Source organism: Theobroma cacao, chromosome 5, assembly GCF_000208745.1.
Source record: "Theobroma cacao cultivar B97-61/B2 chromosome 5, Criollo_cocoa_genome_V2, whole genome shotgun sequence".
Lineage (NCBI taxonomy): Eukaryota > Viridiplantae > Streptophyta > Magnoliopsida > Malvales > Malvaceae > Theobroma > Theobroma cacao.
In genome coordinates, this window is record NC_030854.1 from 5947124 (window position 1) to 6018381 (window position 71258).

The following is a 71258-nucleotide window of genomic DNA, read 5'->3' on the forward strand; positions in this document are numbered from 1 at the left end:
ACAGCTACTCACACCCAAATCCCAGCAATTCAATTCGCAGCAAACCAGCAGAACCCTATGTCGTTGACTCACACCCAAATCCCAGCAATTCAATTCGCAGCAAACCAGCAGAACCCTATGTCGTTGACTCACACCCAAATCCCAGCAATTCAATTCGCAGCAAACCAGCAGAACCCTATGTCGTTGACTCACACCCCTAACCCAACATCCACGCAGAAAGCCAAACCCAACAGCAACAAGGATTTTAACACATGAAACACTTACAGGAAAACACACAAATCCAAAAATGTTTCACAGCAAAACCAAATCACAACCAATCAACAGAAAATAAAAGCACAATAAGTAAGTACTTGGACTATGGAAGAGACCAACGTAACTTGAAAGTTGGACGAGAGAGGCGGTGCTATTGTCAGAACCCAAACAGTGGAAGAGTGGCGGAGAGAAAGAGGGGAAGAACGGCTGAGAGAAAGAGGGAAAGGAGGAAGAGAGAGAGAAAAAAATCTTTTATATGGATCAAATTGTAATTTTGTAAGTTTGGTAAGGGCATTTTAGTCATTACATGTTTGACAGCTATTCCATGAGACATGGAATAGATATTACCGGGGAAGGGGGAGGGAATAGATAAAGCTGGCTAAAAGCCAGCCTTATGAAATTTTCATTCCTGCGGAATAACAATTCCGTGTCCCAATTTGTAACCAAACGAAGGTGTAGAAAATGACCGGGAATAGAAGGGGAATAGCATAGCTATTCCCCATACCAAACGTGCTATACAAGTGACAACCTTTGAAAGGGGTATAATTACAATTAATAAAAACTCAAGGGACCCAATTATAATTATTAGAAAACCGCAAGACTAGTATAAAAACATCGGCTGCATCTCAGTCTAGGCAAGAACTTCATCGAACAGTTCAAATGCATTGAACTCGAACAGGTAAGATTGGCTAAACCCTTTTTCTTGGGGTTTTTTTTTTCTATTTATATTGAATATTAGTTCAATTAAAAGATTCCTTTTTTTTTAACCATGTAGAGAATTGGAAAAAGATAATGGAGAACACTAATTCATTAAAAGAAGAACACCGTTTTCAGGTTCGAAAACTGGAACTTTCAGACAAAAGCAAGGGATTTATAGAGCTGTTACAACAACTAACTGTTTGTGATTCTGTTTCTGACAAAGAATTTGAAGATAGATTTAAGGAAATAAGTACATACGGTGATGATCATCTTGTCTGTGTAATCGAAGATGATTTTTCGGGTAAAATTATTGCGACAGGGAGCGTTTTCATTGAGAAGAAGTTTATAAGGAACTGTGGTAAAGTTGGGCACATTGAAGATATTGTGGTTGATGGGAATGCAAGAGGATTGCAGTTGGGGAAGAAAATTGTGGGGTTTCTTTTGGATCACGCTCGTTCCATGGGGTGTTATAAGGTTATTTTGGATTGCAGTGTTGACAACAAGGGGTTTTATGAGAAGTGTGGTTTTAAGCAGAAGGAAATCCAGATGGTTAAGTATTTTGTTTGAATGTAATATTTTGCTTTCGCCTTAATACAAAGCGCATTTTCTTGATGAGATCCATGGCATTTTTATCGGAATCTCTTATCTTGTGTTTGTCTGTGGTATTATTTATTGCTTCAAAAATGATCAGTATATTTACTTTCTCTGGAACGCAATTCTGGATTTTAGGATGAATGTGCTTTTGATATATAATTGGACTGTGCTTAGCAAATATGATGATAGGAGTCACTAGACTTTTCACCGCAATATTGAACTTGTCATAGGATCTTGCAGCTAGAGGAATCAAACCATAAACTAGAGAATAGTTTATCTTATCAATATCTAGTACCTTTTGCCCACATTTTGTGTAATCATTCCTTTGAGTTTCAGGCTTTTAGCCTCCCAATGAGCTTTAATGAGGCCTTTTAACTGGCAAAGTTGATGAAGCGGGGAAGAAGCTTCATTCATGGATGTATCTGATTGTGTTTTAGTTCTACATGATTTATAATGCATGCTAAAGTTTCAGCTTTAGTGTTTCTTGTGACAATATGGATGGATTTGTATCTTGAATTGTACTACAATAAAGGGCAAAGTTATGCATATGGTGTTTACCTTCTTCATGGGACAATCCTTTCTGGAGAAAAAGAATTGTGGGATTCGACTTAAGCAGTGATATTGTTGTTTGTTGATATTCCCTCATTGGTTTACAATGGAATGTTATGAGCTGAATTCTTCATTCATCCTTCCTGAGATGAAGCTTAATACTTGACAAAATCTTATAACCAGCTGCTCTGATCTTATGCAAAAAGTGCTGCTGACATTTCTAAATTTGTTTTCCCGTAGTATACTATTTTTTTCTGTTTTATGACTGAATAAACAGTATGGTGCTAATCTTTTGTTCAGCATATTTAATCTGAGGGTTTTTTTGTTTTTGGTGCAAAATCTGAGGGTTAGTAGTTGCTTATATTTTATAATTTGAACAACTTGGAGCTGAAATTTTGCTGTTTTGATTTAATCTTCTTCCCTTCTTTTTGAACTAGCTTAAGTGGTTTAGGAAGCTTTATTTTTTATGTCATCAAGGGTTAAGAGTTGCTGCTCTGTAACGAAAGTCCTACTGGTTCTCGCCCTATCTTATGCCAAAATGTCTATAGTTGTGCTTAATTAGGGGAAGTTGAAAGTAAATGATTTAGAGGACTTTGTAAAAGTAATGTCAAGAATGCCAAAGTGGTGCAGAATATCGTAGTTAATTGTTCTGAAGTGTGAACTTAGGTTGAAGGGAAGTCTAAATTTCACATGAAATTACTAATTTTTTGTATTAGGCTTAACCGAAACCTGAAATTACTGTTTTATGAATTTTTGCAAGCACTTCCTCTTATTGCTTTTTATCAGCTAACAAAATTTCCAGATGGTTGTTAATGAAAGACTTCCTCTTATTACGCTTGGACTCAGGCAAACAGTAGCTTTCAGTTGCTGCTTCTTGTCTGCATCTCTTCTTTTGCTTTAAGTCAAGAATGTAAGGTTTCATTACTGAATTCATTAAGGATGTATAGTCTATGCACTTTGCAAGAATGATTGGTGAGTGGAGTCTGAATCTCACTCTACTTCTGTTCTGGCATGAGTTTGATCAGTTACTTCTCTTGCAAAATTAAGAGCTGAAAAGTCAGTATTGACCTGTAAAGCTTACTCAAAGCCCACATTGATATCAATCTTTGGATATAATTTCATAAATTGCATCAGCCAGGAAGCAATCTCTCTGTAAATATGTTTTGATGATTGCCTTCATAAAGTGCCTTGAGGAAGACAAAGGCTATCAAGTTTAAAAAAATTAGATATGTGCTTACAAATCTTTTGACCTATTTTTATTTTCAAGCAAGAGAGCTGGGAGCAAACATTTCTCACCTTCCCATCACTAGTATTTAATATTTATTTTTTTGTAAATTAATTAATATTTCAATTGGATATAATTAAATTTTTTAATATTTATCTAAAAATTATTTAATACTATTATACTTAAGAAAAATAATTATTTTTAATAGAAATAGTTGAATTGGATAAATTTTATTAATATTTATGATAAAGAAAGTCATTCGATATAATCAAAATTTATTTATATTTACAAATTAAATGAATTTTATTAATATTCATAATAAAAATATTTGAATATGAATTTAAAAATATAATCATTTTCCTCAATCAAAATTTTTTTTTCAATACCGGTATTCTTTTTTATGTTAGTATTGGTTGTCATGCACAATGCACATGAATATTTGTTTTTTTAACTTTATTGTCAAATATAAAATAAAAACATTTTAAAGTGTAAACTTCAATATATAAATATATAATTGAAAATTTTTAATATAAATATATAAATTATTCAATACTATTAAAATTAATAAATATATTTTTTAATAAAAATTAAAATTAATAAATATATTTTTAATAAAAATTAAAATTTTTATTTATAAATTAGATAAATTTTATTAATATTTATAATAAAAAATATTTACAAAAATTTAACAATGTAATAAAAAAATTTGTCCAGTTTTCTCCGATTAAAAATCTTTTTACCAAAATTCCCAAAATTTTANTATTAATATTTATAATAAAAATATTTACAAAAATTTAACAATGTAATAAATAAATATGTCCAGTTTCATCGATTAAAATCTTTTACCAATATTCATATATTTATATATATATATATCATGTTGTTGTATTGTATTAATATAATTTTGTGATGGTCAAGAAGACAAAGATGAGGTTGACAGCCGTCAAATTCATGTGAATAAGGTTGTAAGAACGTGCCTATTCCCGTGTGATTCCTTTGAATTTCGACAATGTTTGAGTGGCAATTACAGTCAATAGCCTTTTTTTATATATATATTTTGAAAAAAAGGTTTGAAATTTATTCTCTTTAAAAGGAAAATTATATATTAATTAATAAATAAATGTTCGAATGTCCAACTAATAGCTTTTGATTAAATGAATTTTTACATATATATATATATATATATATGTGTGTGTGTGTTAGGTAAAATAGTTTAATTTTAGTTTGATTAAGTAAAAGTAAGAGGTTAACAAGATTGTTTAAACCAACTAATTTGTTGGACGATAAAAGAGACAAAAGGAAAACAAAATGCTAATTATTGAAGAAATTTAAACCGAAAAGACGAAAAACACCTTCACATCAAAATAGTATCCTTCTTCTTTTCTCTTTCACTGCTTGCCCCAACTTTTCCTGCAAAATCTACAACTTAATAACCTGTTATTGTTAATAACATGTAAGACTAATTCATCGCTTATCAAAAGGAAAAAAGATCGTCATTTTCTCTGCAACCCTAAAACCCTAATAAACTCCCAATTTACAGCCGAAAAGAAATAAATAAACTCACATGTATCTGTGTATAACTTGAAATTCCACTTTCAAATTCATTCGATTTTCATTGAAAGAACAATACCCTTTTCCATTTTTTCTTTCGTTTATTTCCTCGATCATTGCTTAGAGTTCCTTTTCTGGTTGATTCCTATTAGTTTGGAAAGCGAAGGGTCTTAATTTTTAAATTTCTACCACGTTTATTTCATTTTTGTTATGATAATATAAAGAGAATGGGATCGAGCTTGCTTCAATGGGAATCCGACCCTCTGTTCTCAGCAGCCGAAGTTGTTCAAGATTCAGCTGACAGGTTTTTTCTTTTTAACACCCATTTTGAAAGTTTTCATTTTTATTGTTTTCCTTGTGAAAATCTTTTTTTTTTTATTGTGGAATTTGGTTTCTGTCGCAAAGTCGCTAATGCTTATATGAAGTCATCTATTAAAATTTATAAAAATTAATTAGATACGGACTTTACAATATAAATAACCTTTAGGACTTTTCTTTTTTGGAATAATGGTAGCTGAATAAGTAAATGCTGGTTTAGTGAGTTTGGTTTTTGATTCTTACGAAGTTTGCCTTCGTTGTTTGTACTGAATTGAGATTAAGCTACTTTAAAAGACTTTTTTATGCTTTTAAAATGGCCTAGTTTTCTGCTATTGTATTATGTGTGGAGTGATTTACTGTGCTGAGGGATATTCTTATGAAAGTTCAAAACTAATGATTTTGATATAATATTTTCAGGATGGAATCCATTTTTCGCCTTCTTTTGCATGATCAAAGTCTTGTTCAAAGCAATCATTCTGACCGGAAGCTGCTTACCTCGATTGAGTATCATAGGCGTGATCTTGTTACCATACTCGAAACAGCAAAATGGCAGGTACTCATTCATGTTTATTCTTTATTTTTATATCCTTTTTGCAACCTTTTTTTTTCCCAGTTTCTTCAATTAGCTAATTTTATTCTTTGCTTGAATTAGTTGGAAGATTTTGAACGAGCAGTTAGCTTATCAGCTAGGATGGACCAGTCACACGCTAGGGAGGATGTGATTTCCAGACATAAACAGTTTATTAGAGCCATTAGCGAACAGATAAATCATGTTGAGAAGAGCTTGGAGAAAATGTCAATGGGAAATTCCTTGAAAAACTCGGAGTGGGGAAACTTGAATAAACAAGATAGAGATGGTTTGGCATTATTTCTTTCAGGGGGGAATCATAATGAACACAATCACCGTTATGACTTTGATGATAGTGACATCTTGAAAAGATTTCTTGAACCAGCCACAGCTTCTTGCTCAACAGATGCTGGACTTGTTGGGAATGAATGTGGAGAAATTGAAGAAGTGACTACAAATGGTGTTGCCTATGGTAGCCATTATTATGATTCTATGAAGGAGAACAATTTAAGGAAAGTGGGTTCTCATTATTCTATAAAATTGGGTCTGGATGAAGTGGATTCTTTCCAAGAGAGTTCCTGTAACAGGAATGCTGGAGGTGGAAGTTGGGATTTAGAAGCTAGTGAAGTCAAACCTAAGAGTTTCTTCCAGGAGAATAAGTCAAGAGGTTCTTCAACAAGTCCCTTTAGGTTCTTCAATAATCTATGGGCTGCATATAGGAGTAGGGTTCCTAGCAATTATACTAAGCGATTAAAAGATGGAGAAGAAGAGCATTCCCCATCATACATTGATGCTTCTCATGCAACACAGGTATGTTTCTTTACCCATGCTAATACTTCAATCCATCTTATCATTAGTCTTTGGAATTCATGCTGGTGGTTTTCTAAGGTAAACAGTAGTCAAGATCTGGAAAAGTAGTTAGCTCGGGATTCTGATACTAGCCTTGAGCAAAATTGAGTTCTTAACCTCAAAAGTTTATAAAACTTAAAGAACAACCAAAATTTTGAACAATCTGCTCTGTGGTTTTGGCCCTATTTTCTTTGACATGCCTTCAATTGCTAAGCAACACAGGGAAGAATAATGATCAATTCCTGTATAGCACAGAGCCTTCTTGCATTGGTCAATCACCTCATATTATGGTCTGTATCTCATAACAGGTTCAGTGTATTGGACTAAGGTCAGCACCTGGAGACCATGGTCTCCAGGGATTACATGGGTTTCTCATAAAGTTCATGCACCTGAGAAGGACGCTTGGGGCATGTAATGCCAGATGTGATAGATTTTCATATCTTGTCAAATTTAATCGACGATCCGTACAAATGATACTGACAATAGTATTTGCCTTCACACTTTTAGGTAAGCTCATGATTTGTATGTACAACCTTCTGCTAATTATTTTTACTCTTCTAATTACTGCTAAATTCAAATGATCTAATGGATTTTAGATCCTTGAATGTTTACCTACATTTTTAACTTGTTAAGCATTCTCTCTGTAAAACCCTTTTCATGCTTGTTTGTCCAATTACCTTTGAATGCTCAAACATAGTACAGTGCTGTGGATTGGAGATTACGTGACTGGTCATCTGATGTATAGAGACCAAGCCATAAGTGTGTTTTCTGATGATGTTATCTTTGGGAACCTTAATTTTCATTCAGCAGATAAATGGCAAGAGATGTCTTTTTTTTTTTTTTGAAAGGCAAACAAAAAGAATTTATTCCATAGGAGGTAGATAAATGAGACCATGAGGACATCTCCTTTTAATTTAAGCTTTTTGCTTTGTTTGTTTGATTTGAAAAAAAAAAAATTCATAGAGGGTTTCTTTTAATTGTAGTTAGCTAGTTTCGCGGGATCTAACTGCTCTCATGCTTAAACAAGTAGGGAGAAGAATTTCTGAAAGAAGAAGTGCTTATATATGGAGTTGTTAGCTAATGTGGATGGGTAGTCTCTGGTTAAAAGTTATTTAAAAATCAAGATTCAACTTCAATCTAAAAGAAGTTAACCTTGAAGGAAAATAATTCTGCCAAGCTGCATGACATTATGAATTTTATTTTAAGCTTCCATAACAAGGTACATTTTTTAATATATAAATTCCATGGAGAACTTTCAGCAAATCAAATTGTTTATTACTGGTTGAGTTCCTTACAAAAGTCTTTAGCATGCTAAATATAGTTAGTAAGGATATCATGACTTGGTTTCTGTTTACATCTTGTTAATCTGTACAGTATGATAGATTTGTGTATATTTGACTTTGTTTTTAACATTTACGTCCTAGTGGGAGTGAAACTAATTTTTATCCTACAATGCAATTCATGCAGGCATATTGGTATTCCATGTCACTTGAAAATGGTCGTTTGCAGTTTGATAGAAACTTCATTTTGGATGCCCAAAGTGGGTGGAAGCACTATTTTCTCTCACCTTCTGCCCCTTAATCATGTGGTTATGAGGACTGAGGACTTGTTGTTTGTGCCTGTTGAAATTCTCCACTGTGTGGGTTGTTTCTTGTAACAATTATTGAGCATATAATCACTGATCATGAGTAAAACCCTTTATCTGCTTGCAAACCCTTCTGGGGAATATTCCATTGATTTGATCGTTCCTAAAGGTTTCATGTTGAATTGCTATCTATTGGCTGTCTGTGCTGGGTTTTCAGGTAGTGTCGCTGTGCAGATTACTTGCTCTGCTCCTGTAGCAAGCTGACTATCACAAAGTAACATTCGAATTTGGTAGCCAAGCCTGGAAATTTGCTATCTGTAATAGAAAAACTCGCTATATCATGTACCCTAGTGCAGCAAATCTGAGAAATTTATTCAGTATTTTGTGCGGCCTGTCTCTGATGTTACAGGTCTACTGCAGTCAATACAATCAGTTCAACATTATCATCTGCTTAATGGTTCCTATATCATCATCCATCTTTCAAAGCCACCTCAAACTCTAATCATAGTTACTGTTGAATTTTGTGGATCTGTGGATGTCTTGTCCGCTTCTCCACTCATTTCTTTTGACATTGTTGCCGTATAGACATAGACCATGAAGATTTTGAAATTTACAAATGAAATTAATGTATTATCACATTTACCTATAATATTTAAAAAGGTTTTTCCCAGGTTTTTTTAAATTGCAAGTTTTTATTATAATGTCAATTTAGGGATTTTATTTGATGCACTGGTAGTAATAAAGCACATAATTGAGAACTGCTCATGATTTTATCTTTACATCATATATAAATGTGTACAATTAAGTCCAAAAATGTTGTCTTGACACCTAATAGAAAGTAAACCACTGCTCGCTCAAGTCTCAATACTATAAAAGGATCATTTGCAGTTTGCACTACATATTTTCCTTTTTAAGAAAATAAAAACAAATGGAGAAGAGGATTTGAATTCACAATGCTGACCTTTCGTAAATCTATAATGAGACATAATTTTAAGTTCCTAAGCAACAGGTGAAAGGTAGCAGAGTCAATCTATGTTTCTACCCCTCATTGCTATTCCGGGCAGCACTGAGGTAAGATTGCTGATTCTCTTTTGTAGAATTGCCTCTTCCATCAATGGTATATCCACAGATTCGGAGTGACACGTTCCATGTCGAGCACTGCATGCAATGATGCTTTGGTAAGAGTGGCACAAACTTGAGCCGCCGAAGCTACAAATAAATATGGAAAGAAATAGGTAAAAATATATAGTAAAAATTTTACATTATTGACACCTAGAAAACTCCTTTGAGATCTAAGATACACACATCTGATAGAAACTCTATCAGAATAGCAGCTTGGGCTTTAGACTAATATTGAAACTAACTTTTGTAGCCAATAGACGTTTCTCCTAGGGTTGAGGTTCATGATTCAGACTTTTAAAAGTTCAAAATGAAGTTTATGCTCCAGCCATGTCTGTTTACGGCTGATGCATATATATATATATTTAAAAGAGAGAGAGAGAGGAGGGGGAGCTTACCATGTAAGCATATTCCATATAGCCTCTTCTTATTCTGACTTCTCAATCTCTCGGAATCTTCTATCCCACTCTCGTGCCTCGTAATCTTGCTCAACCAAGTCTCTGTCAGTACTATACACAATGCGATCTGGTCCTATTACTGTTTTTTGTGCCATATCTTGAGCACTTAATAGCTGACATAATATACAGAGAAGAAATAAAGAGATTATTCCATGAGAATAGATTCACCTATGTGATCTTCTACAAGAAAAATAGGATAGTCAACTTCAAAATAAAATGATATCATTATACCAACTATAACATCATTAATTAAAATTAATCTCATAGGAAAAAAAGATTTCAAATATACAAGGGCAAAATTTTAAAAGGTAATTTTCCTGCATTGCATATTTGTGAAGTCTCAGGGACCCCAACTCCCATTTATTTGCTCATGACAGAGGAGGCAAGAAGCACAGAGAACTGCAATATAGCGTGCAAAAATTGCATACTGGTGATCCACCGGTGTTTGAATAATATATGAAGATAAATCAGAAAAGAATTGCCAATGATATTATCAATCATTACATTGATAGATGCTTGTATCTTAAAAATGATTTCAACTTTCATAACAATGTTAAAATGTTTAAAAATGCATAATTACCTTTTGAAGAATAGAAGAGAGTACTGAGCATAAAGCTATTTACTCAAATGGAAAATTATGACCAACAACTACAATTATCAGAAACTTGATGCAAAAATCAAAATGCAGGTGCTAAGATGGCTACCTTCCGCCTCAGTGAAAGATCAGGCAATTCAAGAGCTCGTGCAAACTGCTCTCTTACTTGGTTTCTCTTCTCTATATCAGTATTCCTTTGACGAATGATGAACCACCTAAGCAAAGGAATTGCAAAGAAAGAACCAGCATAGATCTGCAAACAATTGTTATGTACAAATTTTGAGAAAGCAAAGCTGAACAATATTTCATTCTGAACATGGGAAAGAAACCTGAATTTTTAATATTCTATAGCTGTAATGAATGGATAATGCTTAATAAAAAACAGGTAAAAATAATCAAGCCAATGATACTTCATTTCCTAAAGCATGGGAAACAAGTCATGGAAGAACACAGGACAATTTTATCCACTTTCACATGCTAAAACTCAAAAAAATAAAAGGCAACTCTAAGATCTAATCTACACTCATATGCTGCATAAGTAGCAACTCAACTTCAAACAACATAAGTATGTGTGCAGGTCTGAGATAATAAACAGGTATATTAATATATAGGACAGATATCAGGTCCTCCCAACATGAAACATAAAAAAGACAGAAACCAAGGTGCACATGCATGGCCAGAAATATAAAGATGAGGTGTCTGTAACATTATAGAGATTCTAGGATCCTGTCATGTCAGAATATGTAAAACCTGTCATGTCAGAAGCATTTCCTCCAACAAGAACACTACATGGTTAAACAGAGGAAAGGGACTTGTCCATGCTTCATAATGGACATCTCATTCAAGGACAAAATGTAAAATCATAATGACCTCATACTTATCATTAAAATTATGCTGTTCAAACCACCAATCTATTTAAGAAGAGAAACATCACATCATACCTGAAGTAGAGGGAAAATGTCCGTGACAAATTTAATAAATCCACTCGGTGTAACAGCAGCAGTATCTCTTCAAATAAAAATTAGAGCAAAGCCATAAGAGAGATAGAAAGTAAGAAGCACTGACTGAAAGTAATACTGAGAGAGGACTGTACTTTAACATAGCTCCAAGAATGATAACTCCAAAGAGGTTAATCCCACCCAAACCAAAGACCATTGCTGTCTCTGATGAGCTTGTTTTACTGCAAAGCAAATGCTTACCAATAAAATGAAACTCAATAAACAGAACGGTACCTACCAAATAAATGCAGAACATAAAACACACACACACTGAAGAAGAACCTGAATTGCCACTTCTTCTCCCTAAAAAATTTCTCAATTCCCCCAACCCAATCGCTCCATCTTCTTCCTACATATTCCTTCCTTCCACTCCTCTGAGAAGAAGCTGTACGTTGCAGAGATGGAAATCTGTAGAGGATATTTCCCTACACAAATAGTTTTGTGACTTATGAGGGTGGGCACTCATCTTGCAAGAAATAAAACATGTGATGACATAAAGTCTTGATCTCAGAATCCTGATCAAATATTGGTCCCTCATGTCAAACTCGTAAATTTTAAAGTTAGTTACATGTTACGGTGACAATAAATGCAATTCTTTGTAGTCCACACACACATCCACATTATATATACATATATGCATATACATTTTTTCTACATACCTCTTCATCTATTTCTGGCTGACCATCAAACCGCAGAAGAACAGGTAAGACATACGATTCATCACTCTAGAACCGACAAGAAAAAAAAAGTCAAATAACTTGACAAGAAATACAAACAACATGGATGCAGGGTACGAACTAATTAGTAATTGATTGACAGGCTCAAATGATTTGAAATAACGAAAAGTCACAACTTCAAAGAATTTTCAACATGGACAATTTGAAATATTCTCCAACAAGTTATAAACATTTTGTAAAAGACAAAGGAAAAACAAGAATCAAATATAGTGATTGTGAAGCTTTCTAAATAGAACCTTCAGGAAACACTTATCATTTGTGAACTACCTGACCATGAGTTACTTATGATATCAAAGAAGTAACCATCAAATATATGACCAGGGTCAGAACACTATCGATTCAAAGGATCTGTGATGTACAAAATGCAGAAATAAATATGGAAAGACAATGAGCTGGAACTACAATGCACATAAAAGAAAATATCTAAGATCTATTAAGTTTATTCATTAAATTTTTTTTAGTTGGTGCAATTATGAACCAAGAATAGTTGTATCTTTCTAACCAGTTTGAGAAATAAATCAAAACTAGTGAGATCTTGAGAGCAAATATTTCAAATTCAAGGCCAAAAATATATACTGGTTTTCAGAACAATTTGTAACAACAAATTACAAGCCAATTATATTAGCATTAATACACTATCATACCATTGCTCCATTTGTGGTCTGTAGATCAAGATATGGAGCAAGTTCTTCAGCTGCGACAACACCACCATTAGAAGCTATGTATTGCCCAATCTGCAAATTTAGGTTAGAAATTGGTGAAACTTTGTAAAGGGAGAAATCAAACAATAGATAATCTGTATAACTACTTTCAGTAAGTTGAAATAATATGTTGCCCGGATGCACCAATGAAGTTAGTGCTCAAGTATTACCAACTTCCATCTTTCTTCTTCAATTCCTTGATTTGGATCACCATCTCCAAATACAAAAGAGAAAACCTAAAAACAAAGTTTCAAATAAAATTAACTTTCTTCCTCTGAAGCATAAAGTAACTGAGCAAAGCCATACATGATTCAAATATTTTATTTTCATATCTTACAGATTCAATAAAGTTCATCTTCTCATCATCGTCGGTTCGTAGCCGCCGCCTCCTATAATAATACGGATCCCAATACCTTAAATAAAATAAAATTAAAAAAGGTTATGTAAGTGTTTGAACATGTGAAAACAGGAATACAAGCCTACGTTATCCTTCTTATATGCTCTTTATGAACATCATCTAGTTGGCCAGATGAGTGAAAATTCTCAACCATAATTTAACACCCCTTTACAGTTCTAAAACTGCTAGAATTATTAACAATATAAAACTATTACCAGAACAAATCAGTTGGACTGAAGTAGAAGGTGAATCCTGTATCATATGATCTGCCTCGTCTTCCTCGATTGTCTTCATCACTGTCAGCAGATCACATTGTCAACATCTAGCTTTCAACAACCACAGGTGTAGAATAACATTATTGCAATAATTTCAAAATGTAAAGGCTAGTGGATACCTTCTACTAGTGATAAGAGCAATAATTGTTGTATAAACAAGAACAATTGAAGCTATAAGTGCTGTCCCAAAGGAAACTCTAACTAAATACTCAAGTGCAGCCTGCCAAGCAAGGAAATGACTAGATTATTTGCCCAAATTGTACAACATCAATAATTTTCCCTTGACCACTCCAAAAAAATATTGTAATCCATGTTTACCTTTGCTTTGTCAACCCAGGGTTCAAATCTTATCCTAAGAGACTTGGCAGCAAGCTTTGCACGATAATCCTTTGGAAAGACATAAAGGACATCACCTTCATCCGAAACCTGTTAAACCCATCTTGAAAACAATGACACTCACAAATCAAGAACTTCAAAGATCCTAGAAATAGAACTAGTAATACTAGAATAAGTCCCAAAGAAACAACACGGTACTCCACATACAAAGATCAGCAAAGGCTCAACTAGAGAAAAAGTCAATAACACTGGTTGGATCTAGTTTACTTCACCAAAGAGAAAAAAAAAAATCCAATATGACATAGATGGCATATACCTTTGTTTTATTTTTTTTAAAAAAAAGAATAGACAGCATATACTTATCCAGAAAAAAAAAGTAGATAGCAGCTAGAGTTATAGAAATGAACCGTTAGAAGTCCAACTAAACCATGTACTTCATTTCAGTATCTGTTAGTTAACCTAGTAATAAAAAATGCAATTACTCTTTTGACTGTTCAAATCATAACCATCTAACAAAACTCCCTTAAGTCCAATAATCAACAATAAGTAGCATTTAAGCATAGCAATCGAAATACATCGACAGAAATTATTGTACTCCACATCACTTCCAGACTACATCTACATTCCATTTCTGTCTCGAATAAACACAAAAAGCAACCTTTTTATACGCGCAAATTATGTTAACTCACATGAAGTTGTTCAATTTACAATCTACTTCGGTATTTCAGTTTCTCAAACTAACAAAGCTTTTTTAAAATTTTCTAGTGCTTCAGTTCAAATAGTAGTTAACCCTATCATAGATCAAACTTTTTGAACTTAAATGAAATAAAAAATTCAAAAATAAAATACCTCCAAGAAGCCATTAGTATCAGAAGCGAGTGCTTGAAGAGCCTTTTGAGCTTGATTCAAGTTAAGCCCAGCTTTACTGGAGACATCTCCAATGGTAACCCTCCCACCCAACGCATCAACGGCCTCCATTGTTCGCTTTCTTACATCAGACGGTAACTTGTCAGTCTCCACCGCACCTCCAGGCCTAATCGAGTTGCTTCCGACATCAAGACTTGCCTTTACGACGGGAAATGAAACCCTGGGTCTGAAAAAATTCCCGGTTTTTCTCGGGGAAATTGGGCAAGAAGTTAGTGTTTGGATTCCCGGGAAAAATTTGAGAGAAACTGAGGGTTTTGTTGTGAACAGGCGGGACTTGGGCAACAGAGTAAGGCAAGTAGAAATTGAGGCCATTTTTTTTAATTTTATATTTTATTTATTTTCGGAAGAATTTTTTAGAGTTTTTTCTGAGCTTTGGCCATGGAGGAGTTGGTTTAGAGAAAAAGTGGTTAGCTTGGCGAAGGAGAGGAGAGGGATAGAAAGCGGGAGGATTGTGTTACTGGATTTACTTTTTTACCCTTCATGATATTTTAGATTGATGGACAGTGTGACTTATAAAATTTAATTTAATTTTTTTTATATCAAAAGTTCCTGATTTACTCATAAATTTTTAAATAAAGTTTTATTCTTTATTATATTTAATAAATTTTTTATATTTTTATTTTAAATCAAATAGATCTTGAAAGATCACTTTTTATTTTATGTTCATAAAGTGTTACCATAATAATGATGTAAAAAGTAAAATATCACATAATTAAATTATTATATCATATAAATATATTAAATTAATATTTATAAAAATTTTAAATTTTTTAAAATAATTTAAAAATATTTTTAAATATTATATTTTTTTTCTTGATCGTAGTAAGGAGGAGAATTTCTAATGCAATCTCCTCAATTTCAGTGCTTTTGTCTACTTGGCTTTCTTTTAACAACTAAAAGTAAAAGTAAAAAAAATCATACTCTTAAATTAACAAATATTAAAATGCTACTGCTTACACAAGAAATGAAGGTTGGATTTCAAAAACAAATGAATTTATATATATTTTTTGGTTACATAAACTAAATTTACATTTGCCTCGAAACAAGTTATACAAAATTCATTTACTACATAAAATAAAAGCTTTACAAATTTTACCAGAAAATCCAAATGATTAAACAAAAAAAGTGCCTGACAATGTGAGATGGAGCTCTGATGTCAGTGTCTTCCCCCCAATTAACCTGTAATCATGGGAAAAGAAGAGATTGAGCATACAAGAAACTCTTATCAACCATGCCCAGAGCTGATCAAAGTTGCATTTGTTTGGGAACAAGTTTCTTGAAATACAGAGAATTGTTGCTACCTTGCCAAATCTTCAGCATGGCTAATGGTGGCCATGAGAGGGGCTAACATTGGAAGAAAGCTAGGAAGATCACTAGCTTGCCAATTAGAAAGAAGCAAGTAAGATCATAATCCAAAGTCCTTAGATGTTAGAGCTAATGAAACTTTTTTGTTTTGTTGATGGTTGTGTTAGAAAAAATTATGAGAAACAAAGGAATATAAAATAAGTAATAACAGTAAATGGTCTGAGGCGTGGTATTACTGTCTTTAAGGATAATTTTCGCTCATTCGGAGTATAAAACTCAGTGTAAAAGGATTGTAGCAGTTATCCTCCAAGATTCAACAGACATTTTCTTATAGTTTGCACAAACTAATAAGGGATGACAAGAACAGCAAAAAGCAAGAACCCAACTAGGAAAAAAAGGAAGTAGAGAAGATTTAAAAGAAGATGAAAGACTTTTTTTGGTGTGTTGTGAGTAAAGGTGTGAGGCTGTATTTATAGACATGGAGTGAAGTGAACGTTGCACCAAATAAAGTGAACGTTGCACCAAATCAAGGAGTTGAGAAAAACTTGGTTAGCATGTATACTAAGTCAAGTAGTCAGATAGGTGTTGGAGCAAAACCAAGAGAACTAGGTAAGTATGGTAGAGTTTGAGTTTGATTCAATCAAAAGTTGAAAAAGCTTAAAAAAATAAAACCAAGGTACCAAAATTTACTTGGCTATAGCCCACGTGTATATTCGCATGCAAGAGGGGAAAATCTGAAATTTCTAAAGGTTTGGTTGAATCTTGTGTACGTGCGAGCCCACTCCATTTTCCTTGCTTGCAATAAGCTCATAGTGGGTTTTCATATATAAGGCATTCACCTTTTATGTAATTTGGTAATGTGAGATGTTTGAATCTTATGAAATACACTATTTTTCAACAATTCCCCACATATTTCGTAAGGTTTTATAGGAAGTTTTGCTGGGTCAAATTTCATTTAAGTGTAATGTATGGTGACTGGTGCTTTTTAAGCTATGAACCACCCCTAGAAAGAATGAAACATAAGTCACAAAATTTTTGGTGAAGTTTGTAACTTATATGATCCAAAATTCTTTATGTGAAATATAGTTTTCATCAATCACATTACACCCCCACAATTTCTGTTGTTCAATGCGGTTTTGCGCGAAGAGGCCATGCGTATGTCTGGTTATTCATAAGTGCTCTAGAGAATTTGCCATAATTCTCATAGAAGCGACCCCATTTCACACTTATATAGGTTGATTCCATCAAGTGTATACTACAGTATAATATACTACCCATAAGGGATATGGAATGCATTAAGAGTTTAACTCAACCTCTCTTGTATTGTAGTTTTGCACTATTCCCACACCATAGAAGGGATAATAATTTCAATAGGGCATTAATTTATCAACAAATAACTTGTTATTAACCATATGAACCTAATTCATGAGATCTCCAATCACATCAGTTGGGTTACTATTATTTGTTGATTTCCTCATTTGGCTTAAGTCCCATTTCCCTTAATGTAGCATTAATTAATTTTCTTCCCAAGGGTTTAATTAGAGGATAAGCCAAATTCAGCTTTGACTTCACACAATTAATGGATATAATTCCATCTCTAAGCAGCTATTTTACTACATCATGTCTCAAACAAATGTGTCTATTTTTACCATTGAAACTTTTATTCTTTACAATGGCTATTGCCGCTTGGCAATCACAGTGCATGGACACAGAAGGTGTTGGTTTCATTCCCAATGGAATATCTGCTAAGAGGTTTCTCAACCACTCAGCTTCATTGCCAGCCAACTCTAAAGCTATAAATTTTGACTCCATTGTAGATTTAGCAATTATTATTTGTTTGGCTAATTTTCAAGTTATAGCACCTTCACCAAGGGTGAATGCATAACCACTTGTAGATTTCGTCTCATCTGAATCTGAGATCCAGTTAGCATCACTATATCCTTTTAATACAGTGGGAAATTCATTATATAAAATACCATAGTTTATGGTACTTTTTAAATAATTTCATCACCTTACTCAAGGCAGTCCAATGATCTCTATTGGAACTTTGTATTTATTTGCTCAGTCTACACAAAACATAAGCCATATCTGGTTGAGTATAATTCATTAAGTGCATCAGACTTCCAATAATCTGTGCATACTCAGACTGAGCTACACTATCACCTTTATTTTTCTTTAATTAGATATTACTATCATAAGTAGTACTCACAGGTGTGACATCAAAATGTCTAAACATTTTAAGTAGCCTTTCAACATAATGCTCTTGTGTTAACATTAAGCCACTATCACATCTTATGATTTTAATATCCAAAATAACTTTGGCTTCTCCCATATCTTTCATATCAAATTTAGAAGCAAAAAAATATTTTGTTTTATTGACCACATCAATGCATGTACCAAAAATAAGCATATCATCAACATATAAGCTAATAATCACACATTCACTATCAACAGTTTTTGTGTACACACATTTATCAACTCCAACAGTAGAAAATCTATTACTAACAAGAACTTGATCAAATTTCTCATGCCATTGTTTTTGTGCTTGTTTCAAGTCATATAATGATTTAATCAATTTACAAATTTTGTTTTCTTGACCAGGAAGAACACATCTCTAGGGTTGTGCCATATAAACTTTTTTTTCTAAATCACTATTTAAAAAAGCGTTTTTACGTCCATTTGATGAACAACAAGTTTGTAAATTGAAGCTAAGGCAAACAAAACACGAATTGATGCAATTCTTGTTATTGGAGCAAAAGTATCAAAATAGTCAATATTTTGTTTTTGAGTAAAACCCTTTGCAACTAATCTAGCTTTGTATTTATCAATAGAACCATCAAGATTAAATTTTCTTTTAAAAATCCATTTGTAACCAATTGGTTTGGCTCTAGGGGGTAAATCAACTAATTTCCAAGTTTAATTTTGTAAAATTGAATCAATCTCATTTTGTATGGCTTTTTTCCAAAATAAACTTTCTTTAGAAGAAATTGTATCAGCATAAGTTAAAAGATCATTATCTACAAAATAAGTATAAAAGTCATTATCAAAAGAAATTTCTTTCCTTGGTCTTTTACTTATTCTCAAATCATCATTTTGTATTTCAAAATTATTTTTACTAAAAGGTGTATGAGAAATTGTATCAGTTCTAAATGAAAAAATATGCTCAAAAAATTCAGCATTCTTTGTTTCAACAATTGTATTATAATCAAGAACATCACTTTTTAATACAAGAAATCTATATGCAGTACTATATTTAGCATAACCAATAAACATGCAGTCAGATGTCTTAGAACTAATTTTTCTCTTCTTAAATTCAAGAAGCATTACCTTAGTTAAACACCTCCACATTTTTAAATATTTTAAATTAAGAGAATAACTTTTTCATAATTCATAAGGTGTCGTACCAGTTTTCTTATAAGGTATTCTATTTTGAATATGACATACAGATAATAAAGCTTTACCCCACAAATTTTCATATGCATTAGAACTAACAAGCATAAAGTTCATCATTTCTTTTAATGTTCTATTTTTTCTTCAGCTACACCATTTGGTTCAAGAGAATATGGAAGAGTAATTTCATGAATTATTCCTTCTTTTTCACAAATATCATTAATCGGTATATATTCACACCTTCTATCTGATCTAACTCTTTTTATCTTTTTATTCAGTTGATTTTCTACTTTAGTTTTATATTTAATAAACATGTCAAAAGCTTCATCTTTATACCTAAGTAAATAAACTTTAGTAAATCTAGAATAATCGTCAATAAATGTAACATAGTATTGCTTGCCACCTCTAGTCACAGTTTGTGTTAAATCTCCTAAGTTTGTATGAATTAAACTTAATGGTTCAAATTCCCTATTTATTGAAATATAAGTTTTCTTAATTGATTTTGTTTTAGCACATATTTCGCATTTAGTAAAGCATCCATTTTTTATACTAGAAATTAAACCTAGTGATTGCATTTTCTTGAAGCTTGTTTGGCCTAGCTTTTTTTTTAAGTTAAAAGCTATTATTAAACTCTTATGAAAAATAATAGCTTTTAGAATTAAGCTAAAGCTGTTTGGTAAACTGTTTAACAAAATAAATTATGTAAGCTCTAATTTCGGTTAAAATTACCATAAACGGTATTCATATCATCTTCAATCACCTAATAAGCTATAATATTATGCTTCAAGTTTATATATAATTTCATATGTTAAAATCGAAGAAATCAATCAAAAAAAGGAATAACTTTCAAACTTGTATAGTAGTAATAGTATTAGATTTTTGTTGATCTAACAAGCAATCAGACCATATGCTTCAATTCCCAAAAAATAAGAGAAAAGAGGAAATAATGTATTTAATATTAAAATCTTTTTTGATGTAAAAGAGAGAAAATCTTTAAATAGTATCTGAATACAATTTTAAATTTTAGATTTTTTTTCTCTTAATCTTTGTAAGATAAAAAAAATTCTAGATTTTTATATTTTATTGTTGAGTTTTTTTGTTTTTTTATTAGTTTTTGTAAAGAGAGGTAAAGAAGAGGGAAATCGTGATTTACGTTGAAGAATAGTAATTTGCAGAAGGAAGAAGAGGAGAGGGAGATTAATTGAGAGAGAGGTATTTCCTGAAAATTAATGTGTTTTTAAAAGAAGAAAAGAAAAAGCTCTTGCTTGGAGCTTTTTTTTAAGCTATTTTTTTAAAAAATTTTGTTCTTAAAAAAAAATTACTTTTTTTTAAGAGCTTCTCAACAGATCATGTTTGGCCTGACTTTTGCTTTTAAGAGGTAGATAAACTGAAAAAAAGCTAGGCCAAACATACACTTAATATAAGGAATGCTAACATGTCTTAGTCTACTACGCCATAAATCAACAGAGTCAATCATATAAGTGGAAGAATTGCCATTTTCATTCAAAACATTGGAAACGTTAAGTACAAGGAGTCTTTAATTGCAATAACCCTTACCCACAAACACATTATTTTTTGTGATCATGATCTTGTCAGATTCGAATGACATTTTCAACCCAACCTTGCCTAATAAGGCCACAAATACCAGGTTTGCCTTTATATTGGGAATATGAAGAACATTATTCAGAGTTAGGGTCTTGCCAGATGTGAACTTGAGAAGGACTTTTCCTTTACCAATAACTTGAGCAATTTGAGAATCACCAAGGTATATTGTCTCTTCTCCCTCCTCTATTGGAGTATAGGAGGTAAAAGCATTTCTGTTTGCACAAATATGCCTGGTAGCACTTGAGTCTACCACCCATTCCTTCAAACTGGCCACCATATTTGCTTGTGAAATGACTGCAGCAATTACATCATCAAATTCATCTGCTTTGACCAAGTTGACTCTTGAATTAATAGGTTTATCATTTCTCTTTACTATTTTCTTGCATTGTGCTGCATGATGCCTTGGCTTTCCACAGACAAAACAACTACCCTTCTTTTTGAAAGTGAGATGAGGAGCTTTGGGTTTATGATTAGGTTTGTAAGGGTATCTTTGTTGACCCTAGATTCTGCCTTGCACCAGATTGACTTTAGTTACAACTTCCTTAGCTTTGGAGGTCTTAATCTCCCTTCGGGTTGTGTCTTCAATGATGATGTGCACAATCAAATTTGCAAGTGACAACTGTTTTTCATTGTGCTTCAGTTGTTGCTTGTATCCATTCCAGGACTCTGGTAGCTTCTTAATCAACAACCGAGCAACGAACTCTTCTTGCAAGTTGATTTTTTCAACCTTCAAATCATCCACCAGCTTGTGGTATTCATTGATCTAACTCTTGATGTCCTTGTCATTTGTCATCTTCCGTCGATAGAAGTTGCCAATCATGAACTTCTGTTTCCCAACATCTTCAGCAGTGTATTTGGCTATCATTGACTCCCATATTTGCTTTGCTTCTTTGTAAGGACTGCATACATCAAACAACTCATTAGAAAGTGCGCTAATAATTGTATGCTTGCATACCTTATTTGCGTGCATCCATGGTTCTAGCATCTTGACATCATCTGACTTGGAATCAATTAGTACAAAAGCCACCCCATGAACATCAAGGATTGAAAAAAAATCCTTTCTTGCCACCTTTTGAAGTTTCTGCCATCAAAGACTTCTATTTTGGAAATATCTGAAAATGATTTGGCATATGAAACCGAAGACATAAGAGGAATAGTCAACGGAGTGGGAGCTATGGAGGAATCATTTACAGTGGTGGCGGCAGTAAGGACAGAGGCAATATTAGGAATAATGGTAGCAACATTATCAATCTGGGAATCCATTATTCTTAAGAATGTTAGAAAAAATTATGAGAAACAAAAGAATATAAAACAAGTAATAACAGTAAATGGTCTGAGACGTGGTATCATTGTCCTTAAGGATAATTTTCACCCCTTTGGAGTATAAGACTCGGTGCAAAAAGACTGTAGTGATTATTTTTCAGGATTTAACAGACCCTTCATTATAGTTTGCACAAACTAATAAGGGATGACAGGAATAGTAGAAAGCAAGAACCTAACTATGGAAGAAAGGAAGCAGAGAAGATTTAAGAGAAGATGAAAAACTTTTTTTGGTGTATTGTGAGCGAAAGTGTGAGGCTATATTTATAGGTATGAAGTGAAGTGAACGTTGCACCCAATAAGATGAACGTTGCACCAGATCAGGGAGTTGAGAAAAACCTGATCAGCATGTATACTAAGTCAAGTAGTCAGATAGACGTTGGAGCAAAACCAGGATAAACGTTGGGGCAAAACCAAGAGAACTAGGTAACAAGCTACAAAAATTCACTTGGACACAGCCTACGTGTATATTCGCGCGCAGGAAGGGAGAAATCTAAAATTTTTAAAAGTCCGGCCCAATCTTGTGTGCGCGCGAGCCCACTCCATTTTCCTTGCTTGTAACAAGCCCATAGTGGGGTATTTATATATAAAGCATTCGCCTTTTATGTATCTTGGCAATGTGCGATGTTTGAACCTTATGAAATACACTATTTTCCAACAAGTTGTGTGAATTGATTCATCTTGGTTTTAGTAGAGAGCCCATTTTGCAAAAGAAGAAGAAGAAGAAGAAGAAGAAACCTGCCGTTCATGCAGGGCTATCAGTTACCACAAAAAATCTCTTTGGACGCTTAGTATGAACTAATGAGAGCCGAGGCATTAAACTTACCAAATCCTTATAGCCAATCAATCTGACTTCCCAATCTCCAGAAATCTGCTATTCCAATTTGAGCTTCATAATTTTGCTCCAGCAGGTCTCTATCGCTAGTGTAGACAAAACAATCCTGTCCTATAACTGTTCTTTAGGCCATGTGCCTTGCACTCCTAAGTTGAACAAATAACAGTAAAGAAGTTAATCCTCTCCCTAGCAGAAGGGTCAATTATACTGAGCAAACATTTTACTGATAATGTCCTAACAGAGAATGTCAACTATGTTTCAACAGAAGACGAGTGCCACTTATTTAAAGTAAAAGGTAACAGACAAGAGGTGCAACTTTTGAATCATAAAGGAAGGGGGAAAAGGCGAATGCCAGCGAAATTACTCAATGGAAAGGAGAGATATCACTGCAGCTCAAGATTGATGGACGAGTAGAATAATCATTTATATGATTACCTTCTGTTTTAGTGAAGGACCTGGCGATTCAAGCATGCTGTTCCCTGACTCCATTTCTCTTTTCTATCCCAGCATTTCTCCTGACAAAGGAACCAGAGAACAACAGGAACAATGAAGGAAGGAGCATAAATCGGCAAAAGTGCTGGTTATAGTTCTAGAAGAATTGCCAAACAATTGAAAGAGCAAAGATTACTCATTGATTTATTATGTTCTAAGAAAAAAGTCTGTTTCAAGTTCGAATGATAGCACTCAATGAGTGCAGTTTGTTAATGACCATGATTAGTTGCCATTTTGGCTTACCCTAAGCAAGCATAAATAACTTTCACTTCAACAAATGGCCAGTAGATGGGACTATAAGTTCAAAGAGAGCACAAAGTGATCCCAAGAATGACGGATAGCAATTTATTCATTTAGAACGAAAATACAAATCTCACCTGAAGTAAAGGATATAACGTAGCCAAAAATTTGATATTCATTTGATACAACTGCAGTGTCCCTTCAAAAAATATTCATGAGGAAAACAATTGAGAGACGACTACTAGAAACCATTAAAATAACAGTATTCTCAACTATAACATGAAAGCAAGAACAATAACCTCAAAAAGATTAAGTGCACCTAATCCAAGGACCATGACTCTCCTTGAATCTAGTTTTGCTTCAGGTAGACAACTCACCATGTTATATTGAACAGAGTGGCAAAGGAGTTTTTTAAGTACACAAGTGTGGAACCCAAATAAAAAAAAAAACTTATAAAAACCTTAATTTCCATTTCTTCTCTTCCAGAAACTTCATGTCAACTTGTCCACCACGATCAGAACATCTTCTCCCCTCCATAGAAGTTGTATGCTGTAATGTTGGAAATTAATACAAAATATCATCCTGCACAAAAAATTAATTAAAATGAATATCCATAAATAAGATGTCTGAGTGGCTGTGTGCCAGTAATGGTAATAAAAAAGGTTACTCCTGAAGACTCTGACTGTTTTATTTGCATATACCTCTTTATCAATCACTGGATGACTATTGAACCACAGAAGAACAGGTAGGATGCATGATTCATCATTCAAAACCAAAAAGAAAATATGTTAAAAGCCCATGTTAATGAGTAGGCATGTGTGCCAATTTTTTCATTTATTTTCTTTCTACTTCCTTTTTTTTCCTAAACAGGGCTGGGGGCTTGAGTATAAAGTAAATCAGCTGGAATTTGAGCATAAGCACACATCTCAAATTCAAGAGCAAGAAAACAAACAATACCTGGTATCTGATGATTTGCAAGATGCAGCAATATAAACATACCAAGGTTTTTTCTGAAGTTTCAAAATCCAGATATGGGCAAAGTTCTTCAGCAGTGACAACTCCACCATTTGAAGTTATTGATCCAATTTGCAGGTGAGAATTACAGAAAATCATCATATTCTCACACATATTCAAGTCTTATGAAGTCATTTTTAAAGCTGATTTATAAGCTTTAATTCATGTGTCAATTTTTTAGAGTTTAAAAATATTTATTGAAGTTATCAAATCATCACCAAGCCTACCAGCAGCAAGATAAGTTGGTAGTTCAACCAATAATTTGAGGAAAACGCTGAATTAGTGGGTGCATTTAGAGCTCCAAATTTACCAACTTCCACCTCTCTTCTTCACTCCATGATTTGGATCACCATCCCCAAATACAAATGAGAAAACCTGCCAGATCTCTGTGAGTTCGATTTTTTTTTCTTTGATGTGTAGGAAATAAACAAATAAAGCTCCAGTAGGATTCAGTTTAGTTGTATTTAACATACTTATTCAAGGAAGTTCATTCCATCCCCACTCTACACTTTCTTCGATAATATGAACCCCCAAATCTAAGATATACATGTGAATAAAATAAATAAAGGTTACCCCATCTCTCTTTTCAGTGTCAAACTTTCTATCTGTAAAATGGCAAGCGGGTTACCAAAAGAAGAAGAGCAAGAAACAATTTTAAGACTGCATAGCATAAGTAAATGAAAAGAGATGATATGCCTACTTTGTGCTTGACATAGGAAGATAAAATGTATATATATAGAAACAGTACTATAATACCAAAGTCAGATGATCAAGGGCTTAGCGAACTCCCAATATGAGTTTACATGAGGTATTGTATCAAGAAGTACAATAACTTGCTTTTAGATTGGATAATTAATGGAAAGAAAGACACTATCATACCTCTTCTTGAACCATATTCCTATTTGACTATTCACTTCCATTAAATCTGCACAAATTGATATTTTTTCTCAAAGCAACTGACCAACTGAACAAGAAGTTCACATTTCAATTACCTAGAGTCATGAGGGGTCTCTGATCTGATTCTGCTGTAACTTCTGTCTTTTCAAATAGCAGTGACACTAAACAGTTTCAACTAATTTGAACATCCCCTAATTATTCGCCACTTCACTTAAAAGGGCTACATTTTACATATTAAATTTTGCCAACTCAAAATACAATCCAATATCTGACCATCAATGATATAAAACTATTAGCAATTCAATCAGACAGATTAAATCAGAAAGGGAATCCCAAACCTATTGAACTGCCCACACAAAGAATGATAGCTCTCTCCCACGTCAGTATGGATGTTAGAACCTCCAGAAGAACCAGAACTCGAATTATTATCTTTACCAATTTCCACATAAATATAACTGTCACCAAATTTCCCAAAGTCAACTATATATGCTTCAAAAATATTAGTACCAATCTATTGATTGAAGAAAGTATGGAACCAGGATTTTTCAAGGATTTCAAGCACCAAGGTCAACAGATACCTTTGACTCATTATAACAATCAAAATGATTGTGACATAAACAAGCACCAATGAACAAATTAGTGATGTTCCAATAGAAATCTTCACGAAGTTCACATATACAGCCTATCAACAATGGAAGTTAAGATTCAACAAACTTAGGGATGACAATAAGAACACAAATTATTCATTTCTTTAAAAAAAAAATGGAAATACCTTAGCTTTTTCATGCAGAGCTTCAAATTTTATCCTACATGACTTGGCCGCAAGCTTTGACCTAAAATCCTTGGGAAACACATAAAGTACACCACCTTCCAGGATCAAACCACCACAATAAATAAATAAATAACTAAACAAAAAGACGATGCAGATCAATTAACATTGAATAAGCTTCAAAGGTAGTGCCTCCAAGAAGCCATAGTGTCAGCGGCAAGAGCATGCAAAGCTTTTTGAGCATCACTAAGCTTGACATCAGCATTGCTTGCCTCGTCACCAACAGTGACCTTCCTGCTGCAATCGTCAACGGCTTGGATCACTCACTTCCTCACATCAGATGGTAGTTGATCGCTCCTCCTTTGACACGGCCGGGCAATGCCCTCACAGCTGGAAATGGTGGTGTTTGGTTCCAGGGTAACAATATTGATAATCTTGGAGTGATTATGGAGTGAGAATAATGATGGTTTCCAAGTTTTACATAAGGATAAAGAGGCCATTTTCACCTTTGAGAGGAGCTCTACAGTTTCCAGAGAGAGAATCTGATGATAGAATCAGTTGTCACTTGGACTTTTATGTCAGTCATTTCACTCCTTGAGTTGTAATTTAAGTTCAAAATACTTTCTTAGAAGTTGTAACTTTTTTTTTTTGGGATCTTTTCTTGGATACTGAATTTCATGGAAATTCATCTTGTTAAAAGCAGACAGATTTTGGTCATTGGGGAGATTAAAACAATGCACTTTGATTGCATAATAGCCATATCATTTCCGAAGGTAGTATAAATAATTTGTTATGATGTTTACTTATTTCTTATTTTCATAAGTAAGAAGAAAAAGACAAAAATGTGGTTTGTGGTTCAAAACACAATTTGGATTTAGTAACTGAGAGCATACCACTTTTGTGAAATCAACACCAGTTCTACATTTTAATTTCAAGAGAATATGTTATTAACTCATATGCCTAGGAGGAGCCTTAAGAGTTGCCACTTAGTAGCATTAAGAGTTTAAGAACTCATTGCAGCTAAGGATTTCATATTTTCTGATATCACCTAAGATGGATTGAGAGGTAAAGTAAAGATTTGTAATTCAAAATGTAAAATAATCTCAATGAATTTTCATTAGGTTTATTACTCTGTGTAAGCATAACATACAGAAATCACAAAGGAGGACCTATAGCAAAAGGAAATGAAAAAAGAGAGACAGGCAAGAGGGGTACTTCTATTTGCCGTGTTGCAAAAGTGTACAATAATAAATGTTACAGTTTGTAATGTATCAAGTTGAAATTTGCGAGTGACTTTAGCACCATGCTATAACTTATAAACTGGTACAAAGCAGCATCTAACTCTGGCTTGATTTTCACTTCACAGTTTTTTTTTTTTTTTGAACGGCCACTTTGCAGTTTAAAGTGAAAGAAGTCTGGAAGGTGCACGTGTACCATTATTCTGTAGGTGAACCCATTGTTTATTTTTAAACATCCTAAAATCCAATTTATACCCAATTTTCTGCAAGAAGTCTGCTGCCCTGTCATTCAGGCCATTGCTTAACAAATAAATACGGTTAAGACAATCATACGCAGAAAAAAAGCATGGTTTTCCAAAGACCATATAAAAGTATAGCATCATATAATATCCCATTTTGCGCTCCCTGAAGAAGATTTATTTTTAAAACAATCCTTGAATTATTATACACTGAGGAAGGATCCAATTCCATCTAAGTGCCTTTGATAGGTAGCCATCTTCAGGCCAATCAGAGAGTGGAAGATTGCTTTGATCAATTGATTTCACTTAGCAACCAAAAAGCATTTGGCAATTCATCACGTCCTAACCATTTTATTCTCTCTGAAGTGGATTTATTGTCAAATTCCCCTTTGCATTTCCCTACATTGTGGAAGATGCAATTCTAAGTGCATTTGCTAGGTGGCCATCCTCAGGCTGATCAGAGAGCAGAAGATTGCCTTGATCAACTGACTTCACATAGTGACCGAAGAGGATTTGACAGTGCATTGCTTGCAATATCTTTCCATTTCGATCATCACACTTTCATTCTTCCTTAACTACTGTCCCTTCTCGAAATCAACTTATAACATGGGCAGGAAATTAACCAAATGTCATAAAACTTAGAAAAAAAATTCTTACTTGCTGTTCAGCAAGAAATCTAAACAAACCAAGATAAACTTTGGCACTGACATCAACAATCACAACTCATGCTGACCTACGACAAGCACTAACTTTCTTCAATGTCAAACTTTTAGAATTGGAGAGCCCATCCATCAACCTATTATACCTAGCAATGTCAGGTATAAATCCTTTATCCAACATCTCATCTACCAAAATTTCTCCCTCCTTCCTTCTGCCCTCTCTTGTATATCCATATATCAAAATGTTATAAGTCACCTCATCTGGTTCTAAACCCTTTGACGAAGCCACTAATCTAAATTTATTTGCATCCATCGTTCTACCCAAATCACAAAGATCTTGCATAAGACAATTAAAAGTCATAATATCCGGAACAATACCATCTTTAAGCATCTTATCCATCAACCTAAATGCATCTTCTCTTCTCCCCAACCTCCTCAAACCTTCAATCAAAGTGGTACAAGCAATCAAACTCGGTACATTTCCTTTAATCCATAACTCATTAACCACCTCAAATGCTCTACCTGCATTTCCTTTACCACAAAGCTCCTCCATTAAATCACAATAATCAAATCCCTTTGGCAAAAGCATCCTCTTCGAAAAATCAATGACCAAGTCACACGCCTCCAAAAGCCTCCCCTCCTTACACAAACCACTGACCAAAATCTCACAAGTCACACTTGAAAAATCACATCCCAACTGAATCATCTCATATGCCATCTTAACTGCTTCATCAACCTTCCTTTCCCTAAAAAACCCTCTAATCAAAGTGTTAAAAGTAACCACATTAGGACTACAACCTTTCTCCTTCATTTCCCTAAACAACTCCAATCCTGACTCAAACTTTCCATTCCTACAATAACCATTGATCAAGGTATTAAATGTATACACATCTGGCTTCACTCTATCCCTTTCCATCCTCTCATAAAACCCCAAAGCCTTATCAAAGTCCCCATTTTTCAAATACCCGTTAATCAAAACATTATAAATAACAACACTAGGCCTTCCATCAATCAATTTCTTCATGGTTTCGAAAGCAAAAACAGCATCATTCAACTTCCTAGCTCTACAAAATGAATCGATAACGAAACGAAAAAGGGGTTCCATTTGAGGACAAGAGAAGATACCTGGAGAACAAGGGCAAGGATTGGCAGCTATAAAACTAAGAAGAGAACGAAGCTGCGAGAAACGATGAGAGGAAGCTAAGGAGTGAGCCATCCATAGGTAAGTTGAGTGGTCGTGGTGGAAAGAGTCAATGGTGGAAGCCCAAGAGAAAACTTGAAAGTCATAGTGGGTGAAAACTGGATGATGGTGGAGCTTTATCTTGAGGAAGTGAAGGAGGGTTTTTGGGGTTAAGGGTTGGTGGGTCAGGTAAGTTTTGAGGAAGGAAAAGAGCTGGTTCTGGTGATGGGGCTGAGGAATTGTGGGGAAGAGAGAAAGGGAAGGTGTTGGTGTTTGGGGTGAGTCCAGGAGTGGAGAAAGTGGTGGCAATGGTTGTGGGGATTTTGACTGAGGGTTCTGGAGAGGTTTAAGGAGGTTTTTCTTCATAGGTAGTCTTTGTTAGATTGTAAGAACGGAAAGCTCGTAAATTTGCAAATCAGAAAATTATGTATCGGAGAGAGGGACAGAGGAGAGGCTACGTTGGCAAAGGAACTGCCATTGCCATTTGCTGCTTTGATTACGGGTCAAGTCTAAAAAGGGGCCTAGAGCCCATTTTCTCTAGCCTACTATGTAACATTCTCGTCAACCCGTTTCCCCTTTCTTGTCTCTGGCCTCTGAAGTATAGTATTAGTATCTTTATAGATTCCAGTCTATATAAAAGGTACTTTGCAGAGGTAAGTCTGTCCGGCGTTCCCTCGCATAAAAACGACTTTGGCGTCGGGTCTCTCTCGTTAGTCTGGAGTTTTCACCCCAGAGATGAGAACTGGCAGCCTCCACGGGACTTCAATCTTGGAGCTTAGTAGCACTTCCCCGAATTTCAACTGCTTTTATGGTTCTCCCAAGCACCCATATGCCAGAGTCACGCCTTCACTAAGTCTCAGTATTTCTCAGCTTCTAGCATTTTCACTTTTGATTTTCCTTATTGGGTTTCTTAATCTCACTTTTTTCCTTAAAATATTTTCTTTCAGAATCTTGTCATTTCACTGTTCGTTGCGATGTTAGTTTCCGACCTTGCATTGATATTCACAAGGTAATTCAATACAAAAGAATGGGTTTTTTTTTATTTAATTCCAAATTTGGTCCTCGGAAAGTGTTATTTCGCTTGCTTTATATTGGTTTCAGCAGAAAGCTCACAAATTTCTTGTTCTTTATGACTTTTGTTGGGGAGGAACACTGTAAAACTAATTGTATTTTACACCCTTCTTCATGCACAAATAATATTTTAACAAATCAACTGTTGGATTTGAAAAACTAACATATACCCGTCATGCTCTTAACTTTTCTAGTCAATTCAATATTTGTATCACATTGATTTAGAATATGCTGTTTGCAATATATATTTAATGTTCGAAATTTTATTCTTACCAAACAAATAGTTAGACATTTTTAATTAACTCCAAATTTGGCATGCATGATCTATATGTCAATAGAGTATGAATGTCAATGGTTGGATCAAGGAAATGATTTAGAGTGTAAAACTTAATTAGTTTTACATTAATGTAAGTGAATACTACTTGACTTTTGTTACTGTGCAATTCCTATAGATTTATAGTGACCATGTCATTTTTGAACTTAGGTTGCTTGGTTAAATACTGAGAGTCTGAGACAGCTAATAGCAGCAAAAGCAAAGCTTCATTTGTTGGCATTTTAGAATAGATAAAGGCAGCTAATGTAGCTTATTCTTTCAAAATAGACTGTGCTTTCATGTTTTTATTATTCTTTTGTTCTTATACCTCGCAATATGGGAGGAGAAAAGAGTTTCCTCATTATGCATTGGTGCTTGTGTGGATTGGCTTTAACATTTTTTGCTTTAGTTCCTGACACTTGATATATGATTTGTTTTCAGGGGAAAGTGAAACAAATTGTTGGGTCAACTCTTACAGATTCAAAGGAGGATGGATTGATCCTTGTAACCAATTTTGAATCGGATAAATCAGCAGCTGAGTTTGCAAAGTTGTACAAAAATGATGGGCTAAAGGGTGGTCATGTAATCATGCTTGGAGCTGATCCTTTAAGCAAAGCAGCAGCCATTGAAGCATTGCATGCCTATCCTGGTAAAAGCTGATATTTTAGATTCATATTTTGTGGTCTATTTATTCTAAGACGGGCTTTATTGTTTATCATGGTACTTTTTGGGATAACTCCAAAATGTTTTGTCCTTAAGACGGGTTTAATGTGTACACTCAAAAATCATGATGCAAGCTTCTACCGTTTGTACTGAAATTTCAATGAAGTTATTGAGAGTGGCTGTTTCATTGTTGTTCTCTACCTTTGATAATATGTTTATAAAGACCTTTCCTCTGCTGAACTTATTTTGAGGACCGGAAAATTCTAGGTGGCTTGCAAGTTGGAGGTGGGATCAATTTGGACAATTGTTTGAGTTACATTGAGGAAGGAGCCAGCCATGTCATTGTCACTTCAGTATGTTAATAAATTTTGACATTCTGTAAAATTTTTAGCTGCAAGGTGTGAAATCATGACATGTACAGGGTGTTCTCTTTGAGATAACATGTTTACAGAATCTCATGTATAGTTTTTTCTTGGATTTGTTGCAGTATGTATTTAACAATGGGCAAATGGACCTTGAAAGGCTCAAAGGTCTTGTCTGTGTTGTTGGGAAGCAGAGACTTGTCTTGGACCTTAGCTGCCGAAATAAGGTAGGAAACATTTCTGTCTTCTGCACCTTGAATTCTAGGAGGAATTTCATTTGAATATGGGTATTGTGTGGAACATTCTACATCCTTCTCCTCCCCTACTCTTGAGTCTCCGATTTTACTTCCTCCCTCTGAGTGTTAGTTCCTGAGTTGATGGATTCCTAAATTTTGGTGGTTGTTTAAATTATAACTTTGATGGCAGGAAGACAAATATGCCATTGTCACTGACAGATGGCAAAAGTTCAGTGATGTCTATCTGGATGAGGAAGTATTACATTTTCTTGCCAATTATGCGGATGAATATCTGGTTCATGGTGTGGATGTTGAAGGGAAAAAGTAAGTTCTAACTGTAATATTTATTACATCATGCAAATTGCACTTATTGCTAGGTCTTTACTAGTTTTTACCTGGTTGCTCTTTTTAATCATGACAGTTGAATAAGATTATGACGTGTCAATTATTTGATCTGGATTTAACTTTTGTAGTCAGTAGTCAGTATGTTTATATGAATTATGTGACTATGCTGTTTTATCAGTTATCTCTTGTTCTTTCTGCTTTGCATTTGTTAACTATTTTTTAATAATCTTTCCGTACAAATGTTGTTGAAATCCCTGGACTTCATATTTGCTTCCAGCTTGCCTTTATCTACCTCCCTCCTACTTGCTTCTACTAAATTGCTACTTATTACTACATTGAGAAGTTCCATGTGGATTATACCTGCTGAAATGAATTGGTGCCCTACTGCAATGGCGATTCTTGCTCAAACATGTGGTGCCTTCATTCTTTGGTAAAAGTGCAAGTTTTAACTTGTTTGTTTGCTTTTGTTGAATACATGATATGGTAGAAATACCAAAAGGGAACCTAGGTGTATTGTAACTTCATATACTGTGATAAATGGCTTTTATTGTTCTTGCTATCTCATATTTCTGTTTGATGTATGCTGCAGAGATTGCCATGATACTCTATCAAACTCCTGACTGACAGTTTACTTTTGTTTTAATTGGAGGACTCCTGCTTCTAGTTTGTTACAATCAAATAGTTCCTGCTACTACTCATTACTAATGTTTTGACTGTTGGGAATCTAGTGCCTTTGCACAATGTAATGACGCTAAAGCTATAATTTAAGCCAAAGTTATTTTAAATCCTATTAAGTATCTGATTGAAGTTTGGAGGATATTGATGCATTGAGGCTTGTCTGATTTAGAAAACTTGTAAAATGGTGCTCTCAGAGGCCCATCCCTCATTTTTCTGGACCATGACAACCAGTCTACGGTATCCAATCAGCTTTATACATGCTTATATGACTGGTTTCCACTACGTATCAGCTTCAAACTTTATATGAAGAGCAAAAGGGTTAAATGTTGTATCTTCCGATGTATTATAACTTCCAATGATTTAATTATTACAGGCTGGGAATCGACAAAGAGCTTGTGGCATTGCTTGGCGAGCACTCTCCGGTTGGTAGCTTGTACTTTTGCCTCCTTGATGGTGTTTTAGTCCCTAATTTGGTCCTTAGTGCATTTTGCTCTTGTTTCCTCATTGCTATCATGTGGTTATAAGATGCCCAGGGACACTAGTAGATTTCTGTCAGATTCTGCTGACATATTGTTGTCTTTTGTTCCCAGATTCCTGTCACTTATGCTGGTGGTGTCACTGTAATGGATGATTTAGAGACAATCAAAGAAGCGGGGAAGGGACGTGTGGATGTTACTGTGGGAAGTGCGTTGGATATTTTTGGGGGCAACTTATCTTACAGTGATGTTGTTGCTTGGCATGACAGTAACAGGAGGGGGCATAAACAAGACTTCTAGTGCCCGGCCTGAGCCCTTCTTCAGGGCACTGCCCTAGGAGTTAGCAGGTGCTCCCTCAAGGTGGGTTAAGCCTTAGCCTAAACCTCAGTTTCTTCCAAAGCAAGCCAAGTTAGTGGGTCAAGTAGTCCTTCATGGAGCAAGCAAGTGAAGGGCCGATTTAATGGATATTTACTGAGCTATTGCCATCCTTTAAGAGTCAAACCCTTGATCTGTTGAGTTCGAAGGTCTGCACCACTAGACCATCACCTTTCTTGGCGTGGAGGATCATCTACCTGTGTTGTATTACAGTAGTTTATTGGGGAAGCAAACGGATATTACCCACCAATTTTTTTACATGAGACTTCGTCTGTTTTAATGCAATGCACTCTACAAACAATAAGGGGTTTTATTTTTTTTCCACTTTGGGTAGTTATGTTGAGAATATGTGAAGAAAACTTTATCCCCTTAAGTTTGAAGTGAATAAATTGGAGAGCTAATGTTCTTTTCTATACATTGATATTTAAAAATTAAAAGAACACAATATATTCAATGTCAAAGTATTTTTGATAAATATTCATGCTCAATATAAAAGAAAAAGATTGCATTACAATAATGGTAAACATAATCTGCAATAATCTAAATGTTTTTGAATTATTTAAAATAATTTAAATAAATTTTTATTTTTTTATTATGTTCAATCGAGTGTTTATTTTTTTATTTTGAATCGAATATATCTATATAGTTAAAAATTAATTATTTATTTTTAATCAAATATTACTTATATTTTAAATCATGTGGTATTAATGTGATGTGTTAATATGTTATAATGATGATAATGCCTTTCATATCAAAATCAGTTAACTTGAAAACTAGACAAATGAAATTTTAACTAATAACAATTAATTCATTGTTAATTATAAAAATTTATTTAATTCAAGATAAAAATATATGAATATATAATAAAAAATAAAATTTTGTTTAAAATTTTTAAAAATAATTTTGTTACATTTCCTTTTTCTTGCTCACATCTAAATAAGACAAATTCTAATTACATAAATAGATAAAAAGAAGTGAAGAAGCATTTTTTTGATTACCAAAATATCTAGTATACATTTATGGGCGTAATCCTGCCCGGGAAAACTCCAACCGCCTCAGCGTCGTGTTTTCTTCTTTCCAACAGAAATTTAAACCGGAACAGCCTCTAACAGACAATTTCCACCTCCCCACCCCACCCCACCCATAAAAGAAGCAAATGCTTCTCTTCAAGCCTTCAATGGCAGCTCAATCTCTTCCCAAAACCCTAATTTTCTCTTCAACACAAAGCCCTAATGCCCACCGAGCATCCCTGGACATCGCCAAGTCCATGGTCACGACGGAGAGAACTGCAACAACGACCAACTTAGCTCCGCCTCAAAGACGAACCGTGTCTGCCTCTGAAGCCCGAATCTCTCTCGTTTTCGCTCTTGCTTCTCAAGCTTCCTCTGTCTCTCAACGACGTAAATGTTCAGTTTCCAATTTTAAACTTTTGTTTCTCAAATTTTGTTCAACTTCTCTGTTTTTCATCGGTCTTTGAATTTCTCAAACTAATTTTTCTTGCAGTTTTGATGGACTTGGCCTCGGAGACTGCGAAATACGTGTTTCCAAAGAGGTTTGAGAGCCGGAATTTGGAGGAAGCGTTAATGGCAGGTACTTCTTTTATTTGGTAGGTTTAATATTAGAATTATAACTAATCACCTCATCATACTTGATAGTATTAATTAATGAATATTTTGAAATTTTTTGATGATGTGGTAAATTGTTGTTTATAGACAAAGAATAAAACTGTGTATTGACAAACTTTTTCTTTTGTACCAAAACAATAAACTATATATACTTTTACTTTTTAGTTTGCTTCATTAATATAGATATTTTTTCTTTTTCATGGATTTATTTATGTAGTCCCGGATCTTGAGACTGTGAGGTTTAAGGTTCTGAGTAGGACAGACCAATATGAGATAAGGGTAGTTGAGGTATGTACATGTGGTGTTATTATTATTATTTTTAGAATTTATGTTTATGATGCCTAGTCTAAAGAGAATTATGATTGTTGTAAAGCCTTATTTTATAGCTGAGACAACAATGCCGGGGAAGACTGGATTTGATTTTAATGGTGCATCTCAATCCTTCAATGTTCTAGCTGAGTACCTGTTTGGTAAGGTAGTTAGGATTTTCCATGCTAAGTTGGAACATTTCTTTCTAGAACTACCTCTTTTAATTTGCTTATTTCAGATGTTTGGTGCTTGTAGAATACAAGTAAGGAGACAATGGAGATGACTACCCCTGTTTTTACAAGCAGGACTCAATCTGATGGGGAGAGGATGGAAATGACAACACCTGTGATAACGAAGAAGGTAAGATTGCTTGTGAGTCATAAATTTAAACTTTCAAGATGTTTGTCAAATGCACTTTCTGGAAAATATTGTAAATAACTCAATTTTAGGATTTATACTTTTTTTTTCATGTATGCAACGGATGTTTGTCCGATGCCAGTGCAATTTGAAGACCTAGTCTCTTATTCTTGTTAGTTAAGGTTACTCGAAGGAGATCCCTGATTCCATGTATGAAATTAAGAATCGTGCAGTTGATTTCAGATGACAAACATATGTTTAGTTCAGCCACTGTTACTCTTTTTGGTGTTTTCAAATTTGATCATTAGTTACTTGCATTTGTATTGCATGCACTGCATTATGAGGGTTTGGATATATAAATTTTAAGATTTATGTTCCTTTATATGTTTGTTAATTTAAAGTGGTTATTTATACCTTTATCTATCTGACTACTTATCATCTAGGTGGAAAAACAAGGTAAGTGGCAGATGTCTTTTGTCATGCCGTCAAAGTATGGTTCCAATGTGCCATTGCCTAAAGATCCTTCAGTGAGGATCAAAGAGGTGCCAAGGAAAGTTGTTGCAGTTGTTGCCTTCTCAGGTTTGTTCTTAACTTTGTGCAGCAAAAGCATCATATATGTTGTTATCCAGTCACAAGAAAACAAAAATAAATCAGGCTAAGATTTTCCGAGTAATATGTGAACTTTAATGGTTGATCTAGAAATGAAGTTGTTGCATGTGTTAGTTCTAAGTACATAGTTGCAGAATTGTTCATTGATTCAGATATTAGCTGGTAACTGTTCGACCATCAAGATTTTGAAATTCCCTGTTAACCTTATTTAAATCTTCTTGTTAAGAGCATATCTATTTAACTAGCTTACTCATAAAAATACAGATCAATTGCAATTTAAGGAACAAAGAAGGTATAGTATTGATACATTAAAATCTCTTGATTGTGCAGCTCTTGGAACTAACTTTGTTTATGAATTATGATCATGTTCTTGGGTCAGGTTTTGTTACTGATGAAGAAGTTAAACGACGGGAACTGAAACTACGAGATGCTCTGAAAAATGACAGGCAGTTTCAAGTTAAAGAAGGTGCTTCAGTAGAAGTTGCGCAGGTGAGATCTATAAGAAATTATCTATGATGAAGTCAGTCCCTGAATAAGTTGCTTCTGGGCCTACCTTTCTGAATAACTCCATAATTGTGGTTGCAGTACAATCCACCGTTTACACTTCCATTCACTCGCCGTAATGAGATTGCACTAGAAGTAGAAAAGAAGGAAGGATAACTCTGGATAAGGGATTGTAGAACCCCGAGGTATCTGCTTACTGAATATACAATAATGTTTTCCCTGTAAACTCAGTTAAACCACTTGTTTTAATATTTGTCTGACTGACCAGGTGGCATCAAGTATTATCTAATGCACTTGTGGAATCCATCTATATGATTGTACAAATTTGGTGAATTATTCCTTTTACATTTCAATCCCACACCACAACTTGTGTGTATGGTAGTGGGAGAGTCACAAACTAAATTGATTGTTACTATGCAATTTTTGTCTGGAATTTGGTTGTTTTGAACAGTTGATTCGTACATATATCAGGGAGGGTACATTACAATTTTTTTTTTTATAAAAACAATGGATGCTAATGTTTTTAAGTAAGTTGCAAAAGCAAAACTAAGGTGGAAAATGGAAGATATTCATTGTGGCTGGCTTGTTATTTGTTAACTGGTCTTGTGAATCAAGTTAGATAACATTCAGAAATGCACTTTGACTAGCAAATTACCCTCCTCCGATCTTTAGATTTGGGTCTGAGAATACTTTGACAAAGGTGAAGTCCCATTGGATGATAGAAATTGTTATTAGTATCTTTTTGGGAAAGCTTAGTGAAGCAACATTTGCCTATGTGAAGTGCTCCAAATCCCTTTTTCCAGGAAATTAGTAGAAGAATAAAAGGCATAATACTTCAAAATTTTTTGAATTATTTAAAAAAATTTAAATAAACTCTTATTTTTAACTACATTCAATAAAATTCTTATATTTAAATTTATAGACCAAATATATGTGTCTTTATATCTAATAGTTGATTAGTTGTGGCTGATCAAAATGAATCATGGTTTTTTTTTTTTATCTTTTTGAAAGGTGAATTTATTAGCCTTAACAACCAAGTGCTATTCCAAATCTCAAGCATATTTAGCATAAGACTTTCCATGGCATAGAAACTTGGTTAGGACATGAAAAAACCTGTTCAATCACAAAAGAAATCACCGCCGTGAAGCTCCAAATGTTCTCTAGCTGCATCACAAAAATAATTTGCAGCTCAAGGTTCCAGGAGGCAAATCCTGGGCAAAAATGATCAATCAACTTGCAGAGCCATACATTTACAAATCCAAGCTCCAAATCATGAAACCTATAAGACCTAGAAACCATACCTGCAAAGCCCTAATAATGAATCATGTTACTTTGATAGCACTATACATAATACTGATGTAATATATTAACATGTTATAGTAGATGTTAATGTGATATGCTAATGTGATTTTTTAATAATTTTACTTTTTATATCAATGTCATGTCATTCTCACATAAGTATAAAATGACATATCATTTTGACTAATTACTAGGAAAATATAAAAATTTTATTGAAAGTAATAAAAGAATAAAATTTTATTTAAATTTTTTTAAATAATTCAATAATTTTTTAAAGCATTTTGTCAAAAATAAATAATTGACCTTTTGAAATTGGCTCCTATTTTTTTATTTATTTTTATTTATTTTTTGACTTTTCATTTTTCTTGTTTCTTTTCCATTTACCAAAATGGAAGCCCTATATGCATTATTGGCCACTAGATTTAAAAGCTTAATATGAAGTCATCACGCTTGAAAAACAGTTCTGCCACTGCCCTTTTTTCTATCTTGTCTAGAGGGTTTCGGGAACTGCATTTTCTTCCCCTTTCTTTTTCTGTAAAAAGTGAAATAAGGATTGAATTAAGTTACACATTAAACTAACTGATGCAAATCAAATGACATTTGATACGGTGATTGTGGTAGTGCCATAATATATAGAGTTCTTTTCACAAATAGGTCCCATGCATAAAGGGTTTTTGAAAATAAGCTTTCCCATAATTTTAACTATTTTTTGGCTAAGAGAATTAATATTAAGACAAAATTACCTTTAATAAAATTGACTTATATGTTTGGCTCTACGCCTTACCCCGAACCATATTAACGGGTCAAGTATGTTTACAAGCTGTAGTTCTCGTCGACAGACCATACATCTCCCTACAAAGCATTCTCTCAAAAGCATTCCTCACCGGTTCAATTTTCGAGCATTTTGAGCAGTGATAGAAGCATTTTGGAGTGGTCGTTCGCATAAAGGTAGTTCACATATTGAGCATTGAGAGGAAGTTCGTACTACAAGGAGAAAGGTAGGCATATATTTTTATTTTTATTTTTAACTATGTGGAGAAATGTTTAAGGCTATTGATATTCTTCATATTATTCATTTATGGTTTTTGAGTATAAACGTAGGCATATTGCTTGTTCATATTAATATTCTTGTTGTTTGAAATTGTTGGATATAAATTTAAAGTTGGTATTGTTGGTGTTTTTTGGGATTGGAAGGTGAGAGGGCATGCGTGACTGGTTGATAGGAATTGGGTTTAGGGTTTAGGTATTGCATGACTGAGGGCTTGCATGAGTGGTTGACACTTTATGCATGATCGAATTTAGGCATGACGTCACTTAGGGTGTGCATGATTGTGTTAGGCATTGCATGACTGGATGATAAGTCATAGCATGACTGGTTAACAGGTCATTGTGTGACTAGTTGATAGGTCACTGTGAGTGATACATTGGTAATTGGGTGGCTAGTTCATAGGGCAATAGAATATTAGATAGCCAATTTTGTTGAGGTTGTACAATGATTTTTCCTTGTAGCACCTTGGAAAGAACTCATCATCATAGGAAGCAGATCATATTTGGCCATCACCAAATGTTGAAATGTGTTTGGATTTTTTTTCCTAAAACACCTAAACCTTAACATTAAACAATACAAAGAATGTATCCCTAACCTTTATGAATGATCACAAAATCTTTGAGAATATGGTGAAATATCGTAGAAAAGATCCTTGAAGGAAAATATTTGCAAAAATATCTTTCAACAGAACTCACGGTAGAATCTCAATGAATAAAAAACAAAAAGCATGTCATATCTGTCACAAGACATGCATGACTGGTCGATAAGCACGCGTGACTGGTTGATAAGAATTGGGTTTAGGGTTTAGGTATTGTGTGATTAAGGGTTTACGTTAGTGGTTGACACCTTATGCATGATTGGATTTAGGCATGGCGTCACTTAGGGTGTGGGTGATTGTAATAGGCATCGTGTTTAGGGGTTTGGCATTGTGTGACTTAATGATAGGTCATAACGTGATTGGTTGATAGATCATTGCGTAAGTGGTTCATAGGTCATTAGGTGATTGGTTCATAGGGTTAATATAATATTGGATAGCCAATTTTGTTAAGGTTGTACAATGATTTTTCCTCTTAGCACCCTGGAAAGAATTCATCATCATAGGAAGCAGATCATATTTGGCCATCACCAGGTGTTGAAATGTGTTTGGATTATTTTCCTCAAACACCTGAGCCTTAACATTAGAAAATCATACAAGCCTTGAAAGAATACAAAGAATGTATCCTTGACCTTTATGAATGATCACAAAATCTTTGAGAATATGTTGAAATATAGCAGAAAAGATCCTTGAAGGAAAATTTCAGTAAAAATATCTTTCAACAAAACTCACGGTAGAATCTCAATGAAAAAAAAAACAAAAAACATGTCATATCTATCACAAGGCATGCATGATTGGTCAATAGGCATGCATGACTGGTTTTTAGGAATTAGGTTTAGGGATTTAGGGTTTAAGTGACTGAGGGTTTGCGTGAGTGGTTGACACCTTATGCATGACTTTTTAGGCATGGTGTCACTTAGGGTGTGTGTGATTGGTTTAGGGGTTCTTAGCATTGTGTGACTTGTTGATAGATCATTGCATGATTGAATGTAAGTAATTGCATGACTACTTGATAAGGCATTACGTGACTCTTATCTATATGGAAGTGCGCGAGTCTTATAGGTGTGGCACTGCATGAAATTTATATGTATGGCATTGCATGACCGTCATTGTGTTCACTTTGTATTATTTTGAGTCAACTGTAATGTTTTAATATGTATATGTTGATTTACTTAATAATCCATGCTCCACACGTGCATTAATTATTCTGTTTTTTAGGTATGCAAAAATAGTAAGAAATAGTTATTTTTTTAATCTACAATGATTATATTAACTAAAATGGAAATGTGATATTTATATATTTTATGTTGCAAATGGCCAGAACAAGAACAAAACAGGAGAATGTGAGATCATTGCTTTGTGTGTCGAGGGACTAGTAAGGCTTCAATGCTGGCATTAACATCCACTATAAGTGGACGCAATTGCATTTGATACGTGAGATGCTGCGTAAAGTAAATGAGTTGGAAGCCTTAAAGAGAACATACTTCGGGCATATGATGGATGTCGAATCAGACGAGTTTATTTTGCGTTAGTCTTGTGTACAACCTAATACTATGTAGAATCAATCAACCCAAAGCCATCGACGGTGAGTTATGGTTTGCCATAGGCAAATCAAAGGCCCAGTTCTCGAAGAGAGAGTTTTGCCTGGTGTAAACACTGAAGTTTGGTACCATGCTAGCCTTTATTATCAATCCTTATGAGGTTGTCCCCAGAGAATTCATCAGCAATATTGGGGAGCGGGGAATGAGGTAAAGATACAACAAGTTTTGGAGATGTTCAAGAGAAAGCAGTTTCAACAGGAGGGAGATGTGACCAAGATTTCCCTCGTCTTGATCATGGGCAATGTTTTATTCGGTCAAGATTACAGACACTCAGTGGTTCCATGGTCGTTGTTGCTGATAGAAAAAATTGACTAGTGGAATGCGTTCTCATAGGGCACATACATATGGATTTTGACCGTCGATTACTTGTTCAGGGGTTTTAAACCTCTAGTGGTAGGAGTAGAAGATAAGAAATGTTGCCACCTATATGGATTTGTATAGGCATTTCAAGTAGTGTGTCCTACCTTAAGGTTTTTCATTTTTCTTTTTGCATAAGATTTTATGAGGCAAGTAAAATGTTTAACAATTGACGTACAGTTTTGGGTATTGGAAGCAATTCTTGATGTCTAAACCTTGTTTGGAAGGTAGCGCCAATCTGGGCAGGTTTATGCAAGAATGCTGAAATGGCACTATGACGAGAGGCTATAGGTTTCCACGTCAATATAGCAAGTTTGGAGAGAGAAGGCAAGGTAATTAAAGCAACCATATTGTTTTTATTTTATTGAATTTTATTTTGTTTGTCATAGGGTAACTACCTTTCAACCTAATGGCAATGTATGTTTTGGTACAGTTACGTGCAATTAAGACGTTGGAGCCAACTGCGGAAGAGATGTTGACCGCATATTAGGCTGACATTGATGTCAATATCTTCGAGGGGCAGCAATTCTTTCCATTATGGAAGTTGGAGGATGGGGTGGAATTCAGTCCTCAATAAATAAGGAAAATAATGGACTGCAAAGAGAAAAGTACGATAAGACAAAGTGTTAAGCGGAGTTGCACCACGGATGAGGAGGTTCATGGCCAATTCACTGCTGTTGAGGTGCCTGATTCTCCTTTTGCTGCTGCTCTTCTTGCTCATGCAAGCAACGGTCGTTGCATCCTTAAATGACTACAAGTTTTAAGGGAGAGGTGCAACGGATGAGGACGCCATGGAATAAGGATCTACAATTAATGCAGATAAAGATGCAGATGGACATGCAAATGTAGATGCAGTTGTTGTGGATGAAGGTTGAGTGAGACATGCAGATGCATATGCAGTCAATGCAATTGGAAATCTAATGACAAATGCAGCTGCAGATACAATCAATACAGCTGTAGATGCAATCAATGCAATTGGATATCTAGCAATCATTACAAGGGCTGGAGGATCGGATTGTTCCTCGGTTGATTGATAGTTATGAGGTATGAGCTTTTATCTTTTTTCATTGCATGAGTTATAACATTTACGATGAATTTGATGTTTTAATGTGTTTGATTTTTTTTTTCACTATGTAGAGTCGATTGATGGGTGAAGAATATGGTATGCGCAACGAAGAGGGCATCGGTAATGGGGTTGAACTTGAAGAGGTAGTTGGCATAAATTAGGCAATTACATCGGCTCAAAGCTCACATCTTGCTGCCCCTATCGAAGATCATCCTAAAACCGTAAATGCAACTGAGGCACCTCATCCTACGAGTGGTTCAACCACAACTTCCTCATATCTTGCTTTTGTCCCAACTCCACTAGAAACCCCCCCCCCCCCCAACATGATCAGAGCACACCTTCTCTTGAGGCTCCACCTTCACCTCAGGTTGAAGATGCACGTGTGAGCATGGCCAGCAAATACCTTTGAAGCCCATACTTTAACCCACTATTAGTCCAGTGCAAAGCGAATGATGTTTTGAATGACAGTTATGAGTTCTTCATGAAAAATGAGGAAGCCAAGTAAAATGATAACATTACATTATATTAGGGTTAACGACTCTAGATTATTGATTCTATCGACCTTTTGACGCGGTATTTTATAGATGCAGGGTTAACATTCTATGCATTGTAGGGTAGGAGGGCCCTAATTTTTTTTATCAATTGAAGAAGTTCGATGAGTTATTGGACAACCAACATATTGATGCATGCATCAACGTTATGTGTAAGTGTGCGCACGAGCACCATCCACAATTCTACAAGCAGAAAATATGCATTGTTGACACTTACTTTTATGTAAGTATATTTTAATAAGTTGTAATTATTAAAATGTATGTTCAGTGTATTAGTTCATGGCATCTAATTATTGTGCGTAACTTAATTGACAATTTATTTTGCTAGGTCTAAGTTCTAAAATGAGGCCTCCCTTAAGTTATAAGATATTTAAGCCAACTCAAGTGGTTTTGCCAGAACATCTACTTGAATATGCGAAGGGTGGGAGTTCTCCGTGTGGTTTGACATGGCACGAGGTGGACTCAAATCTTGTACCATGCCTTTTCGAAGGCCATTAGGCGATAGTGCACATCAACTGGCTGAAATTGAGTATGACGTTAGTTGACTCATCTCCAAATTATTCTTTGATCGTATCACTTCCTAATTATTCTTTGATTGTATCATTTAACAAAGAGAAAGATAATAAGAACAGTTCAATATTAGTTTGACATTTAGGTTCACACCAAAAACGTACTGTCAATAATGTTTATATACAGAGAATTGAATAATATCTTATGCATTTATAGAACCTTCTCCCCATTTTGTTTTGTTTACCAGCTGCACATTATTAGGCATGGTCTATCTATTATGTTGTATTTGTTCTATACATTATAATGACCATATAATGGGATTGACTTGGGATGGTTCTAATCAACAGAACCTCAGATTAGCATTAAAAGTGGGTTATTTTCCCGTCTCTTCCTACCTAAATTTCCATTTTTAACTAGCGAGTCACCCATTACAATATTCTCATAAAATAATTATCATAAGTTATAGTGCATCGCATGACTAGATGTGCAAGAATTTACATCATTTGTTTTGCAAGAATTGCATGACTGTTTTTAATTTAGTTCGTGCGTAGTTGATAAGGCAATGGGTGACATGTTGGTTGTCATAGTGCAACTTATGTTTTACGTGACTAGTGTTAGTGAGACCATGGACAACAATTTGATAGTCTTGTGACATATGACAATTTTCATATGGCATTGCGTGACACGGATTAAAACTGCACTGCATGCGTAGTTGGAAGGGCATCATGTTACATTTTTGGCATGCATGCCGGGCTTGGTTTTCAGAAGTTGTGTGACTGAGTAAACAGTCAATGCATGACATGTTGGTCATCATAACGTGACTTATGTTTAGCATGACTGGTATTAGGGAGTTTATGGACAGTAATTTGATAGTCCCATGATGCATGGCAATTTTCATTTGGCATTGCGCGAAACAGATTCAAACTGCATTGCGTGCTCAATACTAAGAACGTTTAGCTCGTACGTATAAAAGGTGAGAATTTTCACTAACTATTTGTCTCCTAAATCCTCTAAATCGAACCTCATCTTTCAGCATTTATCAGCCCCCTACCTTAAACATTTCATCAAACCCTAAATCCCAAAATCCTTAGACAAAATCCATTTCAGCCGAAGTTTTCGTCCCAAATCCCACTCATTTCCTTATACCCTACCATGAGTAAAAGGGAAAAATGAACCAAATCTACCACGAACAGGCCTTCAGGTGGCTCTGTTGAAGTCGGTTCTTCCTCCTCCCCTGATAGGAGTTATTTTCTTGCCAACTTCACTTATACGTCGCATGCACAAGAATTTACAGACAACTTCGGCAAACGAAAGGTAATGCCGGGGTGCATTGTTGACTTTGAGTACCTAAAATCTATTAATTTTTCTTATCTTAGGCTGGACGCATTACTTGAAATTTAATCGAAAGTATTATGAGAACTTGGTTAAGGTATTTTATTTCAATGCGAATTGAAAGTTTCATGATTCGGAGTCTAGTAAATTAGTATCCCATGATGATACGTTTGTCACTCATGGGCAAACGCATTCTTGTCATTCACACAGTCATTAATCACATCCTTCGAATTCACACTCGTATCGATGATCAAACCCATGTTATTGATGATGGCCAACTCTAGTCCGCTTTTGTTTATCCTCCTCCTAATGACCAAGTCGGCTCTAATTGCATGAGGCTTTATTTCATTGATTGCGTACTGTTGTTCAATTTTCTACCGATGCAAGTATATGTATTGCAAAAATAATATAGAGATGAATAGAGTGTTGATCCCACAGAGAATTGAATTAATCCTTACTATTAATTACTAAAATTAACACACCCTAATTTATCTAAATAATTAAAATTAAAAAGAAAAATTGAAACTAATAAACTAATATATCAGTAACATTACTTCTAGTGATTACTAGACCTAAGATTATGATATCCTTTAATACTTCATCTAAATATTCTCTCTCTTTGTTAACTCAATTTAATGGATTGAGTTGCTGACTTAGAGTCCTAAATTATTTATAAGTCTCTGTCGAGTTTCTTATAAAAATACATCTCTCAATTAATTTACTATATGTTTATGTAAATTATATTGAAAAAAGATTCATTAAGTTTGCGTTTTAATTTTGGCTACGTATTGCTTATAGGTGTATGTCTACCCTATATGAAAAATCAAACCACTTAATCAACTAAGTGCATTCGTTCATACGCTATTCTATTCAAAGTCTACCGAATTCTCCTTCGTCAAGGTTTAACTTAGGTTTCTAATTCAATCTAATTGGTGATCAGGCAACTAGAAGCATTAAGAGCAAAATAAAATAAACAACTTAAATCCATCAAATATAAGTAAAAGAGAAATAAATAATTCAGACTATATTTTGAGTTCAATCATAATCTTAGGTTAATGAATTAGTTTCCCATCAAATCACACATCATCATTAAATAAAATTTTAACATTAAAAACAAAACCAAGAGAATAAGAGAATAACAAAAAGACAAAAAAAAAAAACCAAAGATTGTATTCTTGATTTCCAAATCTCCTTGGATCCTTCAAATTCTTCTTAGCTTCAATGACTATGTGGCTTGACTCTCAGCTGTTAATCTAGTGTTTTTGTTCTTTTTTTTCTCTTTTCAAAAGCCCTCAGAAAAGTTATTTTTATAGGCTTTGAAGTTAAGCCAAGTTGGGTGAAGAAAGAAGTCAATTCCAATCAAAATTTCCTCATTAGACTATATGGGTCGAAGCCTTGCCTAATTAATTAACAAAAATCTTATTTGCTTTAGGATTGTAGTGCATTAATTTTGGCAAGATTTTTGACTGCATTGCAGGTCGAACTGGATGAAGTGGTAAACATGAAAGTTGTATCTTTTTCTCTTATCTTTCTAATGGTTTAAGAATCATTTTATTTGGAGCTCTGTAGAGAAAGTTATAATCGAAATACCAAAACATATGGAGTGTAAGTCTGCACCTTGAAATTGCTCTCCTTTTTTCATTAAAATTCTTCTTTCATCAAACACCTACAAAAGTACAAATAAATTAATAACAACCTATCTTAACTACATATACACAAAATTAAGCATAAAATTAACTAAGATTAAATTAACTCACATAAATTAACTAATTTAAAATAATTTAAATAAAACCTACTAATTTCTATGCATTACTACACGAACTAAGTTAAATCACTATCAAAATTAAACCCAAATAACTCTATATCATAGAGTTATCATGTACTCTACCTTATTATCGTTAATACCATCTGCCTTCACTGATCCAACTACTCTATAGTCACCAAAAAAGATCCTTGGTTTATCCTCAACATCAAATTCAATCATCAGATTAATCTCGTGAAATTCATAATAGATGACATGTTGCACATCATCCATGGGGGTGTAAAAAACCTCCTTTATGGTATGTTGGTCAGTGAGATAATTGACTTCTCTTTCGTCGACACTCGGTGTGATCCACCTAAATCCCATGCTTTTTTCAACCCTATTAATGAAATGACCATTATGAATTTGGGATTTCAGTTGAAGAACGCCCAATAGGTCAAGAAGGCAGTTGATGAGCTTCAAGTTCATGATGAGGGCAATGAGGGGGAATAGATGAAGTGGTAAAAATTAAAGTTATATCTTTTTTTCTTATCTTTTCAATGGCTTAAGAATCGCTTCATTTGGAGCTCTGTAGAGAAAGTTATGCTGGAAATACCGAAACATATGCAGTGTTAGTCTGCACCTTAAAATTGCTCTCATTCTTTCACTAAAATTCTTCTTTCATCAAACACTTACAAAAGCACAAATAAATCAATAACAAATTATCTTAACCACATTAACACTAAATTAAGCATAAAATTAACTAAGATTAGATTGACTCATCTAAATTAATTAATTTAAAATAATTTAAATAAAACTTACTAATTCTATCAATTACTACAAGAACTAAGCAAAAGTACTATCAAAATTAAGCCTACATAACTCTATATCATAGAGTTATCATGTACTCCACCTTATTATCAGTAGTACCATCTGCCTTCACCGATCCAACTACTCTATGGTCACCAAGAAAGAATCTTTGGTTCATCCTTAACATCAAATTCAATTGTCGAATTAATCTCGTGAAATTCATAATAGATTACATGCTGCACATCTTTCGTAGGGGTGTAAAAAACCTCTTTTATGGTATGTTGGTTAGTGAGATAATTGACTTCTCTTCTGTCGACACTCAGTGTGATCCACCTAAATCCCATGCCCTCTTCAACCCTATTAATTAGATCAGCATTATCAATTTGGGATTTGAGTTGAAGAATGGCCAACGGGTCAAGAAGGTAGTTGATGAGCTTTGGGTTCATGATGAGGGCAATGAGGGAGAACGGATGAAGTGGTAAACATGAAAGTTGTATCTTTTTCTTTTATTTTTCCAATGGTTTAAAAATTGCTTCATTTAGAGCTCTTTAGAGAGAGTTATGATCGAAATACCGAAACATATGCAGTGCAAGTCTGCACTTTGAAATTGTTTTCCTTCTTTCATTAATATTCTTCTTTCATCAAACACCTACAAAAGTATAAATAAATCAATAACAACCTATCTTAACCACATTAACACCAATTTAAGCACAAAATTAACTAAGATTAGATTGACTCACCTAAATTAACTAATTTAAAATAATTTAAATAAAACCTATTAATTTCTATGCATTATTATAAGAACTAAGCTAAATTACTATCAAAATTAAGTCCAAATAAGTTTATATCATAGAGTTATCATGTACTCCACCTTATCATTGGTATTACCATTTGCCTTCATCAATCCAACTATTCCAAGGTCATTAAGAAAGATCTTTGGTTCATCCTCAAGATTAAATTCAATCATCGGATTAATCTTGTGAAATTCATAATAGATGACATGTTGCACATCATCCATGGGGGTGTAAAAAACCACCTTTATGGTATGTTGGTTAGTGAGATGATTGACTTCTCTTTTATCGACACTTGGTGTGATCTTCCTAAGTCTCATGCCCTTTTTAACCCTATTAATGAGATCACCATTATGAATTTAGGATTTGAGTTGAAGAACGACCAATAAGTCAAGAAGGCAGCCAATGAGCTTCGGGTCCATGATGAGGGCAATGAAGGGAAACATAGTGCTTATCTTGCTAGCCTAGCCACTGCTTAACCTAGTGCACCAGTTATGGCAAGACTCATTGACGTTAAGCATGGCTTCACTCAGCTGATGTCATTCATAGAGGCCATGGAATCATGAATGACTGCACGTATGGAAGTCTTAGAGGAGCGTACCCTTGAAATTTCGCAACGCCAACGAGACTTGGAGGATGATATGCGTTCCCACTTGCCACTACCACAGTGATTTTCATGCATCATACCATTAATTGTGTGATGATCTTGATGTAGACATATTGTCACAGCCCAATTTTCGGGCCATGACCGACATATGGGCCCAATGGGCATAGCCCACTAAGCCCAAACAAGCCTTTTTATGCAATCTCAATCATCATTCCCAACAAGCATTTCTAAAATCACACATTGTAATTCTCAACTATAAATAGTTCAGTTACATTTTATAGCAACCCAATATTTACATTTGTAGTATGTTAAAATAATGTCACCCGTTTGCCAACCTATAATGGCATCAGTAATCAAATATACATATTTGATTTATAACATGAATCTTAATAGTCAACATTACTTATACGTATACACAAGCATAAGACTTTTGACCGTCAGCGAAGTGACCTTGGGTGAAGGCATAGCTATTGAGATGCCATAATACCTACCAAGAAGGCAAGCATACGTGGACAACTCAATCTAGGTCTCAACTGCCTCTGAATCTAAAAACTTGAAGTTTAAAAGAGTGAGTATAAAACTCAATGAGTGAACATAAGAAGAAAACAAACAACCGATACGAAAAGATTTTAAAATTATGATGCACTTTTGTTAAAAACAATGCAATTTAGTTTAATTTCTTGTAAAACCCCATAATTCGACCTTTGATTATTAAATCCCTTAGTGTTGAAAGATCCATGATAAACCATGAAGTTGAAAAGAATGAAAATTTCAACAAATGTCTAAGCAAGACAAGCAAAACAAAGGGTTTCTCGCTGCAGCGAAAAGGCATTCTTGGTTTGCATATGTTTTGGTTTTTTAATCATATCTTCCACTAAAAAAAGTCCAATTGAAATGATTTTTAAGTCATTAGAAAGCTAAGAGGCTGGGCTACAACTTTGATGTTTACCACTTTGCCCAGTTCTAATCGAAAGGTAGTCAAAATCATTGTCAAAGTAAAAACACTGTACCATAATTTTGGAACCACCTGAGAGTTTCTCGCTACAGTAAGAATCCATTTTCGCTGTAGCGAAATTCCTTGTTGCAGCAAAATTCAGAGCATGGATTAAGGCTGCCTACCCGAGAGTTTCTCACTGTAATGAAAATGAAGCTCGTTACTGCGAGAAACAGAACAATTTAGTTGAAGAGGTCTTGTTACATCAAAAAGCCATTTTCTTGCTGAAATGAAAAGCAATTTAGGAGCAATTAACAATGCCAACATACAACACAGTCACAAATATTTTCATAAACTTTCTATAACATATATATATATATATACATACATCATCATGCATACCATCCCGCCACACTCAGCTCATGTGCACTCCCTACTCGCACATAGCCAGGTCATCATCAGTTCATGTGCACTCCCACACTGCACATAGCTGGGTCATCATCAGCTCATGTGTACTCCCACACCGCACATAGCTGGGTCATTATTATCACACAAAAGGAGGATCCAAAGCATAATATACATAATGTGATAACACATGAACTATTTATATTGTACATTTCACAAGATAGAAACATTTCATCAAGGGCTTGCTCCCCAAGTATATTTTTTTAAAGCAAAAATAAATGAAACTTTCAAATGATTTATTTAAACATGTAGATACTTCCCAAAACATTTTGAAATGCAAGTTCACTTACCTTACGATAGTAGGATATTACATCGCTATTTGTTCGAAGGCATATCTCGCTATTCCTACTTGCCGATCGCTCGTTATTTCCCCCAACACACTACCACAGTACACTACCTTTACTGTTGCACTTCTTAGCAACAATCCCAATTCAATATCTTTAGCTTACATCATTTATACTTTCCTTTTTCATTCAATCACGAATCCTTATTCAACTTAACTTTTCTTGACACAATTTTTATCAAAGTTGTTTTTATCCCTTGCTTGCGTAATTTTTTAAATTATAATTACCAGCAACTTGTTTATGACTCTAACACATATATTAATCTTTTCTAAGGATATTTATCAAGTTCAACCATCTTTTCCACAACAACCACAATTTCTCACAATATACCACTTAAAATGTCAACTACACAACAATACCCAATTTCTCAAGATTCCTCAACCACACTTAAAACATCATTTGTCTTTACCTTTATGGTTGCTTAACCCGTACTTGCACTCCAATATTCCTTCAAAACATTAATCATCAAGCTGCCAAAATGATTCACACATTATTTCTCCAAAGATTTAACCAACCATGAACTTAAAGCACAAAAATCCTTACCTTAGCTTGCTTGAATTACAAAACCAAGCTTTTCTTCCTTTCTTTCTTTTTCTTTCTTCTTCTCCTAGGGTTTAGATGTGCTGGAAATTGGGGTTAGAAGCTATAGGTTTAGTGCCCAAGAAATTTGGGAATCACATGAAAAATTTTGATTTTCATGAACTTGAAATCAAAATGGCGTTGGAAGCTTCAAGAAGAAGAAGAAAATATCTTGCTGAAGGAGATAAGGACGGTCATGCCTGACAAAGATGAGAGTCAAAGCTTTCTTTGGAAGCTTTGACCAAACTTTACGTAAAATTATTGTTTTACCCTCTAAGTTTCTTCTCTTTTTAATTTAGTCCTCCCAACACTCTTTTAACTCTAATTTTCTTCTATTATTTTCTTTTACACATGTACAAACGAAATGTAAAGCTTGTACTCCAACGTGGCGTCTCCATAATATTTAAAATATATTTTTTTCCAGCGTTAGTTTTATTTAATAACGCGCTGGCCCCACTAGCTTCATTTTTCTCCAAAATTTCCTTATTCTTCCTCTCCCCCACTTAGATTAACTGTATACTCCTTCATGAAAAATTTTGACACTGAATAAATATTAATATTTTAATATTATTTTATTAATAAAATATTATTTTATTTTAAAATTTTTCGCTTGTTTCCTTAGTACCCAAAATACCTTATTATGCCTCAATTCACTTCCAAATCACTTTTCATCTCTCAAATTCTTCCCCAATAAAAATATTATTATTTTATTATTATTCTTTCGAGTGCGAAATATTTTATCTTAAAATACTCTTTTCACCTTTCCTCACCTTTAAACATTATAATTAACTTCATTTGGCATCCGATAAGCTTCATTAGCCACCATGTCAAAGTACGGGGTATTACACATATAAAATCGAATGTTTGTTCATTTGATTTTTTTCGGGTTTTGATTGATGTTTTTGGGTGTAATTTAATGTGTTTTTTTTTCTATATTGCTATTTTTAGGGTATCATTGTAATGTTTATCTCAATTATCTGCATCGTGTATTTCCTACACTAATTTTTGAGGTTAATGTTAGGGTAAGTTGGGTATCTTAAAGCTTGAAACACCATACATATATGTTACATTGGGTTAGTATCTTGAAGCCTTTAATGTAACAAATATGTATGGTGTTTAAGGCTTCAACATACCCAGGAGGAGGGAAATACACGTTGCAGATGATCGAGATCATAACCAATATTGACCCACTATTGGGAATAAATTTGTTTTTTTTATTCATATCTTATATTCTGTTTGTATTTTACACACTTTACATGTTAGAGTTCATGAGTTTACATATACCAACAATGTGACATTATGGACTGTGTGACTTGTTGATAGTGAATTACGTGATATAAGCATGTAACACAACACGTGACTAGTCGATGCCTTTTGTGTCACAAGTTGATATGGCATTGTGTGAATGGGGTGTTGTCATATCGTGACTTATGCATTGTGGGAATGGTGTGTACGAATTGCGTGACAAGTTGATATGGTATCGCGTGGCTACTTGGTATGCATTGTTTACCAACTTTACATGCCAAAGTTCATGAGTATGAATATGCGAACAACGTGAATTTTTGTAATGTGTGACTTGTTCATATGATATTGCGTGACATAGGCATGGTCGGCAATGGGCGACTGGTCTATACCCATTGGTGCAAAGGTTAATATGGCATTGCGTGAATGGGGTGTAGTCATTACGTGATTTATGCAATGCGTGACTAGTTCGTATAAATCGCATGAATAGTTCATATGGTATCACCTGGCTGCTTGGATACTAGTTGAATCCAGTTGAATACCTAAATCCTCAACTAGAAGTATGAGAAAACACATGAAAGTTATATTACAAAAAAAAAAGCAATAAACCACAAATTGTTTAGCAAACAAATGTTAGTCTTACTAAACCAGTTAACAAATTGTTCATCTTTAAACACAATATGTGAATCTTCATCTACTCTGCTTGACTCAGCTAGAACCAATGACAACTGACTTCCTTTTCTTTAAGTTTCCTATTGGAGAACCTCTTTTCTATCTGTTTTTTTCGACCCTGCTTCTACTGCCCGATTAGTTGTATCTATTCTTTGCATTAGAAGATTCTCAACATTCTGTATCCTTGCTTCCAATTTTTGCATTCTATCAATTTGGTTAGTGAGTTTTTCATCAATTCTCGTAAGTATATTATACATCACATCATTCAAAATAAGATCTAGAATAACTCTAGATGGACCAATGGAAGGAGTATCATGGACAGGAAGGACCGTGTTGCCTTCGATAGAGTTGAATGGCTCATCAACAATAATTTCGTATCCCTTTTTCAAAAGCCATCCAATAAAAAGATTATGAGGCTTGCGACTAGTCCAATTAGCTAGGTACTTATTACTCCAGATCCCTTTCTTCTTAACAAGAGTCGATATGATGTTTCCATATGGTAGAATCGTCTCATTCTGTAGGACGATGCCTCTCATTATTTGAATTATATATTATGCAACATTCACATCCAACTAGCTTTCAATTGATCCCATCATCCACAGGTCCTCGGCGTTAATGTATCTTAATCGACTACTCTTTCCCTACATTAAGAAGGCCAAAAAATTATGTAACAGCCTAGTATTTGCATATTGTAAATAACGGGCAGAACATAAATTGGTTGTGAATGGTTTTGTTCTTCTTGTGACTAGGCCCCATATGCGGGATGGTTCATAAAATGGGGGAAGTCTATCATGTCCCTTTTTGTACTCCATTTTCAAGACCTTCTCAATATTGAAGGCAGTCACTGTAAACTCTATTCCTTCCAAAAACACGTTCAAAACGTACGGATTAAAATCACTAAGAATTTCCAAGTCATATTTACTCTGGGCTATGTTGGAGTAAAATTCCCTAACAAGGGTCAGGCTATAATCTATATTTAGAAAGGCATTTAGACCTTTAAGTTTACCCATGTCAAAAGACATATTTAATTCATGCTTAATGTCTACGTATTCATCAAAGCTTCCCCAATCTATAACTTTTTTGCATGATATAGTGGCATTCTCTATTACTCTATACTTATTAGCATGTGCGTTGTTCTTAAATCGTGAGGACGAGGACGAAGTGTTACCTTATTCAATGGAAATCTAGATTGGTGCAGTAGGCAGTTCAAGAGCCACTTTCCATTTCTTCTTAAACCGTAGAGTAGAGTATTCATTATCACGCCTAATTTCTTGGACAGTGTCACTAACATTGGTAGTGCGAGAAGATGCGGCCATTGATTTTGATGATGTTGGAGGCTTCAGGTTTCTCGGCTGAACTTAGAAAGATTTCTTTTGAATTATGGGTTGGCATTTTTTGTATTATGCGTGTTGAATATGATGCATTTTGATGTGTGATATGTCAACCCGTTAACCCAAGATTTAGGGTTTATGGTGGCTTTCTTGCCCCTCCCGCTTTTAATAATTTTTCCTTTTTCAAATTTTCTCGTACAATTTTAAACCAACAAATGATCATAACTTCAGATAGTGCATCGCGTGGTTGGATTTCATACTAGACAAGTGACTTAGGCTATGCGTGATTTGTTTTCATTCGTTGTGTGACCCAATGTTAGCATTGTGTGACCTCATATTAAGCATTGCATAACCCTATATTATGCATATGACTCGTTCACATAGCGAAACCCCAATTAGGAATTGTGTGACTAGTTTTCATGTATAGAAATTCAACCTCGAATATAGTGAATGGTGTTGAAAGAATTACGTATTGTGTGAACCCACGACCTCAACTGCATTACCTGACTTAGGTCGAGGCTCGTTGGCTTCCATCTATAATTGGAAAGCAAGACCAATGGTAGACTATACAGTTAAATTTTACACAACCAAGCCAAGTATCTTGCTAAAATATCGTTCCATGTTTGAAGCCATAGTACAATGGGACAATGAAAGAAATGAAGCAATGTGATTTCCTATGAGAGGTAGTCTATTTTAATTTATGGGTATGCATAAGTTTACCAAAACACTCATTGATTAGACTGAAGACTTTAAATCTCTCACTAACGTTTCAGGTGAACTTATAAAACCCAAATTGGAAATAAATATTACCATGATGACTAAACCAAGAATGATAAAATGTATCTACACTTTTTGAGCTATGTGAAACACTAAAGAAGCCGAGAATATCAAAAGTTCATTTCCTTATTGACAGATTGATCCAGCATGTCATTCTTAAATCAAATTTCCCCTATAATTTATGCCATATGAAATCTATTGTGATTTTATTTAATTGTTTACAAAGATAAACAAATTATAAACGTGTACAATGCATTTGATGATCCCACAATATTATTTTGGGAGGTAAACATCTTGATAGGGAAGTTGTTAAACATTAGAGTATCATATCGAGACTAGGTCAAACTCAAGTTCAAATAATATGATTCAATGCAAAACTGAAACAATCCTTAACAACTCACATCTGTAGAGCCACTATCTTCAGCTACGATACCCTATAAGTTCTCAGAGTTTCTCATTTGCATTGGACAACTACTTTGCGTGTGCTTGATTTGTTTGTAAATTGAACATTCCTTAGGTCGTTGTCGTCGTTGAGTTGTCAGCTAAGTAAACGATGGTATCGGATTTGTCAATGGACTTGCAAACAGCGTCAAGCAATTTTGTCTATTATGATAATAGCTCTTACATTGTGAATATCTACGTCATCAATTGCCTTTCCCAATTGATGGAATCCTTTTCCTCTTAGGTCCTTCCGCTTGACCTTGCCAAGTTAATGGCAAAATGATAATTTGTTGAACGTAATGAGGGATGTCCCATTCATTAAGATGCCCAACTGGGCAAATGGGAATTGCATATCCTTCTACCCAAGATCGAGTCTTATAATAGTTTGAGCAAAATTCAATGGCTACACGTTTGCACTTACTACCAAGACAATGAAATCATAGTTAGTGAACAATTTAATATCTCAATGCATTATAAAGTAAATAAGAAAACATGAATATTCATACCTGATTACCACCATGGCATGCGTGTAAGGGAGTAGATCGATCTAAAACTCACTGTATGAACACGTCTTGATGGACAAGTTAACGACTCTGTCCTTAATCCCACTTGTAACTTGGAACTCTAATCAATTGATTGCTTGTGTGGAAAAGTGACAAACTTCATTAAATCGTGTGTTCAACATATTGGTAGCCGAAATGCTGAGGGGCATGGTCCAATTCAATGCCTCCTTGTGCTGGTCATGGAACCAACGTTGGAACATGCCTTTGATGCACTCAATCAAGACGATTATTGGCATTTTTCTTGCATGCCTTAAACATAATTTAATACACTCTGTAGTGTTGGATGTCATGAGCTTGTAACGCTTTATTGGTGACCATGCATGTGCCCATCTCTTAGGACGTAATATCATAAGGTGGTCGTAAGTAGGTTTGCAAAGCTGTTTCAGCTGATTTATATGTCTATTAAAATCGACGAGCCAGTAGCAGTTGGCGGTGAGGGTGAAAATCATGGCAATTTCTTCATGTTTGAACTTGTTTTTAACGTTTTTTTCCCAAGTGGTAATTGTATATACCGTGGTGCATGTCATGGTACATTTTCTCAACTACATTCTTAATGCCAATATGTTGATAAAAAATGAACATTGCATTTTCAAGAAAACCAATCGCACAACACAATTGGGTAAGAAACCACAACCAAGACTCTTCATCCTCCATATGGCCAATGCCAAATGCAACTAGATATATATGCTCATTCACGTCTTTGCATATTGCAACAAACAGAATACCTTTGGATATGCCTTTCAGATGTGTGGCATTGATAGCAACTACAGGCCGCATTACAGTACTGAACACCTGAAGACATGCCTTGAATGCTCAGAAACAATATTTAAATCGTTGTTCCCCATCCGTAGCAACAGTTGTAATAGTACGAGATTTTCACGTTTCAACATAAGGAAATAAGAAAGGAAAAGTTGGAATGACTCTTTCGGGAGACCGAAAATAAGACTCTCCGCATACTTCTTCGCTTGCCAAGCCTTACCATATAGGCATTGCAATCGCCATTTGTAATTCATTTCTTCCATTATTTACTTAGGTCTCAATGGTGTTACATTATTTCTTTGCAGCTTAGGGGAGATAAGCTCACCAATTAACCTCGCAATAGCAATTCAGAAACCACCTTGCAAACCATCAACAGTGCACGTGTGTACTTTGTGGAATGTTCGAACTTGCCAATATTCTGCCTCAGGTAACTTTGTTGCACGTAAAGCAAACTTGCATGCCTTCTCCTTACAAGCAACCTCCTAACAAGTGTGATATGACTTTTTAACACTAATCTCGAAATGATCTTTTAGTGCTAACAAGCTCAAAGCTTGTTTCAATTCGGCCTTCGATGGAAATACTTTTTCGCTATATAAGTGGTCATCTATTGATCTAGACTCTTTGGTCTCAACTTTTTAGAAGGATATCATAGCTACCCCTGGAATAATTCATTGATGAGACACCCCTGCATTTACCTTCTCTTGATCACTGTCATCAAGCAAACGAATATCATTCTCACCAGGGATGGGGTTGTCGTAAATAGGGTCATCACACTCAACATCTTCTAAGACAGCAGTTGTGGCATGGTCATCGCACTGAACCTATCCTAACACAACAGTTGTGGCATGTTCTGAATTACCATCTGCAAGATTGTAATACGAAATGTCATTGTCCTCACCCCTATCCTCTTCTGTACAACCATCAAGTCCGCCAACGAAATCATTTTCACAGTCATCGTTAATTTCATCATTCCAATCCGCAATGTCTTTCTCTTTATTATAATCGTCAATTTGATCAGATGCATCGTCATCACTCACAACCATCACAGTATCATTTGCGAATGGCAATGGACCCACTGTATTTTCGAGTGATGGTTGTGCCTCTTGTCAAGAACAAAGTATTTTGTTTGATGCACATTTCGATTGAAATTGTGCATACATCATTTGAAGACACCATATATGTGTATCGGGCTACTCAAACTCATGTGTATAAGTCCATGGTGATTACCATTATTGTTTGTTAGGAAATGCATGGTGTGGTATGTCTGAATCATTAAAATTCTATAGTAGGTGAATACTATGTTGTACACCATGTTCATATGGAATAACATTTACATTTTGTTCCTTAACTATCATAAACACTACAACTGCCCTTTCATCTTGCAAAATACTTGCTACATCTTCATCGTCCCCGATAACTGCACGTGAAACCCTTACGACATGACTGAGCAATGCATGTAGCTTGATCTTTTTATTATGTGAGTTGACCCCAACAACCTTTTCAACCAATTTCACTAGGCCCAAAAATGACAAATCAATCCCAACACCCGTCACTCGTGTCTCACCACCCTTGTAAGTGTCATTGACCCAATGACCACTATGTAATCATAAGCTTCACAATTGGCATGCGACTGAAAATTAATAGATAATCAGTGTCACAATCAGTCAATTTATCAAAAATTTCCCCTCAATGCATAAAAATCAATTACACAATGCCTACCTTACACAATAACATCCAGCAGTCTCGTAATGTCAATACACATTCACACAATGCCTAAAAACTAGTCCATAAATGCCTCAAAACAAAAGATACATTGCACAAGTCACGCAACGCCTATAAGCCAGTCTCACAATACATAATAATAAGTCACTCAATACCTAATATCCACTCACGTTATGCTAACCTAACCAGTCACGCAATGGCCATACGTCACGCAATACATAAAACTCGATCACGGAATGCCTACAAACTAGTCAAGCAATTCTTAAAACCTAGTCAACAATGCACATGTCACGCAATTACTAAAATCTAGTCTCACAATGCCTCCTATCTAGTCCTATATTGTCTAATCTTCAGTCACATAATGCCAATTAAATAGGTTACGCATTTCTAATATTCAGTTATGCAAAGCTTAATATCCAATCGCACAGCTTAATATCCAGTGACGCAATGCTTATAAAATATTCATGAATTGCCTAATAACTAATTGATTTCGCTACTCCTAGCCAGGTTTAAGTTGCTAAAGTTAGTCATACAATGCCTAATATCTAGTCACACACCCTCATATCCTGTGATGCAATTCCTAAAAAATATTCACGACACTCCTAATAACTAATTGATTTCACTACTTCCAATTAGGTTTAAGTTGCCAAAGTCATGTAAATTGCCCATCAACTTTTGGGTTCTATGAATATAAAAAAAAAAAAACTAAGAACCCATAACACATACTTTGATATCATCGCTACTCTTTAGGATGGTGAGAAAGTCGAATGGCGATATAAACCTTGATGGCGTTAAAGAGCTGGACGGCAAAATAAGTAAATCAAGATTTAATTTTAGAATTTTTATTTGAATGACGAGAAAGGAGAAAGAAACTAAGACCATTTAATTTGGAGTAAATAGTTTAAAGCGCATTTTTGTCAAGTCATGTCAAAATTTATCTGAAAATAGTTAAAACTATAATGAGGGTTATTTTTTAAGTGAGCTTATGAAAAAGACTATTTCTGACAATTTCCTCTAATATATATAGTTCATATTAATTAGAGCATAAAAAAATTTAGGTTGGAGACCAAGTCTGTAACTTATTTAAGTCCTTAATTGCAGCATTCCAGTCAACCACCGAGCCTCATAGTGGGGATGCTCCACGATGTGAACACCCTCTTGAGATGGAAGAAAACTCTTTCTTTGGGCTCTTGAGTATTATACCTACCATAAAAATGGTGAAACAGAAGTAACTATCATTAATACTTTGAATCCTATGATATTATTTGTAAACTAGTACTGCAGATTATGACATCTGACATCTGACATATACATTACTTCATTTCATCTCCATTGTTGCTCTAAGTTAGAGACAAGGTACTATACAAAAAGTTTTGGCTCAGCATATAAAAGAAGGCCACTTATAGAGCAGAATTGGTCACATGGCCCATTAAATAAGCCGATTATGATGGCTGATTTTCAAGCATGTGGTTCATGTATTTTGTTCATAGCTTCTTTAGTTGACATACTTCGGATGTCAAGATGAAAAGATAGGGTTTTGTTATTTATTATATCGTGAGGGTTTGAATCCTTTAATTTATCTGTCTAATTGGCTTCTCTGTATATCCATATATATTTTACCATGTTTATAAGAATTGAATCCTTAACTTCCATTTATAAAACGTTTAAACTTGTGTTTCCAAAAACTATGATGCGTCGAAATGATTCTATCTATGAAACTCCGAGAAAGTGGTAAATATTGCATGGAACATATATGCGATCAATCCTCTTTTACCTTGTTTTCGCATGTTTCCCATCTGATCACTGCATGTAAATTGTTTTCTACCCTTTTTTGTCAGAATCTTTCTTCTTTTAATTTTACAATTTTCTTTTTTGTTTTTGATTTAGGCTAAAGCACTTCCATGATATACTGGTCTGAATAAGATATGCAAGTCTATTTTCAAAGGAAAAATATGGAACAACACAAATTGAGAGCTTGTGTGGTCTTGGAAATAGACTTACCTAGCCAATCTTTGTATAATTATTGTATAAGATTATCATGATCCATGCCTGAGACACACCAAAGCAAAACTCTCTTAAGCTTTTCCCACAATATAATTAAATTTTACTGGGTGAAGTTGACTTGTCCTATGAGTTTATACATGAATTGCCTTATAATTATGGGCAATAGCACCAACACTATCATGGATGGAGCAGTAGACGCACCAACATAACTCTAATAATTACCAATGCAAACCATAATTATCTATTCTTACTATTAGAATTGTTTTTAGTATGATTTTTAGGGTTGGATTTCAGCATATATAGTTTAGGGTCTAAAGGATTCATAAGTTGCTTTCATTCCTTTTTCCTTTTCAAACCTCTTTTAAATATGGTGAGAAGGCTATTGGGAAAGTTCTTTTTTAGTGACTTGGCAGGTGAGACTGGAGCCTCAAGTGGCTTAGATACATCAGCCCATCACCTCTTGTGTGGCACATATTAATTTAACTTCTCTACAATGTGGGTGAAATATTCTAACATCTCTCCACTTATGGAAACTTGATTCTTATTAACATAAAAGGGTGCTGAGATTTGAGACTTAATTTGTTGTTAGGTGAATGGTTATACTTGCTTGTTGGGGCTTTTACCAATGAGTCATTGGCTAAAAACAGCATGTACCATGGCTTTGAGGCAACAGAAGTGCTAGCTCTTGAGTTAATTTGAGACCTGGGCATTTTGTTTGGCGGGGAGGGGCGGGGGATTGTATATTACATTGATCAAATTAAGGTATTTCTTCCATTATTCAGAAAAAAGAAACAAAGGCGTTTTATTCCTGTTACTTACAAGCTTCAATTAGTTCATTGAGTTAGCATGTGCTAGATTGATTGATATCCTTTTTCTTTTATTTTTTGGGTTGTTTAACTGGATGGTAGATGCCATTTGAATGAAAGCAAACATGACAAAATGAAATGTTCACAAGGACATGGATTCAAGAGCACGTATCTTTTAATCTGCCGATTTTCATGAAGGAGACATCATATATTGTTGTGGTGACAAGCGTATTGTTGCAATATACTTTAGGATATAAATATACAGTTTCTGTAAGGTAATCTAGCTAAGAAGAGTGATTAGTTTAGTAGATGATATGCTTTGCTAGTTTACTTCATCTATGCTTTCTAATACAGGCTTCCACCCTTTGCAGTTGTCACCACCATCAGATTTGTCAACGCCCTTTGTGCTTTCTTTACTTTGTATCTGAGAGATCATATCATGAACGGAAACTCTTTCTTTTTGAAGCAGCTCTTGCAATTCTTGCTTACTGATTATCAACTTAATCCTTACAACACCTGCACTTCCTTGTTCATCGTTCACCTCTGGAGTCGAAAACCTCACCTTCTTTTTCTCAGCTTTTTGGTGTGGGGATGGAACAGGTACAAGGTAATACAACTGCCCGCGAAGCAGCTTTGCATCTGGCCGAAGATGCTGCAAGCCTGAAAATGAATCAGACAGTGCATGACCCGAGAAGTCTGATAGCACTTGTTGAACTTTAATGGGAGCTTGATATTCGAGGATTTTTCCATCGGTTTTCATAACCTTGATTATCTTCAGGTCCAGAACTAAGCAATTCCCCATGGCTTTTGTTTGTATGCTGCTTAGAATAAAAATCTTATATGTATATGAAAGGTGATCAGTTTCTGAGTGGGGGATGTTTAAAGTGCAGAGTGTTGTATTTAAAGAAAATGATTATGGCAATGCCCTTAAAACATACAACATATTACCAAAATGCCTCATCTTTCTCTGGACCCCATTTGTTGATATTGCTGGTGTGTAAGCTGGACTTGAAAGTCATTGCTCCTCAATCATTCCTTTTTCACAACTTAAAACAAAAATTGAGTCAATAGAGTTCTTTTGAGTTAAATGGAGCGGACCAGCCAGGTAAAGTAGGAGAAAAGCAACACTGAGTTATCAGCATTAGGATGTGCATAGGCAAACAACTTGCTCTTTCCCTTACTTTTTTGGTACTGCGACATGATAGTTACTTCTTACTTCGTCTTTCATTTCATATCATTTTATCATGAGTTCGACTCCATTGGGTTTGAGGTGAACAAGTCCATGGTAGAACTGTGTTCTCTGCATTTGGACGGTAAGTGGGTTGTGACCAGACCGCATTTTCACAGCATAAGATCAGCTTGGATCCCGTAGGACCACTAAAACCAAAAGCGTTTGACCATGTTGCTTCATGGAGGGGGCTCAGTCGTTGACTACATATATGCTGCAACATTGACTATTTCCTTGCACCAGTTTCATCAACAACATGCGTGTTTAATCTCTCTCATAAGGTCGGTATAAAGCATGAAAGCACCATTTTTGTTCTTTTTTTATCTTGTTTTCATCCATGCTCATTGGCAATTTTCATTACTTCTTCAACTAATTTGCGAGCATTCTAGTGCCGACCAAATTTCATGGAGCTTTGTCATCTAGTATATTAATGGCTTGTAATTAATTAATTTATTGTTTATTTGGAATGAAGGTATCAATTTTCAAGTACTCACACTCAGAGAATCCTTTTCCTCTTTTTTAAATAAGGACTTACCTTTATACATTCCTTATACTTGAAGAAGATTATGAGCTTTCTTTTGCCTGGCTTTTATGCTGACTAAAAAGGAATGAGTTGGTGCAAACAAGTGTGAAAACTATCATCTCTTGCTTGGTAATCAATGTCAAGAGAGATCTGTATTGACAACCCATGAATTAGCCGCCCTTCATTTGAGTTCATTGCAAGCTACAAATGCTTCTTCAGAAGTGTACTCTCACCCTATTTTTATTGAGAACTAATTAAGAAAGAAAGATCCGGCCTGAATTTCATTCACACACCTAGCCACTGTCATGGAAACTCGAACTCATTCATTCATATCCACCAAACCCTCTCGGAATACTAAATTCTTACCACGTCCGAAGATTTCTATTCTCATAGCACCCATAGGGATTTTCAACGTAACTTGAACTTGAAGATTTGCATATGAAGTGAACTAACATAGGCAAGAAAATTAATTAGCTCTGTTTTAGCCAACTTCCATGTTTAGTGTCCTTGTCCATCTCCATCTGGAGACACCTATACTATTGTGATCATCCAACTGATTGACACAAGTTAAAGAGTCCCCCATGTTGCCGGTCTGAGGCAAGTGGTGGTCCAGCTAGTCAAATAAGTGCGCGGTTAGCTAGTTCCAGCAGGCCGGTAACTTTATTTCAGCCTTCCAGGAAGAGCCCAGATGATACGATTTTAATGGCAGAATTCTAAGTCATAGGCAAAATATGGCTTTCTTTGTTGGACAGAGAATGAAATGAAAATGATTGAGACCCACTTGTGATAAGATTATGAATTATGAAGAAAAGTTTGCTTAGTGGTGAGTGATGTTGTCAACACGCATGCTTTGCTGAAGGATTATGGAGTAATTTCCTTAAGTAGTGGGAGTAGAAAATTGAAAACCTCTTTTGGAAATTTCAGGTAGAAACAAATAAAGAAAAGCAGGAGACTGATAGGGCGCTTGTTTTTTTTCTTATTTTTCTCTCTGAGATCAGCCAAGAGGACAATGACTAGTGACTTCACCAAGGGGGCATCAAACCTTGTGGCCTGCCCTGCCCACTTCAATCCGGTAATTGTTTTGGTTTTTCACATTGAAATTTTCTCAAAATTGAAGTGAAATTAGACGGAAACTACACAAAATTATACGTCAAGTGTGAAATCCATGTTTCTACATGACAAGAACATACTAGACCTTACAACTGAATCAATTGGTTGTTTGCAAACTGCACAGAAGGAAAATTAAGTTGTCGAAGAATAAATAAATAAACCATTATTTTGTACTGATATTCTTCTGCTACACCAAATCTAAAAAGAAGACCGTACAATATCTTGCTTCTCTATTAGAAAGTGGGATTTGGGTATGTTATCCATCAGTTGCAGCTAATTGCCAATAAAGAAAACACTAGTGTGGCTTCACCAATGCTATAGATAATGACAGTGTTTAGGTACACAGAGAAACAAGATTTCCTCATTTGTTCAATTGGAAAAGTTCATCCCTATCAAGATAAATGGCAAGACATCATTTGCTGTTGGTTCGGATGCTCGTACTACTTTGGTGAGCAAAAGATTTTTCTGGGCTAAAGAGGGCCACAAGGAAATACTAAAAAAATGTGTAGTCCTTTTGCCTGTTGCTTTAAGGATATTTAAGATCCATTTAGAACCATAGCTATCATGTGCTGATCTACGTTATAAAAACAGAAATAGACCCCATATTTCAAGAGTGCCTGTATATATATGTTTGAAGTAATCATGGCAAAGTGGCCCATTTTAAATGCATAAAGGCATGGACTTCCAGGTTGTGTCTGATGTATGTCATGAGACATACATATATAGAAGCTGAAACTACGTTAGCCTGATGAATGCTTACGCTCATCTGTATTATTAAAAAGAAAAATGAAAGAACCTACTCTTTAAAGACATTGCTTAGAATTTTGAGACAATCTCACAATCAGGGCATAGCAGCCCCATTGAATCAAATTTTTGAAATTCTCTTTATCTCATGAGAAGTCATTGTCTTCCCCTGGGAAAGAAGCAAAATCCGCACCACCTTTTTGTTCTTTATTGATTAGCTTTTCTTCATCAAATTGTTAATGCTTTCTTAACAAGACTATTGAAGCTCTCTGGCATGCTTTGTGCACTTCGATGACAGTTACACGGCTTTTGTCATCAACAGTTGAATACGAAGTCCCATTGTTTATTCCATTGTTTTACACGATTTAGTAATGTTTTCCAGTTAATTTGTTCTATTTGTCTTATTGCTGTCTGGACTTATACATACCCTTTATGGAAGAAATAAGATTCCTTTTTGAACCCGAGAATTCAGCTATTCACGCACAGATTATGAAGTCTTCCAAGTCTTTCAACGATTCAAAAATGGAAAAGCAATCCTGTTTCAATACCAGATAAATATTCCGTTCTCATTTCTCTCGTCTTGTGTTAAAAGTCTAATAACTTTGCCTTACCACACAAGTATGAACCTCAAACTTTGATTTTTCTTGCAACATTTCCTTTATGCCTGCAACTTTCCCTTTTTTTTTTTTGCGTGTGTGGCTTCTAGATATGGTCCTGAGAGAGCACCATGGTCGGCTGACATGGCGCACGGGATTATGACAGTTGGCCTCTCAATGGTTCCGCGGCACCGCCTAGTTGAATTCTCTTTACTTTAGCCAATTGTTGTCGACTGATATACTCTTTACTACCACGACACGTGGACTTGTAAGGTGATGTCCTTGGTCGTCATCGACTTCTTCTTCTTCTTACATTGATCAATTAGCTGATGCTTTCTTCCTTCAGAGTAAATTAACTGGGTAAGAAGTTGTGCTCCAAAGTCTTGAACATGCATGATTGACAAGTAGAAAACGAATGGTCTTGTCGGAGAGTTTTCCTTAGCCAAGACTAGAATTTACCAACGGCTTGCATGGACGATGGTCTGGATTCAGAATTTACAGATTATTTGCCGTTTTATAGCCATTAGTATTTCCCAAAACTAGACCAACGGCTTTTTTGGCTGCTTGAGATTTTGATTCTTCTACGCTTTTGCTGGAATGCAGAGCAATCTAAACTGCTCCCAAAATATAGCATTTGCTGGGTTTATATGTACGTACTTGGTCTTGCACTTCAACTTAACTTAAGTAATTGAATTAACCGTTTGATTAAATGTTTTATAGGTACACCTATGAAGACTGCTTATAAAAGAATACAATTAAACAAAATGTTAACAATAATCTCAAAACAGAATTATGAAATGTAAATAAACATATATATATATATATACATATAAGCAATATATAGATTTATATTTGAATATTTGATTTATGATAGATTCATGTTTCAAAGAGTCAAGTTTGATTTTTTTTCCTTCTTTGAATAAATATATAGATTCTGTCAAAACTTCCATGGACGGACCCATGTCGGAAGAAATGGTGTTGCATGACAACACTCACTTTTTAAAATATTTTAATTTTTATACAATTTATTTAAGATTCAAGATAATTAATATATTAATGAACCTATTATATTTTTTTACAATTTTACTGAGAGTGGGGTCAAAGACTTCAAGTAAAAGTGATTTATCAAAAAAAAATTTTTTATAATTTAAGATTTTATTAAAAAAGTCAAAATCTAAACTCTCTTTGTTTAAAAATCAAGTTCTTCCCTTTCTTGGTCTTTGATTATATTTTTTACTCTCTCAAAACAGTTCATTTAGACTTTAATTGTAAGTAAATATCAATCTAAATTAAGTTTTTAAATATTTCATGTTTAAATATTTTTTGATTAGTTTGATAATTTGGATTCATAATTATAATTTAACTAATAAAAAATATTATTATATGTCAAATAATATCCTTAAATTATGAGTTTTATTTTTTTTTATTTTATAGATATATTATTTGATTATTTGATTTTTTTATTTAATTTTATTTGGTTTATAGGTGCTTATATTTAGTTTTGATCAATGAATAGAAAATCGTCATATTATTAGTTATTGAACTTGATAATTTGTTATGTAAAATCATATTTTATTTAATTTTAATATTTTAATTTATACTAATGAATAATAATTTTTAACTAGTTTTATAATTTTAGATAAATAAGTCATTGGAAAGATATTTAAAAAAAAAAATTTATCTCACAAGATTCAAATCTCGAACAACAGCAATAAAATTTTACTAATGATGATACTCAATAATATTTTTTTTACATAAAATTAAATTAAATTTAATCTAAATACTCTCTCAATAGATTCTATATTGAGAAAAAAAATTCTAAATATCATAATAGCACTCAAAATAATTGTTAGATCTACCTGTAACTTTATCCATTCCCTACTTTGTCTAGAAAAAACTTAACCTAAAACGTAAAGGTGTCAGTGGATGCTCTTCTCACCCAAACTTGCAAGTCGAACTTTATTTGGGTGGGTTAGAATTAGATATGATTTTTAGATTTGACTTGACTCAATCCAAGAATATTATTATACTTGATAAATAATATATTTTTATTTAATTATTTTAAATATTAATATAAAAATATAAAATTTTCTTAATATTGTAATAATTAACATAACATAAATGCGCAAGTTGAGCCAAACTGCAGTCGGTTGGGACTTTGGTTTTCAAGATTTCAATCAAGCTCGATCCGACTCCGACCCATCGGCAACTCTACATGTAAGAACTTCCAAATAGAGGTGGCGAATGTGTTGTGCAGGTCAGCACGACCCGTTAAAAATGAGTAGCTCATGTGTTAATGGGCAATGCCGACTAGACAACACGACTGGTTAAGGTTAAGAGCATGGCCCAACACGGCACATTGCCCACAACCTTCATGGTTGGTGCGGGGCCGTGCACGGCCTGGTCAAGCACGGTTATTAATAAGTTCATCAGTAACATCAATATGTTACAAAATAAAATTAAGTAAAATGGCACATGCTTTACATAGTTTTGCAAAATGCCTTCGTCCACAAGGAGGGTAAAAGGAACTCGTCAAGGAAAAATATTGAGATTTAAACAGATAATTTATATCTCTAAATTCCAAAAAAGAAAACAGGCACATTAAAAAATTTACGACACAATGTTATCATTCTATTGAAAAAATATTTTGAAAATTAAGCAAGTTTCTCTATGTAATTTGTCAAGTCATGGTTTTCTTACATTTTTACCAGTAATTTAGTTTTCATGAATTTTTTTTTTTGATACAACAGAGTAAATCAAAATGAAAAGATTGTAACTTTATCACTCAATGATTTAAATAATTCATAAGGGAATTTATATATGATACAATTCCATGTTTATAATTAAAGTAGTAAGAGCAAAGAAGCTTTTACTTCCCATATATGATAAAAATAATATAAAATACAGTTTCGGGACTGGCGGGTTGAGTCGGATTATAGCAACTATAAGCTAAAATGGCATTGGCATATTTGCGCTTCATACCTGCGGGCCGTGCCATGGGCTTCCCCAGCGTACCTTCAAAGAGAATTATGCAAGAATTCATGAGAAGCCGTTGACATAATAATTATGAAGGCTCAAATTAACATTCGTACCGACTACATGGCAAGTCTCACTCACTTTAATTTGAATCCTTTTTTTTCAATTTGATTATTAGAAAAAAATATAATATCTTAAAAAATCTTTGAATTATTCATAAAATTTCAAATAAGTTTTTATTTTTTATTATATTCAATCAAATTCTTATATTTTCATTTTAGATCAAATAAGTTTTTATAACTAATGATTGACAAATTACCACTTGTCATTTTATACAACGCATTGATAATGTGATATACTAGTATGTCATAGTTGATGATAATATGACATACTAACATATCATAATAATATGACTATGTGATTTTTTTAACATCACTAAAATAACAAGTGACATTTTTATTAATAACAATTAATTAATTGTTAATTATAAAATACCTATTTGACTAAATATAAAGATGTAAAAGTTTTATTGAACGTAATTAACAAATAATATTTATTTAAATTTTTTTAAATAATTTAAAAACTTTTTAAAATATTATACTAAAAAATTATATATAAAATTATGAAATTGAAAAGATATCATGAATTTTCCACTAATAATTACGTGAGATTTGAAAATTAATTACTCCTGACAATCCAGGAATCTGGATTTGTATGAAGAAATGGTGAATGGCTACTATTTGTACAAATTTATTAGTTTTAATATTTATAGACATTATTATAAAAATAAATATTTAGTAATTTTATATATTTAATATTTAAATAATTAGTATTTAAATATTATATTATTTTTGTTATGTTATTTTTTTATTATTTTAAAAGACAAAGTTTGAAAAATTAAAAAATTGTATTAAAAATTTAATTTTATTGAACTTTATATTTTCAAATGTAATGGTGATTTTGTAAATTAACATTATGTTTCAAGTGCTTTCAAATTAAACACGGTAATATAATCTTCTCAGTGATCACATTCCCTACAATCATCACATTTCTATGTATACCTAACACTTTAATATTATCTTCCTAACAATCACATATCCAGCAATTATTTTCTGAATATAATACCAAATGCCACCATATAATTGAATATGATATTACCTTCATTTATATTAAACTCTAAGTTTCTAAAGTTTTTGATGGATAGTAACCAATCATCACTTCTCCTTCTCAATGAAGTTTCTCTTTTGTCATGAGTAATTAATTTACTACTTGAACATGAGTTTTCTTTGCCATTA

General features: G+C 34.2%; 7 protein-coding genes and 1 long non-coding RNA gene across 11 annotated transcripts; 4 read left to right on the plus strand and 4 right to left on the minus strand.

The window, feature by feature from the left end:
- Nucleotides 827-1667, plus strand: LOC18598238 (glucosamine 6-phosphate N-acetyltransferase). The gene is made up of 2 exons (XM_007027680.2): nucleotides 827-931; nucleotides 1028-1667. Exon 2 carries the CDS (start codon nucleotides 1045-1047, stop codon nucleotides 1516-1518), a length of 474 nt encoding a protein of 157 aa, XP_007027742.1. The 5' UTR covers nucleotides 827-931; nucleotides 1028-1044; the 3' UTR covers nucleotides 1519-1667.
- LOC18598239 lies at nucleotides 4707-8645 on the plus strand. Its single transcript, XM_018120603.1, has 5 exons — nucleotides 4707-5174; nucleotides 5606-5741; nucleotides 5841-6566; nucleotides 6914-7112; nucleotides 8073-8645. Exons 1-5 carry the CDS (start codon nucleotides 5098-5100, stop codon nucleotides 8096-8098), a joined length of 1164 nt encoding a protein of 387 aa, XP_017976092.1. The 5' UTR covers nucleotides 4707-5097; the 3' UTR covers nucleotides 8099-8645.
- LOC18598240 (uncharacterized protein At5g03900, chloroplastic) lies at nucleotides 8939-15176 on the minus strand. Of its 2 annotated transcripts, none has more exons than XM_018122151.1 (14): nucleotides 14656-15176; nucleotides 13789-13896; nucleotides 13590-13690; nucleotides 13411-13491; nucleotides 13136-13211; nucleotides 12969-13034; nucleotides 12742-12831; nucleotides 12020-12085; nucleotides 11643-11785; nucleotides 11456-11542; nucleotides 11304-11370; nucleotides 10472-10615; nucleotides 9708-9880; nucleotides 8939-9348 (listed from the first exon to the last, which is right to left on the minus strand). In XM_018122151.1, the coding sequence occupies exons 1-13, from the start codon at nucleotides 15043-15045 to the stop codon at nucleotides 9737-9739; spliced, it is 1563 nt and encodes a 520-aa protein (XP_017977640.1). In that variant the 5' UTR covers nucleotides 15046-15176; the 3' UTR covers nucleotides 8939-9348; nucleotides 9708-9736. The 2 variants fall into 2 exon arrangements, with proteins under 2 accessions (XP_017977640.1, XP_017977639.1); XM_018122150.1 differs by having other exon boundaries at nucleotides 8939-9399; nucleotides 14656-15175.
- On the minus strand, nucleotides 20925-24658 carry LOC108661880. The gene is made up of 4 exons (XR_001927769.1): nucleotides 24058-24658; nucleotides 23624-23703; nucleotides 23180-23334; nucleotides 20925-21932 (listed from the first exon to the last, which is right to left on the minus strand). It is a non-coding gene; the product is annotated as an uncharacterized LOC108661880 (long non-coding RNA).
- Nucleotides 27685-30423, minus strand: LOC18598241 (pentatricopeptide repeat-containing protein At2g36240). Its single transcript, XM_007027685.2, has one exon. It carries the CDS (start codon nucleotides 30280-30282, stop codon nucleotides 28801-28803), a length of 1482 nt encoding a protein of 493 aa, XP_007027747.2. The 5' UTR covers nucleotides 30283-30423; the 3' UTR covers nucleotides 27685-28800.
- LOC18598242 (1-(5-phosphoribosyl)-5-[(5-phosphoribosylamino)methylideneamino] imidazole-4-carboxamide isomerase, chloroplastic) lies at nucleotides 30555-34850 on the plus strand. The gene is made up of 8 exons (XM_007027687.2): nucleotides 30555-30775; nucleotides 30864-30925; nucleotides 31742-31949; nucleotides 32231-32316; nucleotides 32451-32552; nucleotides 32752-32885; nucleotides 33958-34006; nucleotides 34175-34850. The coding sequence occupies exons 1-8, from the start codon at nucleotides 30652-30654 to the stop codon at nucleotides 34358-34360; spliced, it is 951 nt and encodes a 316-aa protein (XP_007027749.2). The 5' UTR covers nucleotides 30555-30651; the 3' UTR covers nucleotides 34361-34850.
- LOC18598243 (heme-binding-like protein At3g10130, chloroplastic) lies at nucleotides 35430-38304 on the plus strand. Of its 3 annotated transcripts, XM_018120636.1 has the most exons (9): nucleotides 35432-35841; nucleotides 35939-36025; nucleotides 36278-36348; nucleotides 36434-36535; nucleotides 36625-36729; nucleotides 37170-37305; nucleotides 37715-37824; nucleotides 37921-38024; nucleotides 38108-38304. In XM_018120636.1, the coding sequence occupies exons 1-8, from the start codon at nucleotides 35592-35594 to the stop codon at nucleotides 37993-37995; spliced, it is 936 nt and encodes a 311-aa protein (XP_017976125.1). In that variant the 5' UTR covers nucleotides 35432-35591; the 3' UTR covers nucleotides 37996-38024; nucleotides 38108-38304. The 3 variants fall into 3 exon arrangements, with proteins under 3 accessions (XP_017976126.1, XP_017976125.1, XP_017976124.1); XM_018120637.1 differs by having other exon boundaries at nucleotides 35430-35835; nucleotides 37921-38289; XM_018120635.1 differs by having other exon boundaries at nucleotides 37921-38289.
- On the minus strand, nucleotides 62940-63651 carry LOC18598244. Its single transcript, XM_018121223.1, has one exon. It carries the CDS (start codon nucleotides 63586-63588, stop codon nucleotides 63109-63111), a length of 480 nt encoding a protein of 159 aa, XP_017976712.1. The 5' UTR covers nucleotides 63589-63651; the 3' UTR covers nucleotides 62940-63108.

What these genes read in the sequence shown, in the direction of transcription:
- LOC18598238 (XM_007027680.2), top strand. Translation starts at nt 1,045, where the DNA reads ATGGAGAACACTAATTCATTAAAAGAAGAACACCGTTTTCAGGTTCGA.
- LOC18598239 (XM_018120603.1), top strand. Translation starts at nt 5,098, where the DNA reads ATGGGATCGAGCTTGCTTCAATGGGAATCCGACCCTCTGTTCTCAGCA. An exon ending in GTTCAAGATTCAGCTGACAG is followed by an intron (nt 5,175 to 5,605) that starts GTTTTTTCTTTT and finishes TAATATTTTCAG; the next exon opens with GATGGAATCCATTTTTCGCC. An exon ending in ATGCTTCTCATGCAACACAG is followed by an intron (nt 6,567 to 6,913) that starts GTATGTTTCTTT and finishes ATCTCATAACAG; the next exon opens with GTTCAGTGTATTGGACTAAG.
- LOC18598240 (XM_018122151.1), bottom strand. Translation starts at nt 15,045, where the DNA reads ATGGCCTCAATTTCTACTTGCCTTACTCTGTTGCCCAAGTCCCGCCTG. An exon ending in AGATGAACTTTATTGAATCT is followed by an intron (nt 13,035 to 13,135) that starts GTAAGATATGAA and finishes CTTTGTTTTTAG; the next exon opens with GTTTTCTCTTTTGTATTTGG. An exon ending in GAGAAGAAGTGGCAATTCAG is followed by an intron (nt 11,543 to 11,642) that starts GTTCTTCTTCAG and finishes TTTGCTTTGCAG; the next exon opens with TAAAACAAGCTCATCAGAGA.
- LOC18598241 (XM_007027685.2), bottom strand. Translation starts at nt 30,282, where the DNA reads ATGAAGAAAAACCTCCTTAAACCTCTCCAGAACCCTCAGTCAAAATCC.
- LOC18598242 (XM_007027687.2), top strand. Translation starts at nt 30,652, where the DNA reads ATGAGAACTGGCAGCCTCCACGGGACTTCAATCTTGGAGCTTAGTAGC. An exon ending in AGCATTGCATGCCTATCCTG is followed by an intron (nt 31,950 to 32,230) that starts GTAAAAGCTGAT and finishes GGAAAATTCTAG; the next exon opens with GTGGCTTGCAAGTTGGAGGT. An exon ending in TGCTTGGCGAGCACTCTCCG is followed by an intron (nt 34,007 to 34,174) that starts GTTGGTAGCTTG and finishes TTTTGTTCCCAG; the next exon opens with ATTCCTGTCACTTATGCTGG.
- LOC18598243 (XM_018120636.1), top strand. Translation starts at nt 35,592, where the DNA reads ATGCTTCTCTTCAAGCCTTCAATGGCAGCTCAATCTCTTCCCAAAACC. An exon ending in TGTCTCTCAACGACGTAAAT is followed by an intron (nt 35,842 to 35,938) that starts GTTCAGTTTCCA and finishes TTTTTCTTGCAG; the next exon opens with TTTTGATGGACTTGGCCTCG. An exon ending in GGAGGAAGCGTTAATGGCAG is followed by an intron (nt 36,026 to 36,277) that starts GTACTTCTTTTA and finishes TTATTTATGTAG; the next exon opens with TCCCGGATCTTGAGACTGTG.
- LOC18598244 (XM_018121223.1), bottom strand. Translation starts at nt 63,588, where the DNA reads ATGGGGAATTGCTTAGTTCTGGACCTGAAGATAATCAAGGTTATGAAA.